Below are 72,089 nucleotides of genomic sequence, written 5' to 3'. Positions count from 1 at the left end.
GTGTGTGTTTATGCGACCAGGTGTAAGGAGGGGGGGGGGGGCCACAAGGTTAGCTCGCACAGGGCGCCTGAACACCTAAGGCCGGCCCTGCCTAGAGTCCCTGAGGTGCTGGCAAATCCTTATTGGCAGCCCCCATCTTCAGCCGCACCAGTAGTTCCCCCTTTCACCGCCCAGTCTGGAGTTCGGGTTGAGACAGCTCAGATCGGTTCGGCCCTAGGGTTTTTTAAGCTGTTCTTTACTGTGGAGCTCTTTGACTTAGTCGTGGCAGAAACAAACCAGTATGCCACTCAATTTATAGCCGCCAACCCGGGAAGCTTTTATGCCCAGTCTTTCCGGTGGAAACCCGTCCAAGTTTCCGAATTTAAAACTTTTCTGGGCCTTCTTCTCAACATGGGCCTTACAAAAAAGCATGAATTGCGGTCATATTGGTCCACGAACCCAATTCATCACATGCCCATGTTCTCTGCTGCCATGTCCAGGACACGATTTATGACCATCCTGCGTTTCCTGCACTTTAGTGACAACAGCACCTCTCGTCCCAGACGCCGCCCAGCTTTTGACCGTCTCCACAAAATTCGGCCCCTCATAGACCACTTTTACACCAAATTTGCAGATTTGTATACCCCTGAGCAAAACATCTGCATAGATGAGTCCCTTGTATATTTTACCAGGCGCCTTGGCTTCAAACAATACATCCCAAACAAGCGCACCCGGTATGGGGTCAAATTGTATAAGCTCTGTGAAATGGCCACAGGCTATACGCACAGGGGAGCAGTGGGAAGACAGTCTGGGACTTGGTGTCACCCTTATTTGGCAAGGGGTACCATCTTTATGTGGACAATTTCTACACATGTGTGCCCCTTGTGACAAACCCCCCTCTTTTGAGGTTGCCACGAGGGCTTGGAGAGGACTACTTGCCAGCCTCTTACCATGTGATTATGGTCCCATGTTGTATGCACCGGTTTTATGCAATAGCGGCATAGTTATATAAGTTCATGTATTTTTCTGTCTTTGGAATTGTATTGTATGTTATGTGAGGGTACCCAGATAGCTAATTTTAGTGTATTCGTGTAGTCTGAGTGCCATTCACCTAATAATATGCACTCAGACTTGAGCTATCTGGGAATATGTTAAATGTCTGTGTTTACTGTAAGGGTTGTGACATTGTATGTTTAAATAGTGATCTCTGTCCTGTTGTCTCCACATGTGTATTGGCGATTTCCCTTTGTCCTGAGAGATAATTGAATTGCTCCTCGGATGTCTCCAGGGCAGAGAGGAGGAAACCATAATGCATTGTGGGGATGTATTTTATCTGTGTATCCTGAATTGCTGCATATCTGTCCTGTGTCACAGTCTTCATTCTGGTCCCCTAGGGGCGTGTCCACCAGATGGGGACCTGCATAAATACGGGCGGGTAGCCCTCAATAAAGAGTTCCTGTTTTACACTCAACATAGAGCCTCGTCTCATGTGTGTGGGGATTGCTATACGTGTATACTCCCCTGGCCATTACTCCTAGCTCTTGTAAGAGCTGTTCCTGGTTCCTGTGGTGATATCAGTGTCGAGCGGAGTGCTTGGAGTCCTTGGGAGGCACTGGGAGCATCTATCAACGGAGGTACCCGGTCAGGGTGTCAGGAGATCCGCTACATTGGTGGCAAGCAGTGGGATGGCGTCCTAGTGCGAGGAGAAGCAGCTCAGAGACACCGGTAACGTGTGGAGTTACAAATTGAGGGCAACGCCAGCACTCGTGCAGCGCCCCTGGGAGCAGAGGTATCCAGCGACTTGGAGCAGACAAGTATGGAAGGCTCTGAAGATGACTGGCTGGCCGAGGTGAGGCAGCGAGTGGCCCAGTATGGAGATAATGTGTCCATGGATATATACCTGGCCATCTGGAACCTGGTCACAGCCAAGCGACACGCAAGGATGGAACGAGAATTCCTACTGGAAAGAGAGAGAAATGGCCCAGCGGAATGAGTGTTACAGCAGCTGAGCAGAGGCTGCATCCGAGGAGGTTAGCAGTCTCCCCCTGAGGCAGCCAGAGGAACCCGAAGTAGGGGTCCTCATAGACTGGTCCTGTGAGGAACCACAACAGGCAGGTGGAGACGGGACCGAGGTCTCTCCACCGGGATGCTGGGCAGCTGGCCCAGACCCTCAGCAGCAGCCGGAGTTGCCAGGTGTGGACGCAGGTGGTCCTTACTCGCAAATGTTGAGGGACCTCACAGACTGGTCCTGGGAAGACCCACAGATGGCAGGTGGAGATGGGACCGAGATCTCTCCACCGGCCCTACAGGGATGCTGGGCAGCTGGCCCAGATCTCCAACTCCAGATGGGGGTAATACAGGGAGAGAAGTGTGTCGTCCTCCCTTCCCAGCGACAGAGGGTGTTAATAGGAGAAGAGACAGCCGGTCTCTCTCCCCAGCGGCAACCTGAGTTTCAGGGGGAAGAGGTGCTGGGTCCCCCTGCCCTACAGCAACCAGAGTTCTGGGGAGGAGAGGCAACCGGCCTCACCTTCCAACAGCAGCCAGAGATACCGGGAAAAGGGGAACACAAACCCCTCTACACGGGCGCAGATGAGACCGCGGGCTCGGTGCCAGTCCTACAGGGATGCTGGACCGTCGGTCCAGATCCCCAGCCATCTCCACAGGGATACCAGGAGGAGGAGGATGTAAGCGAGCCCTCCCCTTCCCAGCTACTTCCCAACCGAGTTCTGGGGGCAGGGGATGAGCCTGCAAAACCCACTGATCTCTCCAACTGAGTTCTGGGGGCAGGGGATGAGCCTGCGATACTGTCACGACCATGTTTATGGCCGTGACTCCTTGGGAGCCGCATACAGTTGCCCGCGGTTTGGTTTGTTGTGTCAAACGCAGCTGGGGGAACTTTGCTGTCTGCCTCAGGTGCGGTTGCCGCGGACAACAGGTATGTGTGCGGTTGCCTTGGAGTTGTGTGCGTGTATGTATTCACTTTGAATGTCTGCTGTGCACTCTGTTTTATTTTTGGTGTGCACTCTGACATTTTCCTTTCACTGTAGCTGCCCGTGGCAACGTTTGGTTTGATGTACATGTGGTGGCAGTGTCTCGGCCTTTTGGCCAGCTCCCAGGACACGTTTGCCACACATGTCGTTGTCATCGGTAACAGCTGCAGTGAGTATCTGTGTGTATGTCCCTTTATGTGGTCTCACTACACTTCCTGGTGTTGGAAGGGTTAATTCCCTTCTGTGTGTGTCTGTGTGGGTGTGACTACTTGGGCCTATAAAGCCTCTGTGTTTATCTCCAGGCTGAGGGGTACTTCAGCCATGGCTAGCTGGAGTAGCCTCCTGTCTTATATCACCTGCCAGTGGGGGCCACCCTTGTGGTCATAAGTTTAAGTTTGTGTGATGTTCAGTTTATGTTTTCCTTTGTTATTCGGTGCAGCTATGGATCTGGCTTCCTGTGTGTGGATGTGTGTGTGCTGAGTTCTATTTGTATTGTTGTGGACTTCAGCTTGCCTGCACACGGATCCAGTCAGCAAGGCTGTGGCAGGTGGCTGGAACTAGTGCAGTTCACCTGCTATATCCATAGGCCTGTTTCTGTTCCCCTTTTTCCTGCAGCTTGGCCAGTGAGACTCCTGTTCCTCCGTGTCCAGAAGGAACAGGTCGTCTTACCCTTCACTCCTAGTTCAGGGACCGGCGGAGGGTGAGTAGGGATCCGAGGTTCCTGAGCATGGGCCCTCCTACCTTCAAGGTCGGCCCATGCAGCTAGGAGTTAGGGACGGATTAGGGATGCGTTAGGAGGTGACCTGCTCCCTAATTCTCTCGTCCTGGCCGAGCAGTGGTTTACATCTTCTGGCATCGCACGGCTGAGGGTTTTCCCCATCCTCAGCCGTGACAGATACCCACTGATACCTTCCCAGCGGAAGAGCTGGCATCCGGGCAGAGCGCCGCTAGCCTCTGCTCCACCGACCCCCTTGTTACAGGGCTGGCCCGCACCCCCCTCACCCCAGCAGAAGAGCTGGCATCAGGGCAGAGAGCCGCTAGCCTCGGCTCCACTGACCCCCTTGTTACAGGACTGTCTTGCACCCCCCTCACCCCAGCAGAAGAGCTGGCATCAGGGCAGAGAGCCGCTAGCCTCTGCTCCACCGACCCCCTTGTTACAGGACTGGCTTGTACCCCCCTCGCCCCAGCAGAAGTGCTGGCATCAGTGCAGAAAACCACTGGCCGCTGTTCCCCAAGTAGCCCCAGCGGTTTGCCTAGCTGCACCAGGGAGACTGAGGATGCGGAACTGTTTCACCAGAACCTGGGACCTACAGACCAGCACTGTCCCTGGTGGGTGAGCTACCCTGTTAACTATTTACCGTGGGTGGGCAACTCTGCTAATGTTTCTTTGTGGGTGGGCTTCCCGACTAATCTAGGTACTGACCGACAGGAGGTCAGATACCAGTTTAGTCTTAACCCCAAAGGGAATATATGTGACAAACTCCCCTCTTTTGAGGTTGCCATGAGGGCTTGGAGAGGACTACTTGCCAGCCTCTTACCATGTGATTATGGTCCCATGTTGTATGCACCGGTTTTATGCAATAGCGGCATAGTTATATAAGTTCATGTATTTTTCTGTCTTTGGAATTGTATTGTATGTTATGTGAGGGTACCCAGATAGCAAATTTTAGTGTATTCGTGTAGTCTGAGTGCCATTCACCTAATAATATGCACTCAGGCTTGAGCTATCTGGGGATATGTTAAATGTCTGTGTTTACTGTAAGGGTTGTGACATTGTATGTTTAAATAGTGATCTCTGTCCTGTTGTCTCCACATGTGTATTGGCGATTTCCCTTTGTCCTGAGAGATAATTGAATTGCTCCTCGGGTGTCTCCAGGGCAGAGAGGAGGAAACCATGATGCATTGTGGGGATGTATTGTGTCTGTGTATCCTGAATTGCTGCATATCTGTCCTGTGTCACAGTCTTCCTTCTGGTCCCCTAGGGGCGTGTCCACCAGATGGGGACCTGCATAAATACGGGCGAGTAGCCCTCAATAAAGAGTTCCTGTTTTACACTCAACATAGAGCCTCGTCTCATGTGTGTGGGGATTGCTATACGTGTATACTCCCCTGGCTATTACTCCTAGCTCTTGTAAGAGCTGTTCCTGGTTCCTGTGGTTATATCGGTGTCGAGCGGAGTGCTTGGAGTCCTCGGGAGGGACTGGGAGCATCTATCAACGGAGGTACCCGGTCGGGGTGTCAGGAGATCCGTTACACTCCTCTTCAGGCATTTGTTTCTTGAACAGATTGGCTGCCGTGGCACCGCGCGACCTAGTCGCCGGGTCTTCCCCCAACGGCTCATTACCACCCATCTTGCAAGGGGGGAGAGGGCTGCCTTGTGTAACGAAGAACTGCTCGCGGTGAAATGGAGAGACAAGCGTGACATTTACATGCTCTCCTCCATTCACGCAGACACGACAATACAAATTGAACGAGCAACTGGTCATTGAAAAGCCCCTCCTGGTCCACGACTATAATTTGCTCATGGGAGGGGTGGACTTCAATGACCAGATGTTGGTCCTTATTTACTTTCCCGCAGGACCAGACACTGGTATAAGAAGGTGTCTGTATACCTAATTCAATTGGCAAGGTACAATAGTTTTGTTCTCTACAGTAAGGCTGGGAGAACACGATCCTTCCTCAAATTTCAGGAAGAGATCATCGAGAACCTCCTGTATCCAGGCGGTTCCGTGGCCCCAAGCACCAGTGTAGTGAGCCATCTACACGAGCGATATTTCCCCAATGTCGTTGCTGGTACCTCAACCCAAGCGTCATGCCGAAAAAGATGTCGTGTCTGTAGCAGGAGTGGAATAAGGCGTGACACCCACTATTTCTGTCCTGACTGCCGTGACCACCCTGCCCTATGCTTAGGGGAGTGTTTCCGGAAGTACCACACAGAGGTACACTTAGTATAGGGATTGCGTTACACAGGACAGGCACACAGGGCTCTTAGGGCCCTTTCACACAGCTGCTGCAAACCTCTCCTTTCACCTGGGACAAAGTGCATAATGTACTTCGCCACATCTCTGGGCGATTTGCCCTTTACACATTGTCCCATGGGGAAGGAGAGGTTTGTCCTATAAAAGGTAAAAAAATAAATAAAAAGTAAGTAAAAAAGTTCAATAAAGTTTATAAAAGTTAATGTTCTGTTTCAAATGTTATATAAAGTTAATGTTAATAAATTTATTGCGTTGCGGCCTGTTTTTTTTTTGTACCATAGTTTGTAAACGCTATAACTTTTGCGCAAACCAATAAATATAGACTTATTGCATTTTTTTTATCAAAGACATGTAGAACAATAAATTTAGAGAAAAATTTATATAGAAATGCAGTTTTATTTGAAAAATTTTACAACAGAAAGTAAAAAAGGTCATTTTTCGCAAATATTTCGGTCAATTTCAATTAATATAAAAAAAAGTTAAAATGTCAGCAGCAATGAAATACCACCAAATGAAAGCTCTATTAGTGAGAAGAAAATGAGGTAAAATTCATTTGGGTGGTAAGTTGTATGACCGAGCAATAAATGGTGAAAGTAGTGTAGTGCAGAAGTGTAAAAAGTGGTCTGGTCATTAAGGGTGTTTAAGCTAGGGGGGCTGAGGTGGTTAAAACATAGAAATCCATATATATTAGCAGCATTAGTCACACAGGATTGATATCCACAGATCTGTCACTTATAATACATATAACTAGCAGTACATCTCCCAGGCTATGGGTAAAAATAAATCACAGCCCTCAATCAGTATATAAAGTGCATAGTGCCACAAAATACAAATCACATATAGGAGAGAAATGCAGTAAAAATATATACAGACCAAGACAGTCCTGGATCCCGCCACGTGTTTCGCGGTCGCTTTCTCCCTTGAGAAATGCTGCTAATATATATGGATTCCTATGTTTTAAACAAGTGTATGTCACATAAAAATTTGTGATTCTATATTACATGTTGTTCCGAGTCTAGTTTTGGGTATCTAACTGGAATGGAGTTATACATTTTAAATAAAGGTTGGACAAACCACCTTAAAACAATATCCCCCTGTGGGCTCAGTGAGTAGCAGAACTAAACAGCCCTTGTTTTCTGTAAACTATTAGAGCAAACCCAGATGAGTTGTGTCCGCATCAGAAATGTCATCAGATAGATTATCAATATCTGATTGTTGGGGGTGTAACTCCTGGCTTCCCTGCCAATTATCTGTTTGAAGAGGGTGCAGTGCTCTGGTGAGTGCTGCAGCTCCATCCATGGTCAATGATGTCACCTTCATTGGTCCATTGGTCACATGACTTATTTGCAGCTTAGTCCCATTCAAGTGAAAGAGCCCGGGCTGCAACATCAAGCACAGCCACTATACAATATTTGGCACCGTGCTTAGTATGTTGTGAGGAGGCTGCAGCACTCATCGGGGCCCTAGCCTCTTCAAACAGCTGATCAGCAGGGGTGCAAGACCGCCACCGGTCAGATATTGATGACCTATCCTTAGAAAAGATCATCAATATTGAACTCGTAGAAAACCTGGTAAATGTCACAGCTACAGTAACACATTTTGAAGATCTTCACAAATATGAGTTATGCTGTGTATTTTCTTTGATGCATCAGGTATCCTCTGGTGAAGGTAGGCCCTGAGAATGATCCAAATCAGTGCCCTCCAGACCAACACCTGCTGGTCAAACCTTATCTGCGTGGTGAGGCATGTTTAGAAGGAAATAAAGGCACACTAAAACTAGAAATGAATGCCAAAGGCACATAAGAAATATAGTTGCCCTCACTGCCATTCTGCATGATCCAGAAACAGTCCTGTAGAAATGCTGCAAAGAACAAAGGGGGAGAATTAAAGGGGTTATCCAGGAAATATGTGGTACAGCGGCTGTGCTTGGTATTGCAGCTCAGCCCATTCACTTCAATAGGGCTGAGTGGCAACTAGGCCATGTGACCGATGTACAGTGACATCACATGGCCTAGGAAGAGGCCGCGGCACTCATGAAACTCCGAGTGTCTTCTAACAGCTGATTGGTGGGGATCCCAACTGTTGGTCCCCCACAATCTTATATGATGATCTATGAAGAGGATAGGTCATCAATATATACTGTATTACCAGATAACCCCTTTAAGATTGGTGTTGTTTTCACAGGTCTCAGTTTGTCCTTCGCTAGTGTGAGATGCACCACAATTATTAAGAGAAGAACTCCTTTTAATAATTGTGGAGCATGTCAGACTGCTTGTGCATCATAATTAAAATTTACTTCAGTCAAGAGATGGCATACATATTGTTATTTAATTCAGGCTGTAGAGGATTTTCAGCCACTTAAGGCTACATGCACACGACTGTATGTGTTTTGTGCAAATTGCAGATCCGCCCAAAAAAACGGATGACGTCCGTATGCCATCCGTTTTTTTTCGAGATCCATTGTAACAATGCCGATCCTTGTCCGCAAAACGGACAAGAATAGGACATGTTATTTTTTTTTTTTGCGGGGCTACAGAACGGACATACGGATGCGGATAGCACACGGTGTGGTGTCCACATTTTTTGCGGACCCATTGAAATGAATGGGTCCGCATCCTATCCGCAAAAAAAACGGAACGGACACGGAAATAAAATACGTTCGTGTGCATGAGGCCTAAGAAGCATACTACTGGAAGCACAATGGGAGGCTTTTTAAATGGGCAGGGGGGCACTATGGAAGCATTTTTATTACTGGGGGCACAATAATTGGATTTTTGTACTTACCGTAAAATCCCTTTCTCATTTAAAGGGTTTCTACCACTTCGGTGTCACATATTTAGCTGTCAGACACTAGCGATCCGCTAGTGTCTGCTCTGCCCAACCATCCTAATATAATTGCTTTTGGGGCAGCCGTTTTGCTAAAAAAAAGAACTTTTATTAATATGCTAATGAGCCTCTAGGTCAGTGATGGCGAACCTTTTACAGACCTAGTGCCCAAACTGCAACATAAACCCACTTATTTATCGCAAAGTGCCAACACAGCAATTTACCTTGAATACTATAGTCCAATATAGTATATCTTCCATGTACTTTATCATTTATCTACAATAGCCTGCCTACATTCAGTGCGCTGCCTGTGCTGTTCATAGTGCGCCCTGCGCTGCTGGATGGCAGGAAAAGTCTAAGGCATATTGGTACACCATAGACTTTCTCCAGGGTGTGGGTGCCCACAGAGAGGGCTCTGAGTGCCGCCTCTGGCACCCGTGCCATAGGTTCGCCATCACTGCTCTAGGTGCTATGGGGGCGTCATTAGCACCTAGAGGCTCCGTCTACCTTCAGAAACTGCCGCCACCGAGCGCGTCCCTCCAGCCCGCCCATCTCCTCCTGAATGCGATCCTCCTTGTGAGCGCCTGTATTCGGCGCATGCGCAGTGAATGTCTGACAGCTTCCCTGCTCAGACATCTCCACTGCGCCTGTTCCTCGGAGCACTATGGCGTCATCGCGCAGGCGCAGTGGAGATGTCTGAGCAAGGAAGCGGTCAGACATTCACTGCGCATGCGCAGAATACATACGCTCACAAGGAGGATCGCATTCAGGAGGAGATGGGCGGGCTGGAGGGACGCGCTGGGCGGCGGCAGTTTCTGAAGGTAGACGGAGCCTCTAGGTGCTAATGACGCCCCCATAGCACCTAGAGGCTCATTAGCATATTAATAAAAGTTCTTTTTTTAGCAAAACGGCTGCCCCAAAAGCAATTATATTAGGATGGTTGGGCAGAGCAGACACTAGCGGATCGCTAGTGTCTGACAGCTAAATATGTGACACCGAAGTGGTAGAAACCTTTTAATTCATTGGGGGACACAGCACCATGAGAATATGCCTAGCTACCACCAGGAGGCGACACTAGATATCAAAAAGGTTGGCTCTTCCCAGGTAGGCTATACCCTCTCTCCACAGCCACTAGGCTATTCAGTTTGTACCAATAGCAGTAGGAGAGAGAAACAAAAGCAAAGAACCAACATGTCCTGGACCGGGAAAGGAAACGAGAACAGCAGCCTGGTGACAGGAAAAGAAGTGAAAACAAAGGGTGGGATCTGTGACCCCCCAATGAATTGAACGAGAAAGGGATTTTACGGTAAGTACAAAAATCCATTTTTCTTGTTAATGTCATTGGGGGACACAGCACCATAGGACGTCCCAAAGCAGTCCCCGAGGGTGGGAAGGAAATCTCATCCAAAAAGTTTGATGCACAGGTGCTGGAGAACCCTGTGACCCAACTGGACCAGGACAGGCCATAACATGAAATGGCTCCAAAGGAAACAATATAGGAGACCAAGGACAAGTGCCTGGGAAAAGAGCCTAAGAAAGAACAAGGGGAAACACCTGGTTCCTCCCGAGGTGGGATAGGGAGCAAGGCAGATGTCCTGAGCAAGAACCAAGAGTTGAAAAAGTGCACACTAAAGAGCCCGAGGAAGGATCTGGAAGAACCAGGGCTCCTCCTGAAGAAACAGAAGAGTAGCACAGCAACGTTTGTTGGCAACAACCTAGCTCTCTGCATATTGAAGGATGCTCCAGGAGGAGAATCCATAAGAGGACAGACCCAACAAGAAAATTAGACTATGAGGGTACCTGGCAGGAGGAAAAATGCCTGGAAAAAGGACAGAGCAGTCCTTAACCAAGGAGAAAAACTTCCTGGAAACAAGCTAAAAGACCCTGCAGACCACCCCTCGGCAAAAGGAAGGCGCTTCTATAAGGTCGGGAAGCAAAGGAACCCGACCAGAAAGAGGACCCAGCAAGAAAAAAACTCCAACTTGTCGCAGACAAAAAACATGGCCTTTCTGTGGCCAACCTCCTGTAAAGGCCAGGGTAGAGAGGAACCATGGGAAGGGAGCGAGCCTCCTTCCGCAGCAAGGCATGTGGGCAAAGGGAAACACCCTGTTAGAGAAAGCAGCCAACCCATGGGGGAGGAGGGGGTCCTAGGTAATTGCCAGAAGAAGGGGATGTAAAGACCTGCTTCCCATAAAAAAGAGGCTAGGATCGAGCCTCCGAAAAACTAACAAAATATCGCTGTGAAATGTAAGACCAGAGATATCCCTGGCCACATGAAGTCTCAGGGAAAATGGAAACAGTAGTAGGCCCTGGTAAAACAAGCGGAGACACACGCCTAAGGAGGAACAGTTCTCAAAATGAGGGAAAGCTCCATCCCGAATGTGACCAATACGATCCAAATTGCAAACCGTAGCATTAAACTCCCAGATACCTTGTACTTGACTTGGGGAGACGGGAAGAGCCTATGGGGACCCAGGAGGAAAAAGAACCAAACCGGGCCCAAAGAAGCAGATGTCATACAGAGCATGTGGGGTCACAGATGCCACAAGTACCGTAGATTCCCAAGAGGGAACCGGCCAGCTAGATGGTCAAAGAATCATTGGGGCAGGGACTCCAAGCAAGATTACCCAGACAGAGGCTCAAGTAGGGTCCGCAGAACTGGACCACGAGGACAATAATAGCCAGATTATCAAGGAAAAAATGAAATGTACCCGCCATAGGGAAAAAAAACATCAGACATGGTTAACCAACCATCCCAAGTGTATGTAATGGCTAGCATACTGTATAACACTGCTCCGGTATGGGAAAGTACAGCAGCCTGGATTTTGTAAAAGAAAGGCAAGATATCCATATGTCAGAAGAGGATGAAGAATTCGCCAGGGGAAGCCGGGAGAGACTACACTGACATGTAGAAACCAGCTACCAGCAGAGTACAATGATACCCCCAAGGAAGGGGGAAGAAACTGACAAGTGCAGAAAACGGAAAGGCCCAAGGGGACGGCACTACTGTCATGTAACACCACTAATCCGCGAATCTAAGGGCGTACAAGAACGCCCAGACCATGGAAGAACTATGGGACCATATCCAATACCAGGGCGAGCAGAGGAAAATCCCACCCACCAAGTAGGTGTGTGGCGCTCACTAGTCCTGTCACAGCCATATCAGCGAGGACGTCCAGCGATGACCCAAAAACTGCTATAGTGGCTGGTGCTCGCAATGTTACGTATCCCTGCAGGGATAGAGCATTCATTGGAGATCCAGGAACTCTGTCAGGACTGGACCACGTAACTGAAAACAAAGCAGAAAATCAGTAAAAACAACGTGAGTACTCCATCATGAAATGGGGTAATGCGACTGTGCGGAATACAGTAGTACTTTATAGGGTTGAAAATCTAGCATGACAGCCAACAACCCGCGCACGCGAGGAGTGTGGTTGTCTGGTGCGCGACAAGCAATAAAGGAAAAATTATGCCTAGTACAGGGGCAATGAGAAGACTTGGAGGTACTGCACCGGGTGTCAGATCTAAAGAGGCCAGCCATATACTGGATCTAAAAATTGAAACTCTACTCCGCCCAAAAAGGGGGGGGGGGGAGAACATATGGTTGCCAGGTACATACTCCAACCACGATGGCCTGTCGGATACAGCGCCTTGAGATAGTACAAGTACACCTCTGAGCACGACGGTAATGAGGTGCCAGATGCATACTAGAACCAGAAAAGGGTGATGAATACAGCGTCTGGGGATGGCACCCAGTAATGCAGGAGCCGTATGAGCCACATATTGTACCAATAGAGCACAGCACTTGGAGATACTATAACTACTCCGCCTGAATGGGAGTAATCTGATTGCCATTTCCAGATGCTGTAGCTATGTCTCCACTCTCATTAACGTGTGCACCATGCATAGGTACTGCGCTTGATAAAGGAGTAGAACGACTGCCTGCCAGACATGTGTAATGGTGAGAAAAACGGCTGTGTAATGCGTTCTAAAAACCAGACAAGTGTAAAGGCTATTGCATCTGGAAATGGTACATGTACTCTACCCAATAATGGAGTAACACATTGTGTAGTGCAGACTAAAAACCAGACAGATGGAATGGCTACAGCATCTGGAGATTGTACAGGTACTCCACTGAAAAATGAAGCAAGGTGGCTGCATGGTGCACACTAGAGCCAGACAGGTGCCATGGCTACAGCTACTGAACATGGCATGCATACTTCGCCTGTGGTGCACACTAGAACCAAACAGGTGTAATGGCTACAGCCTCTGGAGATGATACAGGTACTTCACCTAATAAAGGAGTAATATGGTAAACCAGGGCTTTCCCAGTAATATGTTGCGTAGTACACGCTAGCCCCAGGCTGGTGTACTGGCTACAGCATCTTGAGAAGTAATATGGTGGCCTGGAACACTCTCCGACTAGGACAAGAGTGTGTTGAATAGAGCCCCTGGAATGGAGAAATTACTCCACCTGAAAAGGAGATACCTTGGAACAAGGAAAGTCTGCTGGATACAGCATTTGGCAGTGGTATAAGTACCCCCCTGTGAAAGGGAAGGCGTACGTACCTGGGACACCACATAGGTGTGCTAAACACGGTGACGGGAAAAGCACCACGTACTGGAGAGGCGGCAAGCTGACTTACCTGTGTGGATAATATCCTGTGCAGCCAGGGGAGTGCCATCTGAAAATCCACTCAAGGGGATACCAACCCTGAAGAGGAGAGGTTCCTCAGTGGACATTTGTCTTTGACCACCCAGAGAGATTCTGTATGGTGGAAGACTGCATGATTCTCTGTTTCAAGTCAGAATCGGTGCAGAGGTGTCCCCTGAGGAGGCGTAAGATGTGTCAGGGAAGAATAAGTCACCCGCCTCAAACCTGTCCTGGGGTGACCCGAGGATGCCGAGGAGGAGCGGGACTTAGTTCTGACAACCCAAGGTTGTTTGCGGGATCTGGTCTCTGAACGTGAGCGTGCCCCGTCCGCGGAGAAGTCCCTGGGAGGGGCAGAGGCGGGCGCAATTTGGGCAGGCAAGCGGTCCAGCGACTCCACCATAGATTGGGAGAGTCGGACAAGGTTCACTATGGTTTGGGACAGGGAAGAGACCCATTCAGGAGGGACTGACACAGAAGGGGTGGTCAGGGAGACATGAAGGGCCTGGAAGCAAGGTACTGTGCACAAACAGGGAAGACTGACCGCATGGCAACTTTTTATCGCAACGGACGCATGTAAAATACATGGCAACCAGGAGCGGGGGCTGGGAATGAGAGTCCTCTCTGGAGAAGGATATTGGGGATAATAGGGAGCCTGAAAAAAGAAAAACAGCCAGGCAGAGGCTGTCCTACCGGACCCCAGGTGCCGTGTCCCCGAAGAGGTGCTGCAGCAACGTGCAAGGAGGTTTGCTTGCAAGATGGAGGCTCTTTCTTCTTGAAAAAGAGGAAATGTGGAACCTCCCCCCGCAAGGTTAAAGCCCACACTTGGCTGGGATAGGAGGGGAAGAGAACCCCTCCCATAAGCCGAGAGGAGCGGGGAGGGGCCAAGAAAAAGCCCAGGCAGTGAGGTTGGCGGGAGAAGCCAGGGCCTCGATTAATGAGGTGGCCGGAAAAGGTGCGGCAGTTGGCGGACCGGAACCGCCGGAGACATGTGGCCCTCCGGAATGAAAAAAACAGGTGAGGGGAGCTCCTGAAGAGGAGCGATGCTCAGGGAGGGTAAAAATGGGGCAAAAGGAGCACCAGGGGCCCGAGGACAGGCCGGGAAAGATGCTGCCTAGTCCCAGCAGAAGCTGAGGAATAAAGTAGAGGGAAAGGCTGGGAGAGGCAAGGGTGGCCAGGGAGGTGAAGGATACTCAAGGGAGGGAAGAAAAAGGGGAAATGACGGACCAAACCACGCCACACAAATAAAATGAATCCAATCCCTTGGCCAGAAAGAGGGTATTTACCCGGGTGACCTCTTGGGGCAGGGACGCAAGGTAGAATACTTACCATCCGGCGTCTTCTGCCACTGCAGATGCAGTAATGGGGGACTGGCGTAGGTACTTCAAGTACGCGCCTGCAGGGGGTGCAACTAAAGTGGTAATCCGCAATGGAGCCCCATCCTGCAGCAGGCCGAGACCCGCAGAAGAAAGGAAAAAAAATAAAAAATGAAAAGTAGCAAGACCTGCAAAAAACAGAGCAGGTCATGTCTGCCTCCTACGGACACTAGACTAAAACTGATTAGCCTAGTGGCTGTGGAGAGGGTATAGCCCACCTGGGTGGAGCCAACCTTTTTGATATCTAGTATCGCCTCCTAGTGGTAGCTGGGCATATACCCATGGCGCTGTGTCCCCCAATGACATTCACGAGAAAGTATAGTATTTGGAGGCATTGGGCACCAAGATGGGGAGTTTGTGTTGAGAAGGTAGGGAGGATAATAAAAGAAAGTGAGGAATCTAATATGCTGTGAGGCAAACTCTGCAGAGATGAGATGTGACTAAAATAAGTTATCATGGCAGTCTGGGTCACATTGATGAGAGTGTCTAGAATCAGAGGAGACATCATGTAATCGGTAAGTAGTGCTGAAAGACCAGGCAGCATGCTTCCTCAGCCCACTTCTTCATATCTTGGAGACAACTGGAGGAGAATACAATGTGGCAGCTGGCACTGGCCACCAGAGGGGTAGCTTCAAGGGAGGTATTTTGTGCTGCACTGTGGCATTTGGTTATGCTGGGGCAATATCCGGTTCTGTTGGGGGTGGTATTTTGTACTGCACTACTTGTTTTGGCCCTGCCTACAACACGGGCCATTTTAAGTTCCAATTCCACCCCTGCTGAGTAGTGTGCAAGACATTAGCACTCAGTCAGTAACTTTACCTGTCCAGTACATCTGTTCATTTAGTTTTATTTATATGTCAAGCAGTGTTTTGGGGACATGAGCACCCCGCTTTTTAAATGTTTATCAACAAAGGCTTCAGTTTCAGTAAATATCTAGTGTTAAAGGGGTTGTCCGGGTTCAGAGCTGAACCCGGGCATACCATAATTTCACCCAGGCAGCACCCCCTGATGTTAGCATCTGAACATCTCATGCTCCGATGCGCTCCCTTGCCCTGCGTCCGGCAGTGTGTTCGGTGACATCACCGGCTCTGATGGGCGGGCTTTAGCGCTGCCCTAGCCATTTTACAGGCTAGGGCAGCATTAAAGCCCGTCCATCAGTGTGGTTGACATCACCGGGCTTCCTGGCAGCCCCATGGAGAGCCCGGTACGTCACCAGAACTCCAGAAAATGCCTTTGCCCTGCACGATTTAGCGCAGGGCAAAGGAGTATGAACTGCTCCGATGCTCAAGTCAGGGGGGCTGCCTGGGTGAAAATGGAGGTATGTCCGGGATCAGCTCTGAACCCGGACAACCCCTTTAACCTCCTTGGCGGTATTCCCGAGCGTGACTCGGGGTAATTTTCGCTGCCAGGAGCGGTAACCCCGAGTCACGCTCAGGGTAACATTGCAGAGTCCCCCCTCACCTTCTGCTGGTGATCCGGCGATGTCCTCTGCTGTGTGCGCCGGCCGGCATCTGACTTCCTGGTTCGGTTCCCTGCGAGCAGCAGCTGCGCATGGGGGCGGAACTGGGCGGGAAATAAAAAAAAAAATAAACACTAAAAGTGACACACACACATAAAATAGGTTATACATCGTAATCTGAGAGGATTACACTGTATAACCTCAGATCTGACATTTTATTACTGTACAGTGCCCTTTGCCTGCCTTTTTTCTGTAATTTGTGCCCATAAAATAAATTTATAACATGGCATCAAAAAAGCGCAACTTTACTTCAAAAGCGGTTTTGGACCAGTTGAGTGACAGCGACAGTGACATGGAGGTGCTCGCAGAACTGAGCGATAGTGAGTCGTGGGGAGATTTGTCGTTTGACACTGACACTGATCTGGCAAGTGACAACGGCGATGATCCTGCACCTGACCTCAGCCATGTGCGCACTTGGTGCCCTATTGACTGCGATATGGACCAGGTAGCGCCCCCCAAGATTCCTGTTCACTGGATCACCTGGGATGAAGGTAGATGTTGAGCGTGACAACCCTCTGGCATACCTGCAATTATTCCTCACTGAGGAGGTAATTGAAAAAATTGTCACGGAGACAAATCGCTACCAAGAGCAGCAATCCGCTACGCAGCATGCCACCTTTTCCAGAAGCAGAAAGTGGGAAACGGTGACCAAAGAGGACATGTGGCAGTCCACACAAAAGGTGAGAAAGATGTGCTGAAGCCGCAAGTCGTAGGAGCTGTAGGAAAAAGAGACCCCCAAACGTGAAGAAATTGCGGGTAAGCACAAAATCTAAAAGCTGCATGATGAACTTACATTTCCTCCAGGAAGAATTCCGCTGCCCTGAGTCCATCCGAGTGTTTAATGGATGTATATAACGACTCAACATCGCACGTCGCCAGTAGCATGTCGGAATCCAGGTGTAGATCCTCTATTCTTCTGAGTACATCCATAGTATCTTTCAAATGTGATGGTAGCTCCTCAACCAAAGGGTGCAGAAAAGAGTCAATAAATTTGCATACTGCCTCGTTCAAGCTGTTAGTTCCCGATACAATCGGGCATCCCGGGGGTTCCTGCAGATTTTTATGCACCTTTGGGAGAAGATATAGGGTGGGAATTACAGGGTGCTCTTGTAACAAATACAGTGCCTGTTTAGCAGAGATAACACCCTCCACCACCCCCTCATCCAGAATGATCCTCAGTTCCTCCTTGTATTTAATGGTAGGGTTGAAGGTCAGTTTAGCATAACAAGATTTGTCATGCAACTGTCTCCAAACTTCCTTTTCATACATGGTGCGGGGCCAGATGACAATCGGCACCTTTGACCACCACATCATTCCATGTTTTCATTTCCTGTAGGGCAATCCCCTCCCCTTTCATACAATTATCCATAACATTGGATGCTGAGATTTTACTCAAATCGTTACATACCAATTGTACAAATAGATCAATGTTAGGAAAAATTGACAATGGGGGAAATTTCTTGGATTTAGGACACAGTATCTTAGGGAACTCACCAATGTCACCAGATGTGTCCTGCTCCTCCAACAAGGACGTCAATGTGGCCAATGCTTCTTGCTCCTGAGGGGTAGGGAAATTGGGATCCTGCCTCCGATAAAATATTTTTTTTTTAAAACCAGTTTGCGCGCAAACAAGTGCACATCTCTCACTGTCAAAAACAAATCAAAATCACAACTGGGGGAAAAAGAGAGACCCTTACCCAGAATCGATCTCTGATCATCCGTCAATACCCGTGTAGACAGATTAATTACCTGTAGCAATCCCGACGTCCCATCCGGGCGTCTCTTATCTGTTGGCCCACGGGGGTTCGCCTTCTTGCGTTTATTGGTTCTATAAGGGTATCTCCTAGTATCCGAGACCACAGAGCTACCATCCTCACTCCTTGATGTCATGGAGGTTACCGATGCCGATCTCAGTCTTGCCTCCTGGTCTCTATGTTTCCAGCGGTACACCCTATTCATCTCTACATCTAGATGGTCCCTCTGTAATTTCTTCACTTTAGTGGTTTTGATCTGCTCCTCCCATTTAATAAAGAGGGCGTCCACCTCCCGTTTGAAAGTTTCCAGTTCGCTAGTAGGCAATTTTTGAGCTAGTGTTGTTTCCACTTCACCAATTTCCCCTTCAAGTTGGGACAAGGTTTTAGTATTCAGATCTATAATAAGCTGCATCTGATTGCGTGAGCAACCATTGCAGGTGGCCTCCCATTTGGTACAAAAATCACTATCATCCCAGCCATAGGAGGGAAAGGTCTGCACCCTCAAACCCCTTGGAATTAAAGATTTAAAGGGAGTCTTTCACCTAAAATGACCATTATACACCACAAACATGATGATATCCATTACATTCCCCATATTATAATCTTACCTTTCATATTGCTGTCCGTCGCCTATTCTCTCTTAAAAACACTTTTATTCCATATGCTAATCAGGTTCTGAAGGTGCCCAGGGGCGGCGTTTATGCGGCCGGTGCCCAGGCTCCACGGCGCTGTTCAAATCAAACCCCTCCCCTTTCACCCCTCTGGCCCGCCCTCGGTTCTTCAGATACCATCCTCCAGTCAATGACAAATCCGGCGCCTGCGCACTCCATTACTCACTAGGGCAGAGGCAGCAGAGCGTTTAATGCGCATGCGCCGGCCCGTACATCCCGATATTTTGGCAGTTTACTTCCGCCGGCAAGATCGGGATGTACGGGCCGGCGCATGCGCATTAAACGCTCTGCTGCCTCTGCCCTAGTGAGTAATGGAGTGCGCAGGCGCCGGATTTGTCATTGACTGGAGGATGGTATCTGAAGAACCGAGGGCGGGCCAGAGGGGTGAAAGGGGAGGGGTTTGATTTGAACAGCGCCGTGGAGCCTGGGCACCGGCCGCATAAACGCCGCCCCTGGGCACCTTCAGAACCTGATTAGCATATGGAATAAAAGTGTTTTTAAGAGAGAATAGGCGACGGACAGCAATATGAAAGGTAAGATTATAATATGGGGAATGTAATGGATATCATCATGTTTGTGGTGTATAATGGTCATTTTAGGTGAAAGACTCCCTTTAAGGATATATTGTTCTAGTGTGGCCCTATTCCACCACGTCTTGATACGCTGGTGTAAAAGATTCTTCAGCCTTATCTTGAGCTCCCTCGTGTTGCGCTGACCAGGATCCTCCACACCACCTGCCCTTCCTGAGAAAACTGCTTCCACCTGGGCGATCCAGGTTTGATCACGTGATCGGTAATCCATATCAGATTCTTCTCTAATGCAACAGGAAAGATTAGTAACTCCAAACAAAACGGCTGTCGCCAGCCAAGGTGTGCACCGAACGGCCTCAAATTTACAAACTCCTATAAATGCACAACACGCCAGCGGTGATGTTTATACAAAATATTTTATTAAACATATATGCAAAAAGTACAATACATAATAAAACCCAGAAGGGAAATGCAGACAAATGTGGATGAACAGTACCCCCTATGGCCAGTATATATATCAATGCATGCTTGTAACAAATTGCCACTGTCCACGTGGTGCATCGTAAACCCCCGCAAATATGCTGCAGATAATGATGAATCAAATCAGAGAATAATAATAGATGTATCAAAAATTATGTCAGTCAACATAAAAAGATATATCAACAAACTCCAAGAGGGAGTCACCACAGTGACAAAATAGTCATATCCCAGATGGAATACCACACTGGGAGGCTGAGGAGACACTGGAGCATAGAAGATATGCAGCACAGCAGGGGCACCGGTGATCACCTAAACAGCTTCAAAGGCATAAAAGGTACATAGCAATGAAATAACCAACCTGGATAGGGGGAAAAACCGATCCATAACTAAACTGCTGCACCTGTGAGATGTGATCACACCGCCGGCCCCCAGCAAGCGTGACGCGGGCCAGGGGGAGGGGCCGCTCTGCTCACATGACCTGTGATCCAACTTAGGGGCGCGCGATGCGATGACGGCACGCTTGCTGGGGGCCGGCGGTGTGATCACATCTCACAGGTGCAGCAGTTTAGTTATGGATCGTCCACATCTGATTGGGCTAGTGAGAAGGGACTGGGTTATAAGGATTGAGATCTCCGGCAGGTTCATTGTGCCCTGTGAAAAAGCCAGAGAGCGAAACGGTCGTCGGGTTTTTCCCCCTATCCAGGTTGGTTATTTCATTGCTATGTACCTTTTATGCCTTTGAAGCTGTTTAGGTGATCACCGGTGCCCCTGCTGTGCTGCATATCTTCTATGCTCCAGTGTCTCCTCAGCCTCCCAGTGTGGTATTCCATCTGGGATATGACTATTTTGTCACTGTGGTGACTCCCTCTTGGAGTTTGTTGATATATCTTTTTATGTTGACTGACATAATTTTTGATACATCTATTATTATTCTCTGATTTGATTCATCATTATCTGCAGCATATTTGCGGGGGTTTACGATGCACCACGTGGACAGTGGCAATTTGTTACAAGCATGCATTGATATATATACTGGCCATAGGGGGTACTGTTCATCCACATTTGTCTGCATTTCCCTTCTGGGTTTTATTATGTATTGTACTTTTTGCATATATGTTTAATAAAATATTTTGTATAAACATCACCGCTGGCGTGTTGTGCATTTATAGGAGTTTGTAAATTTGAGGCCGTGCGGTGCACACCTTGGCTGGCGACAGCCGTTTTGTTTGGAGTTACTATCTTCTGGAACAATGCCTTTGGAATGCATATATCCTATACAGAGCAAAGAGTGACAAGCCTCTTGTTCATTCTGACTTTATATGGAAGGTGGTTGAGCGGATTTTTGTCAACCACCAGACGCCATCAGTAGCTGTGAACAGACCTGGACGTCGTGCTGTTGACGTTGTCAACCCAGAACGCCTGACTGGTCGTCACTCTATCGACTTCATCCCGCCAACCGCAAAAAAGGCAGCACCTACCAGGATGTGCGTGGTTTGCTGCTCAAAGAGAGATAGCAATAGAAAGAAAGTCCGAAAATAAACCAGGTTCCATTGCCCTGATTGTGACGTCGGACTTTGTGCAGTCCCATGTTTCAAAATTTATCACACTCAGGATGTTTATTGAATTTTCTGTGTTTGACAAATTTCATTATTTTTATTACATTATTAAATAAAATTATATTATTTATTAGATTATAATTCATGATTTTGTGTTTGAAACTTTATCACATCTGGGATCTCTACTAAAGTCGTTTGGTCAGGTTTAATTTAAGTAAGTAATTAGTAAGAATTGCAAGCCTACAATACATAACACCAAATTTCATGCAAAAAATTGTACCACTTTTGGTACAAAATTCCTGACATAATCATACCGCCAGGGAGGTTAAAGGGGTTGTAAAGGAATAGGAAAACATGTCTGCCTTCCTCCAAATGCTGTGCCACGCCTATCCAAAGGTTTTGTTAGGTATTTTAGCTCAAGCTCCCTCACTTCAAGGTAGCTCATCTGCAATATCAGTAGCACCTGCAGAAGTTTTGCTACTTTTTAACAACCCCTTTAACTAAACATTTTTGCAGATCTGAAACACACAAGATCTCTTGCTAGTTACATATGCAGAAGCATTCACCACGTACCTCGTGCTAATCTGCACTAGACTAGTAAATTTAGGGGGAATAGAAACTAAAAATCAGTCTCCAGTGGTTCTGCAAGAAAGTCTTCCAGATTAAGTCATCTACACCTCAGCTTTAACACTGAAACCAACTACCTGTAACACAAGACCCATGAAGTTGTCCTGTGGTATCTTGCACACAAATGTATTTTTTGTGGCCCGTATGCGGAACCATTCAATGCAATGGGGCAGCAAAAAAAACATAAATGACTCCGTATGACTGCATGGCCGTTCCACAAAAAAATAAGAACATGTCTTATTATTGTCCACATTATAAGACTGTTCTATTAGGTTCCGTTCCGCAAAAGCAGAATGAACATGGGCGGCAAAACACCAATAGTCGTGTGCATGAGCCCGAAGATTGTCCACCCCATTCCACAGATTATGGACTGGAATGGAGAATTTAGACACCTTTGTCAATACCTTTGTCATATTTCTCAAATCATTTTAGTAGTGTGGCAGGAGGCATTATCCTGCCATTTGATGGCAACAGTGTTCTCTAGGGTGTGCTTTTTCTGGACAAGGCCTAGGTGGATTGTATGTGTCAAAGTAACATCCCCAAAAATGCTAGGATCCAAGTTTCCCAGCAGAACATTGCTCAGCCCATCACTACCTCTGTACCTTACTTTCTTTCCATAGTTAATCCTGTTGTCATGTCTTCTCCAGCACTCATCTCCAGAACGGGTCCTCAAAAGTGAAGGAGAATGCACCGTGTGCGAGGCGTGCTCTCTATTCATTTCTATGGGAATTCCCGAGATAGCTATAGCTGCCGGTTGGGCATATGCGGCACCGCTCCAATCAGGGAGGCTGCAGGGGGTATGGGGACCCTGTTCTCGTTGGAACCCCCACTGGTGGAGGGTTATCTCCTGAGGATAGGGGATAAATTAATCTAACCAGAAGAGGTCATTATCTTGTTGCATCACCCATTGTCTCTTCAGGCTTGAGGTCATGGACTGTTACTCTTTCAGTCTCCTGTTAAATATTTTAATACACTTTAATTCACTTTCCTCAATGATCACATGGGCTCTAGGTCCCGAGGCAGGAAAGTAGCCCCAAACCCTGACGCTCCCTCCAGCATGCTTGACAGTTGGAAAGCGGTCTTGGTGTAGGCGTCTGCGGTGTTGTGGAATTTGAACTGCATGAACTTACCCTAAGGCCATTTTCACACCGTCAGTATTTGCAAGCCAAAAAAAGTAATGATTCCAGAAGATGGAAGCAGCACCGTTCCTTTGCATTTTTTCTTTGTAGGTACCAGTCCTGGTTTGGTTTACAAACACCGATACAAAATACTGATCAAATACAGACTGTGTGTGGCCTAAGGGTCCATTCACACGTCCGTATGTGTTTTGCAGATGCGCAAAACACGGACACCTGCAATGTGCGATCTGCAATTTGTGGACCGCACATCAGACACTATAATAGAAAATGCCTTTTCTGGTCCGCAATTGCGGACAATAGGACATGTTCTATTTTTTCAGGAACTAAATTGCGGATCCCGAAAAAACAGATGTGGATCCCGAAAATGCGGATTCGCATCCATTCCAGCCCCCTTGAAAGTGAATGTGTCCGCAAATTGCGGAACGAATGCAAACCAAAATTACGGACGTGTGAATGGACCCCAAGGGTGATTTTCTTTTTTAAAAATGCTTTTAGGGCATATTTTGCAGCCGGATGTTACTTTAACTTCTTCCTGATACAGTGATGTTCTGTTTTTTTTACTCCCTGACTTTCAGGAGCCATAACTTTTCTTTTTCCGTTCACATAGCCATATTAGGGCTTGTTTTTTGCAGAACAAGTTGTACTTTCTAATGGCACCATTTAATATTTTATACAATGTTGGTGGGAAGCTGGAAGAAAATTATAAATAGGAAAAAAATAACCTGCAATTCCTCCATAGTTTTATAGGTTTCATTTTAACAATGTTCCCTAGGTAGTTAAACTGACCCGTTAACTTCATTCTGCAGGTCAGTATGATTAAAGAGATCACATTTTATAGTTTTTTTTCCTTGCATCTCCATATTCTTCTTCCCGTAACCTTTTTTCCCCCAAATACATCTATGGAGCTGTGTAAGGGCCATCTGTATTTTTCACTGACACCATTTTCCCATTGCACTATTCGCTGTATGGGATAAACACAGCAATACCAATGAGCTTTGTTTTTTGTTTATTTGTAAAAACTTTTTTTCACATTTATTTTTAGTCCCCTTACCCTGGGTTCAGACCTGAGCGTTTTACAGCGCGTTCCTACGCGCTGTAAAACGAACAACAGGCAAGAACCAATGATTCCCTATGAGAATGGTTCTCACCTGGGCGTTTTACAGCGCGTACGATCACGCTGTAAAACGCCCGACGCTCAAACAAGTGCTTGAGCTTTTTTTTGGGTGTTTGTCGCGCGTTCCCGCACATAGATATTCGGGAACGCGCGACAATGTGTGCACGCCTGTCTCTGTATGCGCGATTGTAAACGCCCGTACAATCGCGCATACAGAGCGCTCGTTTCAGAACGCTCAGGTCTGAACCCAGGGTTAGGGAAATTTGACATTGTCTAAATCGCTTCTACTGCAGTCCATGGGAGAATCCGTGCGTTCCTCTCAAGCCCTCCCACAAAGCTTTGCTATGGATGGCCTTGGAACCTTCAGAAAGTCTAAGACTGCCATAGCAACCGAACAGCTCCCGCACGCAGCATTTCCAGTAAATGACCACAGCAACTGTGGGGTTAAAAGTCCTTAGCGTTGTCGAACGGCAGCAGCTATGGCACCTGCTCGCCTCCTGAGCAGGCGACATATATAAAGACCCAACATCCGCCATACTTGTACAGCGGATGTTGGGAAGGGGTTAAAGTCTATACTGAATTATGAATACACTACAGACCATGCACTTTACTTTTTTCCTTAAAGGGGTTATCCGGGAAATAATATTATTGACCTATCCACAGGATAGGTCATCAATACCACATAGGCAGGGATCAGAGTCCTGGTACCTCTGCCAATCAGCTGGTTCAGGAAGCTGTGGCACTCGCCGGAGCTCTGGTCAATGTGGCGGCCTCCTGGTCGCTCATCAAGCGCAGTGCTGTACATCAAATAGCAGCTATGTTTGGCACTGCAGCTAAGCCCCATTGAGTTGAATTGGGATAAGCTGCAACTAGGCCATGTGACGTCAGTCACATGGCCTAAGTGCACCTCATGGAGCGCCTGGCCTTTTAACAGGCGATTGGCAGGGGTCCCAGGTGTCCTGAGGGTAGGTCATTATGAATTCCCAGATAACCCCTTTACCGGTAAGCATCTCTATAGGTGTTGAAAAAAAATAAAAAGGCATATTTAATACTGTACACTGAATTGTGAAAGAAAGTGCAAAAAAAACACCTGCTAACAGGGTAGTGTCATTACAACAACTTCTCCCCTAGCCTGTGTGTCTGTTCGACAGGAATCCCACAGAATTGCATGAAAACGGCATAATCCGTGTTCACCGCTCCATTCAAGCGGGAAAACACGGGCCCTCGTAGTGAGCCTCGAGTGCCCAGAATGTCACAGCAATGGATCGAAGTAAAGGGATTTCACCACTGGTGCTCAGATCAGAGGACAGCCAGCTCCTTCTGTCCAACTCCCAGATGCAGTTGATATTAACTGCGACATCTAATGGGTTAAATAACTGGAACTGGAGTTATCGCCGACCCAAGTAACCAAGCCTGGGTGCCAATTGTACTACACAGTCGACACTCACTCCATACATGCCCTGCACATCTATGACTGATATACCCATCATGGGTTGTTAAGGGGATGAACAATTGCTACTACAATCATTCATCCCCATAAAGTTTCATCATCTGTCAGAAGTACATCCTGGTTTACTTTACACATAATAGTGATTTTTGTTGCCACACCACATATGCAGCCACTAGTTTTCAGCAAACTTGTGTTTTCAAGTATGGCGTACAAGATTCGGGAAATCAGTTATGGATTCCGCTATCACGGACCATAATGAAATGCTTAGATAACGTGAGCCCGAATCTTGTATGCCGAACTTGAAAACAGAAGTTCGCGCATCCCTAGCAGCCACCCAAGAAATAAGCCATTAGGCTACATTCACACAAACGCAAGCCGTCTGTGCCCCTGCTGCAGAGCGCAAATAGTCTGCAATGCACGGGCCCCTCCTGTGTGAACTCAGTTTTGCTGTGCGGACCCACTAACTCAGATGGATCAGCGACCTGCAACATACAGCAAAAGATAAGACATGGTCTATCTTTTGCCGTATGTCGCGGATTATGGACTCATTCAAGTCCAGGGGTCCGCATCTGCAGCACAAGAGTCCACCTTTGCTGTCCACAATACAAGCACAGAGCCTTACGGTCGTGTTAATGTATCCTTACATTGAGAAATTGTTGGGAATGAGCATTCATATAAAAGTTTGCCCCTCGTAATTGTTCAGATTCTCCGCCCATGTAAAAGGGCCAATATACTGTTAATATAAATCACAAATACATGGATTACTGGCAGATGTTTTTATTTTATTAATGAAAAGCCTTATTCATTGGAATTCTAAGAGCTGAGGGTGAGCAGTCCCATATAGAAGAGCAAATGCCTGGAATTAATGGCCAGTTAAGATCTCAAACTTCTGGCAAATATTGGAAGAGAGGCACAGAATGGCTATACTTCAGTTTGACACAATAGAAAAGTCAAGTGACCCGATAACAAATGTATCACTATATAGAGAACAAAAAAAGCCAGGGATTGCACAACGTCTGTGCATTCCCTGTATATTATCCCACGTACACACTTCTTTATGTGGTCGCTTGCCTCATCTACACTGCTGACTTTAGCACAGTCTGCTGTTTCTTGAACTTCAGAACTTAAAATGACTAAATTCCTTACTGGGGACACTGAAACACAGATGGGTATAGGGTTGATGCAGGTTCAGACTATTGTGGCAGTTGTAGTAGAGTGGACTGTCCTGGGGGCAAGTATGTCACGTTACGGGATCGTGATAACTGGTACGCAATGTCTTCAGCCGCTTCCAGTTTGCGCAGCTCGATTAAACCATCCCCGACTTCTGCCAACGAGGTTGCAATCAGCTCAGCCGCTTTAGAGTCTCCTTCGGCAGATATGATGGCAGCCTTTTTCTGTTGCTCTGCCTATAGAACAAGAAAGAAATGATATAACATAAGAAGTGAGTTATTCGAGCATTACATGTCCAACTAGGATTTGCATGTCAGACAGGGGTATTTACCAAGCCAACCGTGTGAATGCTGGGGACCACTATATTGGTGCAGGGCCAAGCATTGCCATTTGGTGATAATCTAACAAGTGGCTCCTATACTGTGAGCCCCATTAGGAGCACAGACTTCCACACACATAGGTCATAGGTTAATAACCCTCCTATGAAATGATGTGTGTGTAGATTGCTTGTTTTTTATATTTAGTCTATACAGTCTCTAGTCTTTGTGGTTACTTATCGGCGCTGCAGATCCACCAAGCATCGTGGGTAAAGTTCGCTTCACAGTCAAAGTTCCAGAAAATGTTGATCGCGCTGCCTTATGAGTGTAGAGTTCCAATCTCAGACCCTTCTTTCCAATGTTCAGGTTAATCCACCTTGTAGCCAAACAATCGGTAACCAGAGGCTGGTGCACTCACATACAACAGCACCCTAGAGGGACGTTATAGCACAAATAGTGATGGTGTAAGTACAAGAAAACCTGTTGGTTGCGGAACTACCTAGTGGAACTTCACCATTTGTGCTATAACTTCCCTCTAGGGTGCTGTTGTACGTTTGGCTACAAGGTGGATTAACCCGAACATTGGAAAGAAGGGTCTGAGATTGGAACTCTACACAAATAAAGGCAGCGTGATCAAAATTTTCTGGAACCTAGATTGTATAGACTGTCATGGATGCTGCTAAACCACACTTCACAAGACTTGGCAGCACTTAAGGGGTTGTCAATTGTTAGCAAGGACTGCATCTGGTTTTTCAGCTCAGCCTTCGCCAACATTTTGAAGTATAAAACAAAAACACCACTGACAAGAGCGTTGCGGTTTATGAATACAAAGCATGTCCACAATAAGAGAATCAACTGCTCCATCAGGTTCTACTGCCTCTGCAAAACCATAGATACTACATAAAACTCTACGGTGGCAAATAACACTTTAAATAGGGTTATTCGTCTAACCTAAGGATCCCAACAAGTTCCAGTTGAAGTCTTAAAGCGGTTTTCTAAAATTTTACCGATGACCTATCCTTAGGATAGTCATCCGTATCACACAGGCTAGGGAACACCTCTGTGATCAATGTGCTGCGCCGCTACTACCAGTTCCAGTGAATAGAGGTAGCACTACAGTAATCAGGCGCAGTCACTGCACAGTAGACTGAGCTCTGTAGTTCTGGTTCTGAGCTCAATCTAGTTCATACAGTTGATTGGCAGAATGCCAGGTGTGGGACCCTCGCCAATCTGATATTGGTGACCTATTCTAAGAATAGTTCATCAATAGTTAAATCTCTATGAACCCCTTACGCTCAGTGACTCTGTTCTGACATCTTTATTCACGTATGCATAACATATTCTGTGATCTTTTGATTCCCAGCCCAAGATTTTGATATTGACGGCCTATCCTCAGGATAGGTCATCAATATTAGATTGGTGGAGTCAGACACTTGGTACACTTGGTACCTTCACCGATCAGCTGTTTCAAGAGGCCGCTGTGCTCGTCAAAGCTGCGGTAAGATCTGCAGTCCCTTCACAGCTCAAACAACAAAGGGCTGGACATTGAATGGGACTGAACTACACTTAAACGGTTTACGGTGACATCACTGGCCCAGGAAGAGGCCTAAATTCTCATGGCCTCTTACAACAGCTGATCCACAGGGAGTCAGACCCCCTCCGATCTCATGTTGATCTATCCTGAGGACTGATCATCAATATGAAATTCCCAGATAACCCCTTTAAAGAGGAGGAATAAAAAGGTCCCTAGGAAAGTCTTTACCTTCTCCACAATAAACCGGGCTCTCTCCGCCTCCTGCTGGGACACTTGTTTGGCTTCTACAGCTTCTGTGAACTCTTTACCAAATGTCAAGTGAGTCTACAAGGAGAAGAAACATACATTTCACAATTTAAAGTCATTTTCTAATCAAAATGTGCCATAATTCTGGGGCAATATGTGCAAAAAAACATTAAAGTAAAGCGTTCAGGCTTTGCAACACATTCATTAACTGTTCTCAGACATTTCTTCAACTTTTCCAACAAGAGAGGACGCGATTTAAATGTGGACTGTGCACCAAAATATTGGAGGTAACCAAGCTAAAAAGGGGGGCGACGTAAACTTAGGCAGGACACCACAGAAACACCAGATTTATCATCCAGTATTACTCAACCGTGAGAACAGTTTAATACTGGATGAGTACGTGTGTACATATAACCACAATGATACACAAGAATCTCTGTAGTATAGCCAGCCTTGTTTTTTTTCAGTTATTACAGCAACAGAAATTCTCGGAATGGATTGAGCTGTTGCAATATGCTTAAGGCTATGGTGACATCCTCCCCACTTGAGCAAGATACCTTAATTCTGCTGACCCACCTACAAGGCAGCTGCAGAGAATCTGACATTAGTGCAAAGCCTGTGTGCCACAATTGGAGCCACTGGACAGTGGGGTACCCTACAGGCACACCATGCAGCCGGTGGTGGGACAGGGCCCAGCATTGAACTCTTTCCTCTGAGACAGAAAAAGATCAGGACAAGATCTCCAACAATCCTAATAATCTACCTTTATGTACCAAATTATCTCAGGTTTTGAAATGTAACCCCAACAGAGAAAGAAAAAAAAAAAAAAAAAAAAAAAAAACACACACACAAACAACTTGGAAATAAACAAGTATACTTGACCTAAAAATCAAACGGTGTCTGGGCATGAGTCCACTATGCTGTTTTTGAAAGTGCTGCCAATGTGTCTCTTAGAGCTTTCTTTTGCATTGGAAAGCTTCTGTAAGTTTTTAAAGGCTGTGGACACCTTTTGGGCACTTTTTTTACAATTGCATTTTACTCATTTTGGGCTAAAATATTTTTCATTAGTCATTATTAAGAATGTTCAACCATTTCTGAAACACAAGGGTTAAAAATTAGTTTGTTTGAAAGATGCGACAGCCTTTTTTTTTTTTTTATTTGAATCCAGTCATCTGATGGCTCATGTTTAGCTTTTATTTCTGATCTCCTGACCTCAGACACTCATTAGTTCAATGTTTATCAAACTTCTCTCGCAGGTGGATCTCTGTAAGGTAAATCAAAGGCGTATGTTGCCTTATGTATCAATCGGAACTGTATTTCTTCACATACCTTCTCCCAACCTAACAATATATTTTTGGCAGGATCAGTTTCCTCTAGTGCCTGAGCCCAATGCTTAAAAATATTAACCTTTATTACTGTATAGTTGTGTTCTCCAATTCTGAAATAAAGCATGGACAAGGGGGACCACCAAACTCTCCTCACCAATCTAAGCATCAAATACGGATGGTTTCCCTGCCTTAAGGCCGAATGCACACGGCCGTGAAACCACGGGCTAGATTCCTGCTGAGAGCAGAAGCGCACGGCTTCATTGGTTGCTATGGCGCCGTGCGCTCCCTGCTGCAATACAGTAATACACTGGTATAGATCATATATCGTGTGCATGAGCCCTTACTCAGATCATGTAAACAATATGGCAGATCTTAAGAGTCTCAACACAGCAATCCAAAGCTCTGTTACAATATAAAAAATTATATATATATATATATATATATATATATATATATACACACACACACATATATACACACACACTGGTGGCTCCATGGGATTTAGTAGGCCTTCTGCATACAAAATACACTGGCCTCTGCTGGGTCAGTGTGTGTATGTATATGTATATATATATATATATATATATATATATATATATATATATATATATGTATATATATATATATATATATATATATATATCTCTCTCTATCTACATACACACACACACACACACACACACACACACACAGAACCAGCGGAGGCCAGTGTATTTTGTATGCAGAGCCTCCAGTTTCCAATTCAAAGTTAGAAAAAAAATTATCCTGATTCAATATCCAGTCCCTGACATAGTGAAACAATGCAGCATTTGCAATCCCAAACCAGGTATTGGTGGCATAACGATACGTCCAAAGTGTGGCTTTCTGGAAGCTAATCTAATGGGTAAACTGTCGATGAAACCAGTGTTGCAACACGCATCACTAATGAGCAGACTCCCTAGAGCGCCTCTGTGCCGGATTGCAATTATGGATTAAACCCAAACGTCTTTTACTTTCATTCTGCCGTGGAGACCTGGCACTTATTGATCTGTGCTCCAGTCTGCCGTCGGAAGATTTTAGAGTTGATGGCCAAAGGTATCACCACCGTATCATGCATTAAGTGAGGGAGAGAACTTCTTCCCCCTGCTCTAGAATTATGTCAGACTTTGGCGTATCAAAGCAGTTGTACCTTCAGTTACGACATTTGTTAGCGGGAGGACCCCCTTCAGTAAAGGGGCCTCGGGACCTCTACAAATCCTTTGTAAATCCTAAATTACCTGCAAAAGGTATCTCACGACAGCATAAAAGTTATTCGATTGCTCTCCGTTGAGAAGAAATACTTGTTTCAAACTAGATGGGAAGAGGACCTACAACACAACTTTACAGATTCTCTGTGGCATTTTACATTCATCTACATCTAGACGCATTAATAATCTAGAAGCCACTTGTAAGCAGGGCTGTGGAGTCGGTAGATAAATGGTCCGACTCCTCAGTTTTTGGTACTTCCGACTCAGGCTCCCCGACTCCTTTGTATTTAATATGCGAATGTCATTACCACAGAACTACTGGCCAGGAAGCTGCTGCCTTCTCCTTTGTGTGCTGATCTTCTGCTGAAGATAGGGCAGTGGCAGGATCCGGGAAGTGGCATTTATTGTAAAACATGATTTCCCTAGTAGAATCCCATGGTCATGTTTAAAGCTTAAACTAACAATCGAGTTTACAAGTTTTTATAGCCTTAGCTGAATGACAGCAGTTTTTCAAATGGTTTACAGCTTCAGTCTTGAACTATTGACTGTCCATTCCCGTCACTTATACAAGTGTCTAGTCCTGCAAAAAACATATTTACTTAGGCCTCTTTCACACTTGCGTTGTCCGGATCCGGCGTGTACTCCACTTGCCGGAATTACACGCCAGATCCGGAAAAACGCAAGTGAACTGAAAGCATTTGAAGAAGTCTTCAAAATGCGTTCAGTGTTACTATGGCATCCAGGACGCTATTAAAGTCCTGGTTGCCATAGTAGTAGTGGGGAGCGGTATGCTTACCATCCGTGCGGCTCCCGGGGCGTTCCAGAATGACGTCAGAGCGCCCCATGCGCATGGATGACGTGCCATGCGATCACGTCATCCATGCGCGTGGGGCGCCCTGACGTCACTCTGGAGCTCCCCGGGAGCCGTACGGATGGTAAGTATACTGCTCCCCCGCGCCCCACTATACTTTACCATGGCTGCCAGGACTTTAGCGTCCCGGCAGCCATGGTAACCATTCAGAAAAAGCTAAACGTCGGATCCGGCAATGCGCCGAAACGACGTTTAGCTTAAGGCCGGATCCGGATCAATGCCTTTCAATAGGCATTCATTCCGGATCCGGCCTTGCGGCAAGTGTTCAGGATTTTTGGGCGGAGCAAAAAGCGCAGCATGCTGCAGTATTTTCTCCGGCCAAAAAACGTTCCGGTCCGGAACTGAAGACATCCTGATGCATCCTGAACGGATTTCTCTCCATTCAGAATGCATTAGGATAATCCTGATCAGGATTCTTCCGGCATAGAGCCCCGACGACGGAACTCTATGCCGGAAGAAAAGAACGCAAGTGTGAAAGAGCCCTTAATCAGTGAGAGGCTAGGTTAACCATGGGCGTTGCATTCCCTGTAACAGCGGAACACAACACAATGGAAAGTATAAGTATTGCCACTCCTTAACTGTGCGTTGCGTGCCATATAGTGAAGCATATGAAAAGCATGCTTCTTCATGGTTACTTAAGGTGTTCGTTTTGCTGTAACGTGACGCACTGCATGCATTGGCCTTTATTCTTACAGTAGAGAAGTACCGTATTTTTCGCAAAAGTGGGGGAAAATTAGCAGTGCGTCTTATGGGGGCGAATGCTACGACCGTCCGGTGAATAGGCTGAGAGGGAGGAGGGGCTGGGGGCCGGCATCTGTTTGTGCAATGGCAGCGGGGCCCGGTGCAGTCACTGTATTCTACTACACCGGGCCCCGCTCACTGTAGTATACAGTAATCATATCTAACTTGTGGGTATTGTTAAAGTATTCCAATCATCTTAAAAACTTCTTGGCAGTCAGGAGGCCGGGAGGGCGCTCGTAGCGTAGCTCACTAAGTCACGCGCCTGCTCCGCCCACTTTATGAATGAAGCAGGCACCGGGCCCCGCTGCCATTTGAGAAACAGATGCCGGCCCCCCATTTACTACACAGGGACACTGTTATGGGGGGGGGATCTGTGGATGACACATAAGATAAGATGCTATATATGTGCCACCCACAGACCGCCCCCATAACAGTGCCACCCACAGACCACCATTAGTTCAAAACCCACCAAAAGCACACCTTTTGGTTCAAAATATTTTTCTTATTTTCCTCCTCAAAAACCTAGGTGCGTCTTATAGGGCGAAAAATACGGTAATTAATTATAACTTTTTGTGAATTGGGACATTTAAACTAGCTTTTTTTTTTTATTCCAATTTAAATCTAGTAGGAGTCGAAGTCTGTTCATTTTTTGCCGACTCCAGGTACCCAAAATTGCCTCCGACTCCTCAGCCCTGCTTGTAAGTTTATAAAATTGGTATTATACACCCTATAGATTGCCTCAAATTTACCCTCAAACCTCTTCAATTTGGTGGCGTTGTTCCGAAGACATGGGCACACTTATACATGTGTGCTGGACCTGCCCTTCAATACAACAGTTTTGGGGCAGGATTAAAGTACTGCGCTCTAATGTTTTAAATCGAGATCTTCAATGGGGACCAGGAATGGCCCACCCTCCTCTCTGTTGCAGCCGTAACTACATCCCTGGGCACTTGACAGCTAATTTGCATAACATTAAGTACTTTTTTCAGGAACTCTACTTGGGACAGACACAAGCGAGATATAATTTTGATGGGGCGCCAAACATTCTATAACTCGATCCAAGTGGTCTAAAATGCTCAGAATAGGTAACAGACTCCCTTTAATACATGAAAATGAGCCTTTAGGCGCAAAAGGACATTGCCGTTACACCTAGAGGCTCCGCTCTCTCTGCAACTGCCGCACCTTGATGGGCAGGTTCAGGCAGTGAAGATGTCATAACACATGGCCCTGTGAAGTGCAGAAGGCGCTGCAGCTGCGAAGAGAGCAGAACTTTTAAGTGTAACAGCAACACCCCCGTTGCTCCTAGAGACTAATTTGCATATATTAAAAGGTTCATTTTTCCCAGCAAGGCAGGCACATATGAACATAAGACCAACACAGATGCTTTCAGCTGCCAAGCGGACATGTAAAGACTGTATTGCATTAAGAGATTTTGCAGGCGATTTGGGGGACGGAAGCACTCCTTCCCGGCAATCGCCAGCTTTTAGTGGAGGAGACCCTTGCCATTACATGCAGCGATCTCCTCAATAGTATGGGGAGGAGTGATCGTTAAATGCCATAGCTCATCCACATACTGACTTGTTGTTTGCCGGCTTAGACCCCATGACCTACCTCTGGCAAACACTGATTTTTAAACCTGTTAAAAGAGTGGGATTGCCCGATGAATGAGCGTTTCCTTGTTCATTGGCAGCAGTATTACACTGCCAGATCATCGCCAACGAGCGTTCATATGATGGCTCGTTAGCGATGATCAGCCAGTCTATTAAACCTTTAGGCCCCATTCACATCAGCGAGTTTTCCACGCGGGTGCAATGCGTGATGTGAACGCACAGCACTCGCACTGAATCCTGACCCATTTATTTCCATTGGTCTGTGTACATCTTTTTTCACACATCAGTTCTGCGTTGCGTGAAAAACGCAGCCATGTTCTATATTCAGCGTTTTTCACACAGCCCTGGCCCCATAGAAGTGAACGGGGCTTCAGTGAATAAAGCATTGCATCCGGAAGCAAGTGCGGATACAATGCATTTTTCACTGATAGTTGCTAAGAGATGTTGGTTGTAAACCTTCAGCTTTTTATCACGCGCATGAAAAATGCATCAAAAAGCACCCGCGCAGAAAAAAAAACTAAACGCAATCTGAGAAAAAAAAAAACGGACTAAACTTGAAAAAAAATGTCTTATTGTTCTCCTCTGAAACTAGGTGCATCATATAGGGCGAAAAATACTGTACAGTACAGCAGAGACCAGTGCAGCAGAGACCATAGTCAGTTTATATAGTCGTTATATATTTTAATATGCACCTTGTGTTTTGTTATGCGCGTGAATCTGTCAGCCCCGCCCACCCCGTAAGCCCCCCCCCCCCCCCCCCCCCGGGAAAATTGTCTTGCATGAAACCGGTCCTTGGTGCAAAAAAGATTGGGGACCACTGCCATAGAAGGACACCCATGCCAGAACTGTTGTGTTTTATTTTTTGTTCTACCACCTCCCCCCCACCCAAAATGCTATAAAATCGATAGTGGTATTTACCCTGAAACAAATCAAAACTACAACCCATCTCGCAAAAAGAATACGCCCCTGTGAAGCTCCAACGATGGAAAAATAAAAAAAATTAGACTTAGAGGACATGTTTTTTTTATTTTTTATTTATTATATTATTAATATCGCTCCTGCCCCCCCGCTGTGCCCCCTCCCCCCGCAGTTTTCACGCTCGGTATGCTAATCCTGAGCATCGGTACAGGGAGGAGACGCCAGGATTTCTCAATGGGCGTCTCCTTCTGAGTGCGAAAAATGCGGGGGCGCAGGAACGATATATAAAAAAAAATATAATCAGACAGGGTGGCAGCATCAGCAGGGGGGGGGGGGGGGGGGGGGTAACCCGCAAGCAAAGTTATTTATCTCAATTAATAAAAAAAAAATATGAAAGGTCCTCTTTAATATGCCGACACGAAAAAGTACAAGAAAAAAAAAAAGTTTTATTGGCCAAAAATAGCAAAACAAAAAGATATATAAATTGACGATCACTGGAATTGTACAAACCCCAAAACAATTACATAATAGCTGCGTTTTTTCTACGGAAAGGGAGCATGAATGAAGCATCAGGATTGCGCTAAGAGCTTCCATTACTCATTTATAGTCGGTATTGTAAAACTTGTCTAGAATGACCCCCATTTCTTAGCTCTATTGTTTGCACGGTGTGCAGCCATTTTGTAATTATGTTTGCTTCATGGATATGCACCTGTAATCCAGAAGGTTCTAGTCTAAATTTTCTTGCTACACACAGGATTGGTTTGTAGTTTGCAATCATGGAGACACACAGGCCTAGATAGAAGCTGTATTCACAAAATGACAGACTAATGAAGCCTGAATGCAAATTTGCTTTAGGTTTTAATTTTACTGAATAAAAAGAAAAAGCTGCAAGGTGGACCTTCCCTTTAAAGTGGTCTCGCTGATGGCACATCATGACTTCCAGTCTGGCTTTGATAATGCGAGTGACAATTTATTTTTTACTCCCCTCTTCTGTCTCTACTGTATTTTACTTTTTGGTCAGATGCTTTTCAGTCTAGGAGCACCTGACATAACAGACAGCAGTTCTTTATTTATAGGATCTTTACATGAACTTACCAGGGACACGTCATCCAAGATGAGTCCAAATGTGCCCGCTCTCTCCGTCAGATCCTCACTGACCTGCCTGGAAACCAACTCTCTCTGGGTAATCAGTTCTCCTGCATCAAACCGTGCCTGTCATTGACAAATATAGAAGAGTCTGAGCAATGTCATGACAAATACAGTTCCCAAGAGTGCTTTCACCTACTGGATTTACAAAGAAATGGTCAAGATCTGTGCTGGGGGCTACATTTTAATAGACAAATGAGGGTCTAGAGCACGGGTGTCAAACACAAGGCCCGCGGGCCGAATCCGGCCCGCCAGACCTCGTCATGTGGCCCACGTAGCCGCCGCCGGCCGCCAGCCTTCACCTTTTATTATCACTTCCTGCAGGCGGCCCCTGCAGAGAGTGATAATAAATCGCATAATGAGTGGCAGGGCTTTTTTTCTGGCGGAACGGCGTTCCGCCACCTTTTGACATCGCAGCCTGCCATGCTCCAGCATCGCAGGCTGCGATGTATCAGCGGGGAGGGACTGGGAGGAGGAGCTGGGGGCCGGTGCGTTCACTGTGCTCCGGCCCCCAGCTCCAGTAGTTATAAAATGTGTACAATTAATAAGGATTTTATTCATGAGGCCCCCTCTGCAGTAGAACATTCAATATAGCCACATCCTACTCACAGGGCTGTTATCTTAATGCTGGCCGGCCGGGCAGACGAGCGGCAGCGTCACGACTGACGTCATGTGCCCGGCCTACTTTCTGAATGAAGGAGGCGGCGCAGGCATGTGACGTCAGTCGTGACGCTGCCGCTCGTCTGCCCGGCCGGCCAGCATTAAGATAACAGCCCTGTGAGTAGGATGTGGCTATATTGAATGTTCTACTGCAGAGGGGGCCTCATCAATAGAATCCTTATTAATTGTACACATTTTATAACTAGTCTGTACTGGAGCGGCAATGGGGGGGGGGGGGGTGTCTGTGGATGGCACTGTTATGAGGTGGGGGGGGGGGGTCTGTGGATGGCACTGTTATGAGGTGGGGGGGGGGGGGTCTGTGGATGGCACTGTTATGAGGTGGGGGGGGGGGGGTCTGTGGATGGCACTGTTATGAGGTGGGGGGGGGGGGGTCTGTGGATGGCACTGTTATGAGGTGGGGGGGGGGGGTCTGTGGATGGCACTGTTATGAGGTGGGGGGGGGGGGGTCTGTGGATGGCACTGTTATGAGGTGGGGGGGGGGGGGGGGGTCTGTGGATGGCACTGTTATGAGGTGGGGGGGGGGGGGGGGGTCTGTGGATGGCACTGTTATGAGGTGGGGGGGGGGGGGGGGGGGGTCTGTGGATGGCACTGTTATGAGGTGGGGGGGGGGGGTCTGTGGATGGCACTGTTATGAGGTGGGGGGGGGGGGTCTGTGGATGGCACTGTTATGAGGTGGGGGGGGGGTCTGTGGATGGCACTGTTATGAGGTGGGGGGGGGGGTCTGTGGATGGCACTGTTATGAGGTGGGGGGGGGGTCTGTGGATGGCACTGTTATGAGGTGGGGGGGGGGTCTGTGGATGGCACTGTTATGAGGTGGGGGGGGGGGTCTGTGGATGGCACTGTTATGAGGGGGGGGGGGGTCTGTGGATGGCACTGTTATGAGGGGGGGGGGGTCTGTGGATGGCACTGTTATGAGGGGGGGGGGGGTCTGTGGATGGCACTGTTATGAGGGGGGGGGGGGGTCTGTGGATGGCACTGTTATGAGGGGGGGGGGGGTCTGTGGATGGCACTGTTATGAGGGGGAGGGGGGGTCTGTGGATGGCACTGTTATGAGGGGAGGGGGGTCTGTGGATGGCACTGTTATGAGGGGAGGGGGGTCTGTGGATGGCACTGTTATGAGGGGAGGGGGGTCTGTGGATGGCACTGTTATGAGGGGAGGGGGGTCTGTGGATGGCACTGTTATGAGGGGAGGGGGGTCTGTGGATGGCACTGTTATGAGGGGAGGGGGGTCTGTGGATGGCACTGTTATGAGGGGAGGGGGGTCTGTGGATGGCACTGTTATGAGGGGAGGGGGTCTGTGGATGGCACTGTTATGAGGGGAGGGGGGGTCTGTGGATGGCACTGTTATGAGGGGAGGGGGGGTCTGTGGATGGCACTGTTATGAGGGGGGGGGGGGTCTGTGGATGGCACTGTTATGAGGTGGGGGGGTCTGTGGATGGCACTGTTATGGGGGGGGGGGTCTGTGGATGGCACTGTTATGAGGGGGGGGGGGGGTCTGTGGATGGCACTGTTATGAGGGGGGGGGTCTGTGGATGGCACTGTTATTGGGGGGGGGGGGTCTGTGGATGGCACTGTTATTGGGGGGGGGGTCTGTGGATGGCACTGTTAGGGGGTGGGGTCTGTGGATGGCACTGTTAGGGGGGTCTGTGGATGGCACTGTTAGGGGGTGGGGGGGGGGTCTGTGGATGGCACTGTTAGGGGGTGGGGGGGGGGTCTGTGGATGGCACTGTTAGGGGGTGGGGGGGGTCTGTGGATGGCACTGTTAGGGGGTGGGGGGGGTCTGTGGATGGCACTGTTAGGGGGTGGGGGGGTCTGTGGATGGCACTGTTAGGGGGTGGGGGGGGTCTGTGGATGGCACTGTTAGGGGGTGGGGGGGGTGGTCTGTGGATGGCACTGTTATGGGGTGGGGGGGGTCTGTGGATGGCACTGTTATGAGGGGGGGGGTCTGTGGATGGCACTGTTATGAGGTGGGGGGGGTCTGTGGATGGCACTGTTATGAGGTGGGGGGGGGTCTGTGGATGGCACTGTTATGGGGTGGGGGGGTCTGTGGATGCCATGCCCAGATCCCCCATTAACAGTGCCATCCCCATCTGGGGGGTTTCTTTGCTGGGCTGGACTTTTATAGCCCCCCCAAATTTTACTTGCATCCCTGTTCTCTAAAGGGGAGGTTTTAGGGGGCGGTCCTAGGGGTGGGCAGATCCCCCATAAGTGTCACCCACAGATCCCCCACAAGTCCGATACAACCGGCCCTTTGAGGATGACCAAACTGCTGATGCGGCCCCCGATGAATTTGAGTTTGACACCCATGGTCTAGAGCATAGTTTTTTTTAAATACTATGTTCTGCAAAGGACAAGCAGGCACTGACAAAACCTCTGTGAGTGCACACTGCTTAACTGGGGAACAGCAGGCTCTCAAATGAAAGTACCATTAATTACAATTGGTGGCAAAGCAGCTGCTTTGCATGCCCGTCCTTTTCAACGTTTATGGGAAAACTCATATATATATGCCCTTGTGAAATGGACGAACAGCACAGCTGAACTTTGGTTTGAGGGGGCTGTAAATTGGGCTTCTAGGAGATGCCAGTTTATCAAGCAGCAATGTCATACCTGTGGCAGTTAAAGGGTTGTTCCATCAGGACACCCCCTATCCTTAAAGGAGCATTCCAGGATTTTAATACTGATGGCCATCAATGTATGATCAATAGGTGTCTGACACCCTGTGCCCTCGCTGATCAACTGTTCTTGAGTGGCAGCACAGGAGCTACTTGAAAACAGTTGATTTGTGAGGGTGTGGGTGTCAAACCCCTGCCTATCAGATAATGATGGCCTGTCCTCAGGATAGGCCATCAATAATAAAATCCTGGAATACTCTTTAAGCAATATTGAAGCATATGGTCATGCTAGTGGGGTGGTCTGTTAGCCATAATAGAAAGCCACTTAGTAGCCATGTAATGCCACACTTTGTGTCCACAACTCACCACCACTGACTTCAGGACCTCAGTAGTAATGGACGGTAAAACTCTCTCGTCATAGTCCTCGCCAATGCTGGTGAAGATCCGTGGCAACTGATTGGTGATGGGCCGGAAAAGGATACGCAGGGTAATGTTCACATTCTGCAGATCTGTGGAAGGAGAGACCCGTTTAGTATACTCCCCTTTATATCACAAGGTGCAATATGGTGCTGAGGCTTTATTCTCACCTTTGCTTCCTGTTATTACAGGGACATTGCGAGGACGTGAGCGGCAGTCGAATATTATTGGTTTCTGGACCCAAGGGATAAGGAAGTGTGTACCTTCATCTACTACCAGATCCTGAACACCTCGGAATCTGTCAAAAATGACAGCACGGTGACCTGCGTCCACTAGAGGATCACAAAACACAGGAATAAGTGAGGTTACAAGCTAAACATACACAGATAAACCATAGCATTAAACCCTATGCCGAATATTGTGTAGCCCCCTTGTGCCAGCAAGATAGCTCTGACCCTCAGTCTCTAGAAGACCTCTGAGGGTGTTCTGTATCTGGCATCATGAGAGCAGATCCTTTATGTTGCAAAATGGGGCCTCCACAGATCAGACCAGTTTTTCCAGCACTATCTCCAAATGTTTGATCGGACTAACATTGGAGATCCAGGGAACTTTGAGAAAAGTCACACCTTGAAGTCTTTGCCATACCTTCTTCTTATACCATTGCTGAACAATTTTGCAGCGTGGCAGGGTAATTATCCTGCTTAACAAGGCCACTGCCACTAAGATGTATACTTGGTCTCCAAACATGTTACGTAGGTGGTATGTGTCAAAGTACCATCCTCATGAATGCCAGAAGCCAAGGATTCCCAGAGAACATTGTTTCTGCTGGCTTGCCTTTCCATAGTACATCTTGATGCCATCTCTTCCTCAGGTAAGTGACGCACACGCACTGGGCCATCCATATCTTATTAAAAATATGTGATTCATCAGTCCAGGCTTCAGTTATACCATGGCCCAGTTATGATGCTTATGTGAACATTGTAGGAGCTTTCAGAGGTAAATGAGGGCCACCGTCAGCAATCAGACAGTAATGCGGCTACGTGGCCCCATACACAGCAAACTGATGCTCTGTGTCGTCAGACAACTTTTCTTCAGCAATCTGTGGGATTGGACCACAGCATCCAGTGAACACCCTTCAAGACCTGATGTTTCCGAGATGCTCTCGCCCAGCTGTCTAGCCATCACAATTTGGCTTTTTCACACAGATCTTTATTTTTGCCAATTTTCGTATACACAGAATGTCCCGTCCTCTTGCTGTCGAATATATCCTTTTAAAGTAATGGCAAGAACAGGGGCAGCCTGACAACAAACAGTAATCCAAATTGGGATCCTGCAGACAGGTGGCACTGTGTACTTAAAGAGGTTTTCCAGCACTTTGTACTATTTTTTTTAATTTTATTTCAAGCCCAGTCTGCTGTAACTGCCGAAAACAAACAAACAAGAAAAAACACACACACAAGGGGGCTCTGTTTTGACTCCCTTCTGCAGTTGTCTGGACAGATGAGGTCACGTGTGCACATGACCCTACCCTTCTGCAAGCTTTCAGGATTTGGGACCGGAAGACCGCAGAAGAGACCCTGGAACTAAGCAGTAGAGAGTAGGCAAGTATGTTTTATTAGCAGGTATAGTAGGCTATGCTTGAAATTTACAAAAGTGAAGAAAGTTGGAAAACCCCTTTAATGTCATAGCTGATCAGTGGACAACAAATCACCCATCAAAATAGAGGCATCATAAACAAAAAGGACTGAATAAATGGTAACCTTCCCTCAGGTAAATCTCCCTCCTGTCCTGATCGTGTGCTGTAACGTACCAGTGCAGGTAAAATGTATCAGACCGGCTGTTAGCTTTTAGAGGGGTTTCCTCGGTTTGTCCAATGAACATCCTTCATTCTGGCATTCAATAATTCAGCAAGTCTGTTGATTTTGTATTTGTTTTCAGATAAGCACCAGATTAGGAAATTCCACCAACTGAAATCATATATTAAAGGGGTTATCCTGGAAAAGATAATGATGACTTATCCTCAGGATGGGTAATCAGTATCACATCAGTGGGGGTCCAAGTCCCGACTCCCCCACTGATCAGCTGTATCAGGGAGCCGGTGCGCTCACTGAAGATATGGCGAGTGATGCAGGCTCCCGTCAGCTTTCCAAGGACAGCGCTGTACATCGTATAGTGGCAGTGCTTGGTATTGCAGCTCAGCCTCATTGACTGGAATGGGGCTGAGCTTCAACTAGGCCACATGATCGATGTACAGTGATGTCACATGGCCTAGGAAGAGGCTGCAGCGCTCAAGGCCTTTTCTAACAGCTGATCGGTGGGGGTCCAAGGTGTCACACCCCCGCAGATCTGATATTGATGACCTATCCTGAGGATAAGTCAAATATATTTTCCTGGATAACCCTTTTAATTGTTCACATACAATCTACTTCTAAAGGTCACTTTTAAAGGGATTGTCTAATGAATAAAAAAAAATAAAAAAAAGTGTCTATTTTGCAGACCACAAACCAAGGACAGCAGCCTTGTGCACCCTGCGTCGCAATGTGGACTCAGTGCCTTCAATGGGTCCCATATTTTGCGGTGTGGTCGCACAGACCCAGAAGCACACGGAAGGGCTTCTATGTGCTTCTGGGTCCATGTTGCCACACCACAGAAGATAGGACATGTCCTATGTTTGGCCGCAACATGCGGACCCGTTGAAGGCAGCGAGTCCACACCGTGATGTGGGGTGCACAAGACTGGTATCCATGTTTTGTGGATCAGCAGTGTGCAGTCCGCCAAACAGACATGATCATGAGAATAGGCCCTCAGTTGTTCAAATGAGGGCCCTGGACCTGTAGTGCTCAGTTGCTCAAATGAGGGCCCTGGACCTGTAGTGCTCAGTTATTCACCGCAGTTCACATATGGACATGTTTTCCATCTTTGGGTATAAAGATTATGATTCGCATCTTCTGACCAAGCAGATCCTGAAAATGGCGAGGAATGGAATGAAGCATATTAACATGTTCTTTAACCACTCATATCCCCTAAGAAGTCAGAAGTTCTACGTAAGTTTCTAATTCTACTCACTTCTGGAAAAGCCTGGTGACAACCACTAGAGTCAGCCTTAGGCTACTTTCACACTTGCGTTAGGTGCGGATCCGTCTGGTATCTGCACAGACGGATCCGCACCTATAAATGCAAACGATGGTACCCGTTCAGTGCGGATCCATCTGCATAACAGCTTTTTCAGATCTGAGTTTTCACGTTCGTGAAAACTCAGATCCGACAGTATATTCTAACACAGAGGCGTTCCCATGGTGATGGGGACTCTTCACTAAGAACTGTGTACATAACTGCCCCCTGCTGCCTGGCAGCACCTGATCTCTTACAGGGGGCTGTGATCCACACAATTAATCCCTAATTGTGCGGATCTCAGCCCCCTGATCGGGTGCTGCCAGGCAGCAGGGGCCAGACCCCCCTCCCTACCCAGTATTAAAAGCATTGGTGGCCAGTACGCCGCACCCCCCCCCCCCCCCCCCCAGCAGAGCAGCATTTCCGAACGGAGTCCCAGTTTTCGCTAGGGCTCCGATCGGTTGCCATGGCAGCCAGGACGCTACTGCAGTCCTGGCCGCCATGGTTATTTTGCTTATACTTACATGCGCTGTCTGTGGCCGACCGGCGCTCCTCCTACTGGTAAGTGACAGGTCTGTGCGATGCCTCTGCTGCCTGCCAGCACCCGATCAGGGGGCTGAGATCCGCACAATTAGGGGTTAATTGTGCGGATCACAGCCCCCTGTAAGAGATCAGATGCTGCCAGGCAGCAGGGGGCAGTTTTGTACACAGTTCTTAGTATATTCTAACATGAAAAGTCCCCATCACCATGGGAACGCCTCTGTGTTAGAATATACTGTCGGATCCGAGTTTTCACGATCTAACTCAAATCCGATGGTATATTCTAACAGAGGCGTTCCCATGATTCAAGTTAAAATATACCATCGGATTGGAGAAAACTCTGATCCGATAGTATATTAATAGGGACTCCTGACTTTACATTGAAAGTCAATGGGGGACGGATCCGTTTGCAATTGCACCATATTGTGTCAACGTCAAACGGATCCATCCCCATTGACTTGCATTGTAAGTCAGGGTGGATCCGTTTGGCTCCGCACGGCCAGGCGGACACCACAACGCTGCAAGCTGCGTTTTGGTGTCCGCCTCCAGAGCGGAATGGAGGCGGAACGGTGCCAAACTGATGCATTCTGAACGGATCCTTATCGATTCAGAATGCATTGGGGATGAACGGATGCGTTCGGGGCCGCTTGTGAGAGCCCTCAAACGGATGTCACAAGCGGAACCCCAAACGCAAGTGTGAAAGTAGCCTTACAGCTCCTCCAGGTTGTCTTACCAGTTACCACTAAGGCCGAGTTTACACCACAGTTATTTGGTCAGTGATTTTCATCAGTTATTACAAGCCAAAACCAGTACTGAAGCCTACTCAGAGATCAGGTGTAATGGAAAGATCTGTACCAGTGTTTTTGACCCACACCTGGTTTTAGCTCACAATAACTGATGAAAATAACTGAAGTGTGAACTCAGCCTTAACAGTTCTGAAGTACAATTCTGCCTAGTTCTATAGCTTCACCATTCAGTCTAGAATACTGGGTGATCGCTCCATGGTGTACTGCTGGTCACAGTGTGGAAGCCAAAGGAATATATTCCTGCAGTGTAACATGGTTATAGCAGAGCTGCTAATAGCTAGCATTGCTGTATATCACAGCTCCTCAAACTGTGGTCCACCTGCTCATGTGACTACTACCCCCAGCAGGCCCTGATAGATGCAGATAGAACTTACCATTATATAAGGCAGAGTTGACAACTCCTCCAGCAATGGCCAGTCCCAGACCAAGCTTTCCAATTGATTCAAACAACTTTGCTGCCATTTTCTTTAATACGGGGCCTGTGGTAACACAAAACAGAGGTATTACTGACAACCAGCCAACACAGAGGATGAGGAGCGGGGGGGATTAGTTACAATACGAGCATCAGATTAAGGCCCCTTTCACATTTCAGAGGATTGCAGACCTATCTTATCTACCCAGACCGCTCCCATTGACTTTAATTTTTTGATTCACACATCAGTGGTTTTGAAAGGACTGTGCCCTTTGTCCGTGATTTCGGATCCCTCACACACATTATAGTCTCTGGGTAAGTAAAACACCACGGACAAAACACAGTCTGTGGTTTTCGCGGATCGCTCCGAGGAGATGCTCCGGAAACCAGTCTTCAGGCTAGCACTGTCCGTGGAATACAGATGGCACACAGAGGGCAAAAAACGGACACGCGGACCAAACAGGGATTCTTTATGGACATCTTCACGGATGAGCCACTGACCATCTCGTCACTGATGTCATCACGGACATGTGAAGGAGGCATAATACAATAATGCTGTATAGCACATGAAAGGCTCATGAAATTGATAGGTACTCTATACAGAGGCCCCTCTCCTGACATGGCGGATTTAGTAACTACTTGCATTTCCATGTAATACCAATCCTGCAGCATCTATTCTTATGACTGTATGATGTGCCATAAAACCTTCGGCACTCCAGCTGTTGTGAAACTACAATTCCCAGCATGCTCCATTCAATTCTATGACAGTTCTTAGAAGAGCAGAGCAAGTATGCATGCTGGGAGTTGTAGTTTCACAACAGCTGGAGTGCCGGAGGTTGCCTACCCCTCGACTAGCAGTTTGCAATGGAGGTCCAGCTGGGTGTTATCAGTTGGGGGGGGGGGGGGGGGGGGGGGGACACTAACAACACTGATTGGATGTGATGTCAGGCTGTGCAGGGACACACCACCTGGTAACACCCATGTGGACTTTCATTACAAACTGCTAGTAAGTCATTCATAACTTCTAGCAGGAATAATAAAGGAATGGCACATCATAGAGTCATAAGAATAGATGCTCCACAATTATTACATGGAGAATGCAAGTAGTTACTAAAACAGGCCTGTCAGGAGCGGTGACAGGTCCTCTTTAACAAGATGAGCTGTGAAATCATACTCCCAGTAGGTGGCACCATTCTCCCAGCCTGTATTTTATGAAAGGACCAGGCAGAAGCCTTCACGATTGGTCAATTCACAGATCATAGGCTGTGATCAGGGGCGAACTGGCCATAGACCCTAAAGGTAATTTTCCCGGTGGTACAATGGCGATAGGACTACCCGAGCCCTCCTCGTTGCCGCTGGCCGGGTATGTTCTACTGGAGTAACTATAGGGGTTATTATTAGAGGATGCCTGTCAGCATGCTGAAGGTAGGGCTGGCTTGGCGTTGTGGCCCCTAAGGCCCAGCCCCATATCCATATTAGAGACACTTGGAGGAGGACAGAACGTGGCAGCCACTGATGGCCACCACAGAGGGATAGGTTCTTGGGAGGTATTTTGTGCTGCACTGTGGTATTTGGTTCTGTGGGACAATATTTTGTGGTGCACTATGGTTAGGGCTGCAGCGAGCACTCGACTATATCGAGTAATTCGACACAAAAAAATCCTCGATGCAAATTGCTTGCTTTTACTCCCGCTCTCTGGTCTCAAGCTGCACTCGGAATACTCACCTTTCCAGCAGGGGGCCTCCAGACACTTCACAGCGCATCCATGGTCCCGCGCTGCACTGACCTCCTGACGTACGCACGCCATGACCTGACACGCAGTGCGACGTCGGGCGCAGAGCAGTGCGGAACGATGGAGTGTCGGTGGCGCCCCTGCTGGAAAGGTAAGTTGGTGCGACTAACGCCGGGCGCCCAGAGTGCACGGCGTCATAGCAACCAATGACGCTGTGAACTCTGGGTGTCAGGAGGAGCAAGGCGGGAGCGCTGATGGCCCCATCTACTTGTGTTGCCCCACCTTCTGTCAGTGTGGGCCAACCTACAACATTAGGGCCACTTTAAGTTATCCAGTCCACCCCTGGGTGTGATACAGTGTAATGGACTGGAAGGAAACCTGACACTGGAACCGGAGTGCCGGAGTCAAGTGAATCTTCTCACGCAATATCAAAAAGGGTTCCCAGTCTCGGAGAACCCTTTTAACCTGCATGAAGCATCGCCAAAATAGTAAGGGGGTCATTTATGAAGCTGAAATACACCCATATAAGGCTACTTTCACACTAGCGTTCAGAGCGGATGCGTTCTGAACGGATCCGCTCATATAATGCAGACGGTGGCTCTGTTCAGAACGGATCCGTCTGCATTATATTGTATAAAATTTTCTAAGTGTGAAAGTAGCCTGAGCGGATCCGTCCAGACTTTTACATTGAAAGTCAATGGTGGACGGATCCGTTTGAAGATTGAGCCATAGTGTGTCATCTTCAAACGGATCCGTCCCCATTGACTTACATTGTAAGTCTGGACGGATCCGCACGGCCAGGCGGACACCCGAACGCTGCAAGCAGCGTTCAGGTGTCCGCCTGCTGAGCGGAGGCTGAACGCCGCCAGACTGATGCATTCTGAGCGGATCCGCGTCCACTCAGAATGCATCAGGGCTGGACGGAAGCGTTCGGGTCCGCTTGTGAGCCCCTTCAAACGGAGCTCACAAGCGGACAGCCGAACGCTAGTGTGAAAGTAGCCTTAGGTGTACTTCAGGCACAGATTGCGGCACAATCTGCAACTTTTCCCCATTCACGCCAGGTAAAAAAAAAAAAAAAAGCGGGCGTGGTGTGTCCGGAAGGCACATCTCATAAACCATTTTCTACACCTGTTTCAGGCGTAGAAAAATGTCTAAATGTAAGACAGCTCGGAAGCGGCACTGGATCCGCTGAAGTGATGAGAAGGCCGGCGCCCCTACATAACTCCAGCAGATCCATCACCAGAGCAGGGGTTTATTAAAAACAGCCCCTAAAATGTCGGTCTTAATAGATGACCCCCTAAGTCTCCGTATACTGCGGTGATCTGCTCTCACATCAAGTTACAAGCTCTCTGGTGCCAGGGCCATCTCCGGTTACTGCAGAAGTACAACTCCCAGCATGCCAGGAGTTATAGTTCCACCATACCTGGAGACGACTGATCGCTATGATGCAGAAGGTACACATTTAAAGGGGAACTCCTTATAGTTGGGGGGTGAGAAAGACTGTGGTTTACAACAGTCCCACCATGTGCCACCAGCACCCCTATTAGTCCATTTAGGGCTCAGGAGCGTGGTTCCTGACAGCCCCATACTAGTCCTATATCTGTATTATGCACACCCTTGTCATCTCCTCATTGACCTCCCCCAGCATGACCTAACCTTTCCTCCACTAATTTCTACTCTCCTCCCACGTCCACACACCGCCCTCCCGGTTTACTCGCTCCTGCCTCCCGACTACCGGTACAGGGCTTCTCGGCCTCGGGTTCCCGCACTCACCTCCTCACAGCTCTGACCTCCACATGAGCCACGCAGCCGTCTGCGCATGCGTAACCTCTGTCCTTCACTAAACTAGAAAGTTATTCGCCGGTCCCTGACGCGCTGCACCTTGGGAATCGTAGTCTGAAATGATCCTCCCAGCATGGGTGTATTCTGCGGAAAGACTACAATACCCAGCATTCCTCGCGCCAAGCCATTTCCGTGCTGCTCTTGGCACATGGTGACAGGGGGAGGAGTCTGACCGCAGTGGCGTAATAAGTGACATGTTACTGCAATGTACAGGCATAGGTTATTATCATCTGTATTCAAGTTTAAGGTGTAATAAAAGCTCATTGTTAAAAGGTTTGACATGTATGGGTCTTCCATTATAGCTTCAGCTTTCTCAGACCTCTGACTGGTAAATGTGCTGCTTACACAGGAGCCATTATTGTAGAATGATCTGATTTATAAATCCGGTGTTCTGCCAGATTTCTATAGCTTGCCGAAAGTCTATAGCGGAAGTGATGTGGTGCGCTGCGCAAGCGCACTTCCACAAATCATCCGAATCATCGCCTTAAAGTGACAGTCACCTCCAGTAAAATACAGCATCTACATTAATTTGTACCCTCGCGGGCTCGCTTCGGTCGCCACGCATCGGGCTCGGCCTCGCTGCGCTCGGCATTTAGTAAAACTAACTCTATGCCGCCATTGATAGTAAAGAAGGAAATGGATGGTAAAGAAAGAGACTATCCATCTCTTTCTTTACCATCCGTTTCCTTCTTTACTATCAATGGCGGCATAGAGTTAGTTTTACTAAATGCCGAGCGCAGCGAGGCCGAGCCCGATGCGTGGCGACCGAAGCGAGCCCGCGAGGGTACAAATTAATGTAGATCAATGGAGATGACTGTCACTTTAAGAAATCTATACCCTTAAGTCTGCGCACGCGCGGTGTGCGAACTACTCCAGTGGAGGCAGCAGGAATGCTTCGCTGAAGTACGCTTGTGCGCTTGCGCAGCGCACCACGTCACTTCCGCTATAGACTTTCGGCAAACTATAGAAATCTGGCAGAACACCGGACCCTAGGACTAGCCTAGGGTGTTCTGGTTCCCTATAACTTGCCCAGACTGCTGAGACCCCCTTTTCTAAAGACTGGTGGGGGTCTCAGCACTCGGCGCCCTAGTATTGTAATATTTTCCGCCTATCCACAGCCCCTTCAGTCCATCTCTTCATTCACAATGGCTGACTCAATGGCCAAAAAGTGGAACTGGGGTCATAGGACCCTCATGGATCAGATATTTATGATAAATCCTGTGGAAGGGAATACCCCTTTAACTGTGGGTCTGAACGAGCATTCGGCTGGCCTCTATACCTCCCTTGCATAGAGGTATAAGCTGCTCCAAGACGCCTCCTGAGGGAACAACTGACCCTTCTTTCTCCCAACATCTTGCGTCGGGGATGCTTTACAGTGTACGGGCGCCATACTGATGTAGACAGAAATCATTGTCATCAGAAACCAGTCATCCTCAGTATGGAGAGAGCCTAGAGTTGCCCAGTTTGACATGAGTGTGTTTGGTCCGGTAAACACGTTCTGTGTGACTGCTGCACTTCCTGGACCGAACACTGCTCCTCTGACCCGAACTCATAGCATCACAACGACTTGTAATGCTGTGAACTCCTGCCTGGTTGTGGGTCTTCCATATTGTACTGAACGGCATTATGTCAGTACAGTACTACGGTCAGGCCGGAACCCACAGCATCCGAAATCACTGTGAGTTGGCTTCACTGGTGTAGTGTTCGGTCCGGGAAATGGGGGTGTCATATGGAGCATTGTTCCTGGCCAGTACACACTCATGTAAAACTGGCCTTAGAATTAAAATGGAAAAAACACATCGGCCATGTCTCTGTAAGTCACCAGTAATGACTAGGGTTCATAGTGCAGGCCCATAGGTCCATATGAATTCTCATCTATTGGAGTGCCAAAGTGCTGACATTAAATGGGTTCTCCATGACCATAAACCCTATTTTGATATTGCCAGGCAGGGTGCAGCAATAGTCTCAGAGAACCCAGTTAATAGTGATGACAGGTAGGGACACTCTGACCTGAGGACACCATCAGTAAGTCTCTGACATCTGCTTTGGTGCTTGGAGCTTCAGAAGATGTTAATCAGCACTTGCTTTGCTAACAGTGTACACAGAGACTTGTAAGTCATAGTGAGCTGGGAGGGGAAGCCAGGGGGGAACACTGCAGCAAAGACTTCTGCTTGTGAGCCCGTGCTCTAATATAAACTAATCACAAAAAGTTAGGGATATTTGGCTTTCTGGTAAAATTTATGGAAAAAGTAAAAAGTTCCCGCTACATTGATATATCAGTAGTAGAAGCATGCAATGGTGATTTCCTCATCTCAAACAAAAGCCAACAACAGTGGTGGGTATACCCCCACAAAAAATGTCTGTCTCAAAAACTTGTCATGTGGCCTTGAGCATCAATTACAGCTTGACAACGATGTCTCATGTTGTTCACAAGTTGACTTATTGTCTGCTGAGGCATGGCATCACACTCTTCTTGAAGGGCAGCCCTCAGGTCATTGAGGTTCTGAGGTACAGAGTTATGAACCTCTACACTGTGACTCAGCTGATCCCATAGGATTTCAATGAGATTCAGGTCAGAAGAAAGTACAGGCCACTCCATTTGAGGTACCCCAGTCTCCAGCAGCTGTTCCCTAATGATGCGACCCCGATGAGCTAGCACATTGTCATCCATGAAGATAAAATTAGACCTGTGTTGTTGATGCAGGGGCCCAATGACTGGAATAATGATGTTATTCAAGTAGTATGGGCTTGTCACTGTACCATTCACAAAGTGTAGGGCAGTTCTGTATTGACTAGACACACCTGCCCACACTGTAACACTAACCACCACTAAAGGCTCATCTGGTGACAACAGTGGCTGATGCATAGCACTCTCCTTGACGTCTCCAACATCGTTGGCTGCCATCATTTCTGCTCAGCGTGAATAGACATTTATCAGCGAACAGCACTGAGGCCCACTGCAAGATGATGCTGCCTGTGCCTGGTGGTGTAGTCAGGTACCCTTGCAGGTCGTCTAGCATGCAGACCACGCTGATGTAAATGGTTTCAAATGGTCTGACGTGACACTTGGGTGCCTCTCACCTGCCTTAAATGTTGCCTGGAGTTGTGTGGCATTCATCATCCGGCTCCGCGTGACACTTGGGTGCCTCTCACCTGCCTTAAATGTGCCTTGAGTTGTGTGGCATTCATCATCTGGTTCCGCAGCGCATTGTTCACAATGAAGCAGTCATCAGTGTGGGATGTGGCCAAAGGATGTCCACTTCTATGCCTTCTGTATCTCTGTTGCAACCTGCTGATGCCACTCTGTGACACTCTAAGCTCAGTGACCGACAGTGGTGATCTACTGTTGATCAATTGTTAGGTGTCGTCTTGGTGTCATGTCAAAATGTGAACAGCATGATGAGGAGGACTGTTTAAATACCAATTCTCATTGAACCAGGAAATGTATTGGGCGATTCATGGATCAAACACTTGTTGTGAATTTTGCTTTTAAGCTCCTTGTTAGAGAACAGCAAGTTGTACAAAAAATAATGAAACACTAAACAGTTGGATACGTGCATTCAAAAGTGTAGAGAAGGTCACATTAAAGGGTTTCTGTCACCTGAAAAATGGGTAATAAGCTGGCTGACATTAGCGATGTGCTAATGTCAGCTGAACATAGCTATATTAGTGCCATCTCACTGCCTGCCGCCGTTATTGAGAAAAACTAACTTTTATAATATGCTAATTAGCCTCTAGGGGCAGGGGGGGCGTTGCCCCTGCTCCTAGAGGCTCCGTTCTCCCACCTCTGGCCATGCCCTGCTACACTAGATTGACAGGGGCAGGCATTGTTGGTCTCCTACCTCCGGCCCTGTGTGCAGCTCCCTTCACTCACTGCGCCTGCGCTGAATACTGAACGCCACGAGATTTACACTGCAGACAGGGCCGGAGGTAGGAGACCAACGATGCCTGCCCCTGTCAATCTAGTGTAGCAGGGCGTGGCCAGAGATTGGAGAATGGAGCCTCTAGGAGCAGGGGCAACTGTGGCAGGCGCAGAACTATGAAGTGCCTTTTGCGCTGTGACATTAGAAGAATTTTGATATCTCTGACTTTTAGTCTAACAAGACTGTCTATTACTCTGTAATTCCTCTAGCGCCCTTCTATGGAAGCAGTAGGTTTAAAGAGCACACCAAAGGCTTCAAATAACTTCTTTATTAACTTCAAGTTTTCTTCATATAACATTGCCGCCTCCGCAGCAGATAGTCCATGTACATAACACGTGTTGCATAAAGATTCATAAAATGGCGGTATGCATAAGATGGTGGTTCAACTGTTCAATCTTGTCATTCAACATAAAATGGTGGATATATTTCTCTCTTGAGTAGCTGTACTCTCACTTTAAGTTATTTAAGCACTTTATGATCTCTCTGAGAGGTATATCTGAGGTCTAATAGTTCACTTGCTGAATTTGGTCGCAATTTGCAATATGCAGTTAGCAGTAACTATTTGCAGATTGGTGGAGTATGATCTGGTATGGTTGTATGCAATTTGGATTGCAATATGGAATTGGAATTTGGATTGTGAACTTTGTATGGTATGAAATTTGGTGGAACTGTAAGTAAACACACATATAACTGGTAACACAGCTATTAGTGGAGTGTGGGGGGGGTTCTTTGTAGTATATATTGGAGGCGTGGTGATCACCAAGCAGTCATGCATACCTGACCAGTTAGTCTGCCCTGGAGGCTGGTTTTAAAGTCAGTATAAATCTGAGTCTGCTTATACAGCACCTACCATCAGCCATTTGTCTCCAGGAGAAGTATATAGTGGGCTCAGCATGCATGTTGGTACTTGCATCCCTGGATCTGATGAAAGCTGTAATGGCACCGGACGGGGTTAAAAGCAGAGTGTGCTTGGCGTGCATGCTTTACCTGCGCTCCCTGGACGTGGCTGTCATGGCCCATAACAGGTAGGAACTAGTGTTAGGGACCACTCATGAAGGCGACCTTGACGTGGTGAGTGGCTTATTACGCTTTGGCCAAAATGTACACCAATGCCTTATTCAACATCCAGCATAGAGGCAGGGCAGAGTGCTGGTTTGCAGAGTGCGATTGCATTTGTGTTTTTGCGTTTGTATTAGTGGAGTGTGTTGTCTGTTCAGCTCCTCTCTCTGGTGAATAATGATTCCAGCAGCTCCTGCTAGGGGAATTTCCCACACAAGCTGTGTGTGAGGCTGGCTGTAATTGGTCAAAACTCCTGGGCTGTGTGAGGCTAGCTTGGATTGGTCAAGACCCCTGCTTAGCAACAACAGTTTAACCTTATGCTTTCTGTTGTGTCTGCTGTGTCATTGAGCTTACCTTACATTATATCATGAATCTTAACATCAGTTTGAGGGTTTAGTAAGACCGCAGAGTGCACCTGTCTTTGCAAATATTATTATATTGTTATATTGGTTATCACATCCACAAAATTGCTATCTTGTGTAGGATGTTTATTGTGGTACTTGTGGTACGCTGCAGGCATCCTCCACTGTATGCATTTTTGCTGGGGATCGCCATTAGCCATGGACCACAAGTGCAGGATTTACTCCCCTGTATATACATGCACAACTGTATATGGGTTTGAGCACTTCCTGCCTGTTTAACACCATGCCATTTTTTCTGTTTGTTTGTATATAGAGATGCCTGGAGGTGTATAAACTCCAATTTAAATGAGCCTGTTTTCCATCCACAGGCTACATTGAGGTGCACCTGCGAGACCTGGGCCATATCAGCCAGTCTTGAGTGGAACTCGCAGACTCCTTCCTCCTCCCATTGCAAGCATGGCTACATGCTGGAGGTAACTGGTGAGTTGTCTGTGAGTCGGACCTCACACACCTGTAATTCGTGCACTTGCCCCTGGTATTGCCCATACGGCACAGGTAGGTCAGTTTTAGGACCAGAGCTACTTGAGAAACCTTGGCCCGGTGCTCGGGCTCATATATTATTATATTGTTACACAAGCCAAATATCCCTAACTTTTTGTGACTAGTTTATATACAGTGCCTTGAAGTTTTCCACATTTTTTCATGTTACAACCCACAAACTTAAATGTATTTTATTGGGATTTTATGTAATAGACCAACTCAAAGTAGTTAGTATGTGTGAAGTGAAAAGAAAATGTTACATGGTTTTAAAAAGAATTTATAAAAAAAATCTTGAAAGTATTTCGTGAACTTGTATTCAGCGCCCTGTGCTCTAATACCCCTAAATAAAATCCAGTGTGACCAAGTGTTATTCATTCTCAGTATAACTACAGCTGTTTTGTGAAGACCTCAGAGGTTTGTTAGAGAACTTTAGTGATTAAACAGCATCATGAAAACCAAAAGACACACCAGACAGGTCAGGGATAACGTTGGGGAGAAGTGTAAAGCAGGATTAGGTTATAAAAAAAGTAACCCAAGCTCTGAACATCTCATGGAGCACTGTTCAATCCATCATCCGAAAATGGAAGGAGTATGGCACAAATGCAAACCTACCAAGACATGGCTGTAGACCTAAACTGACAGCCCAGGCAAGAAAAGCACCAATTAAAGAAGCAAAAGGCCCATGGTCACTCTGAAAAAGCTACAGAGAGCCACAGCTCATTTCGGAAAATCTGTCCACAGGACAACTACTAGTGGTGTGCTCCACAAATCTGGCCTTTATGGAAGAGTGGCAATAAGAAAGTAATTTTTGAAAGCAAGCCATAAGAAGTCCCTTTGCAGTTTGCCACAAGCCATATAGGGGACACAGCAAATGTGGAAGAAATGTCATGGACGTTCCTGTGGCAGGTACCAGAAGATCAGAGAGACTGGCAACACATGGGTTAAATTGACAAGTTTCTTTTGGATCTTATTGTGTCTGTGTTGTGGTCAATGTCACACCCCTTGCTTCAGGTGTTGCTTGTTGGTAATTTACCTTCCCCATTAGTAGCCGCTTCTCACTGGAGGTGCGGTTTATAGATTTTCTTCCTGTCTTCTACTAGCTGGTCAGTTGTACTCTGTGATGTTTCTGGAGTTGCCAGTTTTCTACTTTAAGCTAAGTCTTGTCTTTTATTATTGTATTGTGTTTGTTATTTTCCCTGTTGTTTGTATCTGGTCCTGAGATAGAGACTTCTATTCGTCCATCTGGGGAGGAATGGGTTGTCTCTGGTCCTAACCTTATTCCAGGGCCTTATAGGGAAATAAGGGCCTAGGTATCCTGCATATGAATAGTCCTACCTTCAAGGTCTATTCATATTGATAGGTAGTTAGGGTCCAGATTAGGGTTGCTTAGGAGGTGACCTGTTCCTTCCCTAGTTTCCAGGCCCAGTTACTGTTCCCCTTATCTTCTGTGTTCAGTGTGGAGTTTCCCCCCACACTGATCGTGACAAGAAGGTGCTCTGGTCAGATGAGACCAAAGTTGAACTTTTTGGCCTAAATGCAAAACGCTATGTGCGGTAGAAAACTAACACTGCACATGACCCTGAACACACCATGAAACATGGTGGTGGCAACATCATACTGTGGGATGCTTTTTTTCAGCAGGGACTTAGCTTTGCAGCCAGATGTCAAACCACAAGGTATTTTTTTGCAGGTCACCAAAAGAAAGAAATAAGACTCTTTATCCCGCTCAAAGTGCCTAGAAACGAGTAAATATATCAGTGGAAGGCCAAAAATGCCCAAATGCAGCATAAGGACACATATGCAACTCTGCAAAGGCCCACAGCATTATACATATCAGATAGTTCAATCAGGCTGAACGATTAAACTAAGCATATGTACAAAGAAGCATGTCGGTAGAAAGTAATACATGCCTACAAGCAGCATTTAAACACATATCAGCTCTGAAAAAGGCCCACAGATTACATATGTCAGGTAGTTAAAACAGGTAGAGCAATTGTACTTACAGGCGGGAGGAATGGAGGATTCCCCACAAAAAAATCAGGTTTTCCGGGCCCAAAGCTAGCCCTTACAGAGGTGGAGCCGAATATTAAAAGCTGCGCTTGTCCAGAACCAATTTCCGGATGCTAGAGTACTCCTTCTGGCGTTTGGAATGCATACCGGAACGCAGATCGCTATGAACGAGTCACTTCCGGTATCGTGACACGCAAGGTGAAGCGCATAACGAAACCGGAAGTACTACGATGTCAGTTCCTGGTACAGAGTGGAACTCATCGTCGGATAAGGTGCTACCTCGATGCTTCCAACCATTTCAAGACCTTATTAAAAGGCCCCCAGTAATTGGGATCATCAAATTAGGTCTATAAACGAATATTAATAGTATATAGTGGCTCTCCACCCTCCAGCAAAGGCCACAACGAAAAAAGGGGAGGGGGACCTCATCCACACAACCAGTTTTACTTAATAATAAGATATTGGGGGGCGTGGCCGGATGCCGGGAGCAGAGGACGCTTAGAGCCTGAGCTCCGTCTGTGGAACTCCATACAGCGGCAAAAAGCGATTAGAACCAAGCGATTTTTTCCATACTCACCTGTCCCAGGACGGACCTTGTTCCTGCAGCTCTGCTGATGATGACGAGAGGGAAGAAGAAGGGAGCGCAGCCTCAGAAAATGACGGCGTTCTTCCATCCAGCCTCTGGGTCGTCTCAAAATGGCGCCGATTCCCGCCACACAGAGGGAGAGCTCCGTGCCTCTCTTGCAGCGATATCCGACCAGCGATCCTCAGGGACTCCTTCTTCAGCAGACTCCAGTCCTTCAGCTCCACAGGAGCCTAAAAAACAAAAAAGGGTGAGTGAACAACATGCACATAATACTCCCCTTGATACTTACCCTGCTTCACCAGGCTTTGATCCTGGACTTACTGTCACTACAATGCAGGACATGCTGACAGATCTAAAAAGATCTATTCATGGAGATTTTAAAGAGACAATCTCGATTATCCATGCAGATATAGTAGCTATAGGAGAAAGAACAGCACATTTAGAAGAAAAAATTGAGGAATTTGTTACGGCACATAACTCACTAGTGGATAATCACAACGTGGTTGAAGATGACATAGCAACCATTAAACTTAAAATTGCTGATCTGGAGGATCGCTCCAGAAGAAACAACATCAGATTCAGAAATATTCCTGAAAGCGTTATGGACTTTCAGCTGCAAGAATTTATTTCGGATCTTATTGTGTCATACCTCCCAGATACCCCAGGGTCAGAGTTAATCATTGACCGGGTACACCGGGTTCCTAAGCCCAAAGCTCTCCCAGCCTCTGTTCCCAGGGACGTCCTTGCTAGGATCCATTTTTATCACCTAAAAGACTCCCTGATGAGAGAAGCTCAAAAAAAGAAGAAAGATATTCCTGACAGATTCAGTAATGTTCTCCTATTTACAGACCTCTCTCCAGCGACACTAAGCAGGAGACGTGAATTTCAAATCTACACCAAAGCGCTAAGGGATAACAATATCCCCTACAAATGGGGTTTCCCTGTTAAGCTAATTGTGAGATATCAAAATTCATCACATGTTCTAGTTTCTCCTCAGGAAGCCTCAGAAGCTTTTTCTAAATGGAACATTATTCTGTCACAAGAGGGCGCCAAAGACAAAGACAAGGATAAAGCTATGAACTCTTCTTCCAATAGACCCTCTGCTGATAAGAAACATCTCAACCTAACACCAGAATGGACAAGAGTAGGAAGAACTCCTCCATGACTCCAATCCGGGACAGTAAATATAGCTGCTTTTTCTTTCAGCTAATTGCTATGTTCTACAAATCTTACGGGGTTCCACACCCTGTTGCTCTATCTCTCAGAACGCTTTTTCTACCTAAGTGTTCACTTTCCCTAATCCATTGTTTCCTTTACGCCTCTCATACTAAGTGATAGACATCACAGTTTTTGTGGTCACTGTTGGACCCTTATCATGTTATTGTTATTTATTATCTACGTTATTTTTTATATTTTAACTTATTATTTTACAAGGTTACATATAAGGGAACTACTCCTACCTCATCAAATATCTGAAAACAAAGGTATAATTCCATGGTCCCCTCAATCATCAAACGGTAACATTGGGGTACTTTGCTCTGTAATACTTGTTTTTTTTTGCACAATCTCAGGGTACTAAATCTAGCAAGATTTCTCCATTTGAAGCTTTAAAATGGCTAGTAACGGTATAAAGATCCTTTCAGCAAATGTTAAGGGTTTGAATAGCCCTTTTAAACGCTCCACATACTGGAATGAGGTGAGAAGACAGAGAGCTGACATCATCTGCATTCAAGAGTCTCACCTTAATGAGGAAGATTCCCGCAGATTCTGTCACCCCTCTTTTCCACACATCTTTATGTCTCCAGCTACTAAAAAAAAGAGAGGTGTGATTATAGGTTTTAAAAACACTGTCGCCTTTCAGTGTCACAATATAATATCAGATAAGGAGGGTAGATATATTATAATCATTTGTGACATAAATAACTCCAGATATACAATAGTGAATCTTTATGCTCCAAATTCTGATCAGATAAATTTTATCAAGCGCACCATTAAATTGGCTCAAGAATCCAAACAAGGTTCTCTACTGATATGCGGGGACTTTAATATGTGCCCTGATTCTTCAATTGATAGGCTCCCAGCCCATCCCCCTTCCCATAAATCCTCACACCTACAAGACTTTTTATTTCAGGAAGGACTTCTTGATATTTGGAGAGTACATCATGCAAATGAAAAAGATTTTACATTTTTTTCACATCCGCATAGTACATATTCTAGAATTGATCTTTTTATTTCAGATAAATGGCTTCTTCAAAAAGTGTTAGACGTATCCATTTCTAATATCACATGGTCAGACCATGCATTTATAGCTCTCATACTAGATGACATGTACAACAACAGAGTATACTCCCCTTGGAGACTTAATAACTCATTACTCCAAAACTCTATTATTCGTATGGATGTGGAAAACTCGCTTAAAGAATATTTTATGACTAATGATAATAATTTGATATCAGACACCACATTATGGAGTGCACACAAGGCGTTCATTAGAGGGATACTGTTAAAACATGCGGCCATCCAAAAAAAAACAGAAGGAAAACCCTGGATAAACTATTAGCTGACATTAAATCCCTAGAGGAATCTTCTAAATCTTCTCTAGATCCGAAAATTCTTAGCAAATTAAAAACAGCCAGACACCACCTATGTCTTCACCTTCATGAAAAGCATGAATTCCATCTTCGTAAAATCAAATCAGACCATTACTCACAAGGTAACAAAGCTTCAAAAATTCTGGCAAACAGAGTAAAAAAAAGAGAAGTTAAAACAAGAATCCCCTTTTTGTATGACACTCAAGGCAAAAAATTGTTTAACCCCAAGCATATAGCAGAGGAATTCGCAAACTACTACGCAAACCTATATAATTTAGAAAGCTCAGCGGATACTCTCCAACCTACTCCTGAATATATAAACGACTTCCTTAGTGGTATTTCCCTTCCATCACTAACACCAAATCAAAAACAAACTCTAAATGCTGAAATCACACATTCAGAAATCTCTGAAGCAATCCACTCCCTCAAGAATAACAAATCTCCTGGCCCAGACGGTCTCACAAATGAGTATTATAAGACCCTTTCGCACATTTTAAACCGCTTCCTAAATAGAACCTTTAATTCAATAGCAGCACAAAAGTCAATCCCAAAAGACATGTTAAATGCACTAATCATAACCCTCCCAAAACCTGGTAAGCCGGCAGACATTCCAGCTAATTTCAGACCCATATCACTTTTAAATTCTGATATAAAGGTTTTTGCAAAAATATTGGCAAAAAGGCTATCCAACATTCTACCTTCTTTAATTTCTAATGATCAGATAGGTTTTGTTTCTAATAGGCAATCGTCAGATGGTACTAGAAGGTTTATAGACCTATTGGATGTGGCATATTCTACCCGAACACCTTCTCTGCTTCTATCATTGGATGCAGAGAAGGCATTTGATAGAATACACTGGGATTATATTTACGCAACCTTAAAAAAGTTTGGGTTTGGGGATTTCTACCTATCTGCAGTTATGTCTTTGTATTCTAATCCCAGTGCCTCTATATATTCGTCCAGTTTTCTTTCTGCTTCATTTAATATTAACAATGGAACCAGAGAAGGTTGCCCTATGTCACCCTTGATATTTGCTCTCGCAATGGAACCTTTCGCAGAGCACATTAGATCCTCTCCGCTTATTAAAGGGATAACAGTAGGGGACGTAGATCATCGCATAGGTCTCTTCGCAGACGATGTCTTAATTATTACATCTAATCCAACTACGGCATTATCTGCTATTAATGATATTATTTCCATGTTTGGTAGAGCTTCCTTCTATAAAGTAAATATAAATAAATCTCAAATATTGGACTTAGGCTTATCCCCGGCTACCAAGCGTCTAATTTCCAACTCATTTAAATTTCCCTGGGCAAACGAGTCCTTGACATATCTGGGTATTCAACTTGCCTTCCCTACTAACAAGCTATTCAAGGTTAATTTCTGGCCCTTATATGATAAAATTAATGATTCCTTAAATAACCTAAGGATGGATTCCCTTTTATGGCTAGGAAGAATTGCTGCACTGAAAATGGTTATTCTCCCCAAAATTATCTACATGTTTCGTAATATCCCTATTTCCATTCCCTCTGGATATACAGTATAACTAAGCTCCAATCATTAATTAACCGCCACATTTGGGGTAAATTTAAACCCAGAGTGAAAACACTCATCCTTAACAAACCACTTAAAACAGGAGGCCTCAATGTACCTTATATTAAACACTACCATGCCTCATCTATACTTGATCAATTGAGATATTTGATCAAAGACGACACCACAAAAAAATGGGTATCATTAGAAAAAAATATTATGGGTTCCTACAACATAAATGTGCGCCTTTCCGCTTCAGCGGCTTTTGGTATCAAAAATAACTCTCCATTATCAACTTTGACTGCAATTCTAAACACCTGGTACTCCGTTGCTAGAATAGATAAATTAATTACTACCTCCTTTTCTTCAATGCCTCTGAAGGTTTGTGAACTAGCTATTCCAGACATCCGATTAAATAATTGGGCGAAGTTAGGCATTACTGAAGTCAAACAACTATGGAAGGACGATGTGTTTGCAGAGTTTGCCCAACTGCATAAGGATTTTGATATTCCCAATTCAGATTTTTATAAATATCTAAGGTTAAGACACTTACTAAAATCTCCAAGAATTTTTACACATAATACCAATAACCAAGCATTTCTACAATGGATTCACATGTCCCAAAATTTGGACAAAGGCATTACTAAGGGTTACCTTCTATTGAAAGAGTCATGCATTAACCCCCTACAACATACCTTGGACCTCTGGAACTCTGACCTAGGTTCTGTCCTCTCGGACTCAGAATGGACTGAAGCCTTCACCTCTGTATCCAAGTTGTCTAAATGTTCTGACCATTTAGAAGGGGCAAGGAAAATACTTTATAAATGGTATAGAACCCCTACATATTTAAATAAAATCTTTCCCGAAATCTCTTCGGAGTGTTGGAGATGTGGTCAAGTTTTTGTGGTGGGATTGCCCGAGTGTTAAAGTTTTATGGGATTCAATATTTAAATTCATCTCATCGTTAGCTTGCTACCCTATTGAACCTTCATCTAAGATGGCTCTGTTGTCTATCGGTTTGATAGACTTTCTCACTTTAGGTGTATAGCTAGCCACCTAATATTCATAACTTGCTTAAAAATTGCTGCTTGTTGGAAATCTGGAAATCTCCCTAATATCAATAGGATTTGCAGATCTCTAGATAATAGCTGCTTATATGAAGGTTTATGGGCATCTTCTAAGAATATGAAGACATCATTTCTAAAGAGATGGGAGGTTTGGTTGAACCACAAAAAATGTAATCTACCTCCGAGTGCTTCCATTAGATTGTAATGCTTGCCTCATTTTTATTATTTGCAGTCTATACAAGTACTTAAAGAGGACCTTTCACTACTGCACAAACTAAAAACTAACTAGATCAGTGGGCAGAGCGGCGCCCAGGGGTCCCCCTGCACTTACTAGTATGCCTGGGCGCCGCTCCGTTCGCCCGGTATAGGCTCCGGTGTCTGCGCTCCCTCTGACTGATTTCTTGTAGGAGGCGTGTCCCTTGCTGCAGTGCTGGCCAATCGCAGCGCACAGCTCATAGATTGGCCAGCACTGCAGCAAGGGACACGCCTCCTACAGGAAATCAGTCAGAGGGAGCGCAGACACCGGAGCCTATACCGGGCGAACGGAGCGGCGCCCAGGCATACTAGTAAGTGCAGGGGAACCCCTGGGCGCCGCTCTGCCCACTGATCTAGTTAGTTTTTAGGAAGGATTGCAAAGGCTCTACTGACTTGTAAAACACGGCTAGGTGCTCTATCCAAATAAGGCAGTACCAATTGCCAAAGTGTTTGATAAAGTATAATTTATAAAAGATGGAGGGCACTCAAATGCCTGTATATATAGAGGAAAGACAATTGAAAAAAGGTATATCTCTTTTCTTTATTATTTCTAAAGTTATACCTTTCTGTAATATATATATATATAAATGAGTTAGAGTTGCACTCTTCAAGGATAATAGGACATATAGGAGTAATAAAATTTCGTTTCACAGTGGTACAAATTATTCAAATTGTATCAGGAACACTGTAATACCTCTTATTGTGACCAATTTTACCAGATAAAATGTTTAAAAAATGTTTAAAAATAAATAGAATATAAGTCCTTATATGACTAAAGGGACCTACTCCTGCAGATGATCAGTCTGCATGTAGGAGTCATATAACATATATTGAGATCCTGGGGTAATAGATCCACTTATGTCCTGAGAATATGTTCACTTTCAACAAGAAGCAGGAACAGTCTTACCCCTTATAGGTGAGTTCCAAGGAGCTACTGTAGGGAGATATCCTTACTGCGTTGTCCGGTCCTCTGCGGCATGTAGCGGTGGTGCGCACGTGTTCTTCGGCGTCTTCGGTATCTTCTCCTTGGATCGTTGCGTTCCTCTCCGCTGTACCGGAAGTGATCCTCCTATAACCGGAAGTGACGGTCCGTTGTTCCGACCAGCTGACCGATTTTATCAGCGGAATGCGATTAATGTTCACCTTTATTTTCTAGGAAGGACTTTTTTAGTTTAAAAGTCCAAGTACTATTCTGTTGGTTTTATACAGAAAAGTACTTGGACTTTTAAACTAAAAAAAAAAAAAAAAAAATTCAGCGGAATGCGATTAATGTTCACCTTTATTTTCTAGGAAGGACTTTTTTAGTTTAAAAGTCCAAGTACTATTCTGTATAAAACCAACAGAATAGTACTTGGACTTTTAAACTAAAAAAGTCCTTCCTAGAAAATAAAGGTGAACATTAATCGCATTCCGCTGATAAAATCGGTCAGCTAATTACTAGGGATCCCTCTCTTTACAGCAGGTGGATGGTGGCTCTCCCAATGCAGGATACTATTGGTTGCCGTCGGTTTACGAAATACCGATGTGTTCAGGGTCCCCTCAGTTTTTTTAACTACTACATCGAGGAACGTAATCTGCTCCATCTGCGTCTCATAGGTAAAGCTCAAGCCAATATCATTTTGATTGAGGGTATTAATGAACTTGTGGAAAGCGGACGTGCTGCCCTCCCAGATCAGGAACACATCGTCGATGTAGCGAGTCCAAAAGGTGATATTCTCGCTCCACCAACGATACTGATTTGGGAAGACATAATGGTCCTCCCACCAACCCAGGAGGAGATTGGCATATGTCAGGGCACAGGAATTCCCCATTGCCGTCCCCCTGAGTTGGTGGTAAAAGGAACCATTAAACAGGAAAAAATTATGTGTTAGGGTATATTCCAGAAGCCGTAAAACAAAATCATTGTGTTGGTTAAACTGAGTACCTCTGGTGTTGAGAAAGGATGAAACCCCTTCAATTCCTTGGTCGTGTGGAATGGACGTGTACAGTGATTCCACGTCTATGCTTGCCAAAATACTGTTGGGGTTAACAGATAACGTTTCAATTTTACGGAGCAAATCCATAGAATCCCTAGTAAACGATGGTAGGGTCAATACGAAATCACAAAGTACCTTATCAAAGTAGATACCAGTGTGGTGTGTTAGGGAGTCAATACCTGATACGATGGGCCGTCCCCTAAGGGGGTGTACCCCCTTATGTATTTTTGGCAAGCAATAGAACGTAGCCGTTTGGGGGGCTTTCGTAAGTAAGAAGTCAAATTCAGTTTTATTCACAAGGCCCTGTTGCAAACCCTGGACCAAGATTCCAGTCAGGTCTGCAAGAAAGCTCTCCATAGGATCAGAAGGGATTTTTTTTTATAGCTTTTTTTTATCATTTATGAGGCACATTTTTTGATACCTGTCATGATCGAGCAGTACCAGATTGCCACCCTTGTCTGATTGTTTTATAATCAAGTTTTTGTTATCCTCCAAGTTTCGTAATGCTTTAAATTCTGGCCCAGATAAATTGGAGTGATAGGGATCAATCGTTTGTAACTGTTCAATCTCAGAGGTCACCAGGCGCAAAAAAATGTCAATATGCTCAGTATTGACCAAAGGTAGCAACCTTGTACTTCGAGATCGTAATTCCGTGAATGGACCTTTACCAGGTGTTCTTATGCCCTCCTCCCCGAGTTCCATGAGATTTTGGAAATCAGGGAAGTCCTCTGGGTTGATCCCTAGGTTCAGACACGTTTTTTTATTGCAATTTTGGAAGAATTTGTGCCACTTGAGCTTTCTCACAAAAAGATGTATTATTTTCCCATCCCAATATTTGGTGTATTTGGGTATTTTTTTTAATACTTTTTGTATACAATGTTCACTATACAGGATGTGTTAAATTTGTATAGTTTATTTTTATTTTATAAAGATAAAGCTATTTGAAAGGGAAAAGGCAGATTTTAGTTTTTGTTTTTTTTACAAGTTCTTTTGTCTATATTTAGAGGGAAGGGGAATATTTGAATATATTTATTTGTATATTAGATCTGTATGGCCAGTGGGGGGTCCTATTATGTGTATATATATATATAGATGTGTGTGTATGCCCCTGTATTTGCACAGATATCTACAGTGGGGCAAAAAAGTAGTCAGCCACCAACTGTGCAAGTTCTCTCACTTAAAAACATGAGAGAGGTCTGTAATTTTCATCATAAGTATACCTCAACTATAAGAGACATAATGAGAAAAAAAAAATCAAGAAAATCACATTGTCTGATTTTTAAAGAATTTATTTGCTAATTATGGTGGAAAATAAGTATTTGGTCAATAAGAAAAGATCTCAATACTTTGTTATATACCCTTTGTTGGCAATGACAGGTCAAACGTTTTCTGTAAGTCTTTAGAAGGTTTTCACACACTGTTGCTGGTATTTTGGCTCATTCCTCCATGCAGATCTCCTCTGGAGCAGTGATGTTTTGGGGCTGTCGCTGGGCAACACAGACTTTCAACTCCCTCCAAAGGTTTTCTATGGGGTTGAGATCTGGAGACTGGCTGGGCCACTCCAGGACCTTGAAATGCTTCTTACGAAGCCACTCCTTCATTGCCCGGGCGGTGTGTTTGGAATCATTGTCATGCTGAAAGACCCAACCACGTCTCATCTTCAATGCCCTTGCTGATAGAAGGAGGTTTTAACTCAAAATCTCACGATACATGGCCCCATTCATTCGTTCCTTTACACGGATCAGTCGTCCTGGTCCCTTTGCAGAAAAACAGCCCCATAGCATGATGTTTCCATCCCCTTGCTTCACAGTAGGTATGGTGTTCTTTGGATGCAACTTAGCATTCTTTCTCCTCCAAACACGAGTTGAGTTTTTACCAAAGTTCTACTTTGGTTTCATCTTACCATATGACATTATCCCAATCTCTCTGCAGGTCATTCACTAGGTTCCCCTGTGTGGTTCTGGGATTTTTGCTCACCGTTCTTGTGATCATTTTGACCCCACGGGGTGAGATCTTACGTGGAGCCCCAGATCGAGGGAGATTATCAGTGGTCTTGTATGTCTTCCATTTACTAATAATTGCTCCAACAGTTGATTTCTTCACATCAAGCTGCTTGCCTTTTGCAGATTCAGTCTTCCCAGCCTGGTGCAGGTCTACAATTTTGTTTCTGGTGTTCTTCGACTGCTCTTTGGTCTTGGCCATAGTGGAGTTTGGAGTGTGACTGTTTGAGGTTGTGGACAGGTATCTTTTATACTGATAACAAGTTCAAACAGGTGCCATTAATACAGGTAATGAGTGGAGGACAGAGGAGCCTCTTAACCCCTTACCGCAAAACGCTGTGCATGTACGGCGGGGGATGCATTGCGCGCCCGATCACTGCAGCAGTCCGGCAGTCCCTGGTAGCCGGGCCCCTGCTGTATCCCCCGACATCGATGTTTACAGCGATGCCGGTGGATTAACCTCCTTCATGCCTTCATAGAAGTTGTTTCCGGCGGGTGAGGAAGCGCATCGAGTCCCCGCACTGCTATGGCGGGGACTCGATGTGTCAGAAGGCAGCCCGATGCCATGCAGAGGCTGCCCAATGCCTTGCACGGCATCGGGACCTGCCTTCTACGGGTGCCGAGGAGATCCAGCCTCAGGCTGAGTCTCCTAGACAACCTGTTAGTGTATGACTCAATGTCATACACTAACAGGCAATGCATTATAATACAGATGTATTGTAATGCATTGCAGACCCCCAAATTTTTAGGCCCAGAGTGAGACAGAAATAAAGTTAAAAAAAATAAAGTAAGAAAAGGGTTTTGAATAAAAAAATAAAGTTTCAAGTTAAAAAAAGAAAAAAACGCCCCTTTCCCCTGATTTTATAAAAATAGAAAAAAAAAAAAAAAACACACATATTTGGTATTGCCACGTCCGTAACGACCGGCTCTATAAGTATATCACATGATCCACCCTGTCCGATAGACACCATAAAAAATATAAAAATAAAAACACTGTCAAAAAAGCCATTTTTGTCACCTTACATCACTAAAAGTGCAATACCAAGCGACCAAAAAGGCGTATGCCCCCAAATAGTACCAATCTAACCATCACCTCATCCCACAAAAAACGAGCCCCTACATAGGACAATCACCCCAAAAATTTTAAAAACTATGGCTCTGACTATGGAGACACTAAAACAAGATTCTTTTTGTTTCAAATAGCTTTTATTGTGTTAAATGTAAAAATAAAAATAAAAAAGTATACATATTAGGTAACGCAGCGTCCGTAACAACCTGCTCTATAGAAATACCACATGACCTAACCCCCTCAGATGAACACCGTAAAAAACAAAACAAAAAAAAAAACGGTGTCAAAAAAGCCATTTGGAACACTGCTATGGCGGGGACTCGATGTGTCAGAAGGCAGCCCGATGCCATGCAGAGGCTGCCCAATGCCTTGCACGGCATCGGGACCTGCCTTCTACGGGTGCCGAGGAGATCCAGCCTCAGGCTGAGTCTCCTAGACAACCTGTTAGTGTATGACTTAATGTCATACACTAACAGGCAATGCATTATAATACAGATGTATTGTAATGCATTGCAGACCCCCAAATTTTTAGGCCCGGAGTGGGACAGAAATAAAGTAAAAAAAAAAAAAGTTAAAAAAGGCTTTTGAATAAAAAAATAAAGTTTCAAGTTAAAAAAAGAAAAAAACGCCCCTTTCCCCTGATTTTATAAAAAAAAAACAAAAAAAAACACACATATTTGGTATTGCCACGTCCGTAACGACCGTCTCTATAAGTATATCACATGATCCACCCCGTCCGATAGACACCATAAAAAATATAAAAATAAAAACACTGTCAAAAAAGCCATTTTTGTCACCTTACATCACTAAAAGTGCAATACCAAGCGACCAAAAAGGCGTATGCCCCCAAATAGTACCAATCTAACCATCACCTCATCCCACAAAAAACGAGCCCCTACATAGGACAATCACCCCAAAAATTTAAAAAACTATGGCTCTGACTATGGAGACACTAAAACATGATTCTTTTTGTTTCAAATAGCTTTTATTGTGTTAAATGTAAAAATAAAAATAAAAAAGTATACATATTAGGTAACGCAGCGTCCGTAACAACCTGCTCTATAGAAATACCACATGACCTAACCCCCTCAGATGAACACCGTAAAAAACAAAACAAAAAAAAACGGTGTCAAAAAAGCCATTTGGAACACCTAAAGGGTTAACAACGTTTGTAAAATCAGTTTATTACCATGAGGGTGTAGTTTCTAAAATAGGGTCATTTTTGGGTGGTTTCCATTATGTAAGCCTCACAAAGTGACTTCAGACCTAAACTGGTCCTTAAAAAGTGGGTTTTGGAAATTTTCGGAAACATTTCAAGATTTGCTTCTAAACTTATAAGCCTTCTAATGTCCCCAAAAAATAAAATGGCATTCACAAAATGATCCAAACATGAAGTAGACATATGGGAATGTAAATAACTATTACATGAGGTATCACTATCTGTTTTAAAAGCAGAGAAATTGAAATTTGTAAAGTTGTGAATTTTTCTAAATTTCTGGTAAATTTGGTATTTTTTTATAAATAAAAATGAAATATTTTGATTCAAATTTACCACTGTCATGAAGTACAATATGTGATGAGAAAACAATCTCAAAATGGCTAGGATAAGTAAAAGCGTTTTAAAATTATCACCACATAAAGTGACACATGTCAGATTTGCAAAAATCAGTCTGGTCCTGAAGGTGAAAAATGGCCCGATCCTTAAGGGGTTAAAAGAAGAAGTTACAGGTCTGTGGGAGCCAGAAATCTTGCTTGTTTGTAGGTGACCAAATACTTATTTTACCAAGGAATTTACCAATTAATTCATTAGAAAACCTACAATGTGATTCCCTGTATTCTTTCCCCCCATTCTGTCTCTCATACTTGAAGTGTACCTATGATGAAATTTACAGGCCTCTCTCATTTTTTAAGTGGGAGAACTTGCGCAATTGGTGGCTGACTAAATACTTTTTTGCCCCACTGTATATATACTTATATTATACTGTATATGCCCCAGGTTGTATGTAATATATATATATATGTATATATATATATATATATATATATACATATATATATATATAAATATATATACAGTACAGACCAAAAGTTTGGACACACCTTCTCATTCAAAGAGTTTTCTTTATTTTCATGACTATGAAAATTGTATTTTCACACTGAAGGCATCAAAACTATGAATTAACACATGTGGAATTATATACTTAGCAAAAAAGTATGAAACAACTGAAAATATGTCATATTCTAGGTTCTTCAAAGTAGCCACCTTTTGCTTTGATTACTGCTTTGCACACTCTTGGCATTCTCTTGATGAGCTTCAAGAGGTAGTCACCAGAAATGATCTTCCAACAGTCTTGAAGGAGTTCCCAGAGATGATTAGCACTTGTTGGCCCTTTTGCCTTCACTCTGCGGTCCAGCTCACCCCAAACCATCTCGATTGGGTTCAGGTCCGGTGACTGTGGAGGCCAGGTCATCTGGCGCAGCACCCCATCCCTCTCCTTCATGGTCAAATAGCCCTTACACAGCCTGGAGGTGTGTTTGGGGTAATTGTCCTGTTGAAAAATAAATGATGGTCCAACTAAACGCAAACCGGATGGAATAGCATGCAGCTGCAAGATGCTGTGGTAGCCATGCTGGTTCAGTATGCCTTCAATTTTGAATAAATCCCAAACAGTGTCACCAGCAAAGCACCCCACACCATCACACCTCCTCCTCCATGCTTCACGGTGGGAACCAGGCATGTAGAGTCCATCCGTTCACCTTTTCTGCGTCGCACAAAGACACGGTGGTTGGAACCAAAGATCTCAAATTTGGACTCATCAGACCAAAGCACAGATTTCCACTGGTCTAATGTCCATTCCTTCTTTAGCCCAAACAAGTCTCTTCTGCTTGTTGCCTGTCCTTAGCAGTGGTTTCCTTGCAGATATTCTACCATAAAGGCCTGATTCACACAGTCTCCTCTTAACAGTTGTTCTAGAGATGTGTCTGCTGCTAGAACTCTGTGTAGCATTGACCTGGTCTCTAATCTGAGCTGCTGTTAACCTGCGATTTCTGAGGCTGGTGACTCGGATGAACTTATCCTCCGCAGCAGAGGTGACTCTTGGTCTTCCTTTCCTGGGGTGGTCCGCATGTGAGCCATTTTCTTTGTAGCGCTTGATGGTTTTTGTGACTGCACTTGGGGACACTTTCAAAGTTTTCCCAATTTTTCGGACTGACTGACCTTCATTTCTTAAAGTAATGATGGCCACTCGTTTTTCTTTACTTAGCTGCTTTTTTCTTACCATAATACAAATTCTAACAGTCTATTCAGTAGGACTATCAGCTGTGTATCCACCTGACTTCTCCACAACGCAACTAATGGTCCCAACCCCAAGGCAAGAAATCCCACTTATTAAACCTCAAATGATGGCCAATGGGATAGAGAAGGCGCTCATAGGGTAAGTAAATTCAAACAAACAAATTTCTAATGAAAGAAATGGTTTGCTCACCTACTGCGGTTGCATCAATTGGATGCAACTGCAATGGAGATCAAGTATAGATAAGGGATGGTTGGTGCAGCCAAGATCCGTCCTAACACCTTGGGCAGGGGCCACCCTGCCACTAGGGTAATGGAAATGAAGAGAAGTACGCTACACCTTAAGTGGAGCGTGTGGACTGCTGGGGGCGCACGAGACAACCAAACAAGGACCGTGTTTTAATTTCGGCAGTATTCCATTTATTCGTAAGACAATGCGTTTCGGGGTAAAGTCCCCTTTATCAAGTCTAAAAGAAAGGTTAAATAAAACAAAAACAGAGAAACATATATTTGAAGACATAAATTTTGTGCTTCCCTATGATAATTCTGTATAAAAAGGGATATATGAAAAAATAAATAAATAAATAGATAGATAGATAGGTATTGATGAATATAGCTGTAAATATAGGTACCAAAACATGTAAAAATGGTAAGTATCACTAAAATACACAAAGGAAGGGGATTACAAAATATATATATATATATATATATATATATATATATAAAAATAAATTAGTAGTAATGATCATAAACGGTAAAATGAGTACGGATTAAAAATAATGTTATTGTATCTATGCTGCTATATTTAAAGTACAATTTCTATTATAAGAATAGATTTTGTGTTATATTAGCCACAGAATGGCAGAATAATAGTGACTAAAAATGAATCCAGGGTCAGGCTTTAAAATATAGTTGCTGATATTTCA

At 45.7% G+C, this 72,089-nt stretch overlaps 1 protein-coding gene across 1 annotated transcript; it reads right to left on the bottom strand.

The window, feature by feature from the left end:
- Positions 1-26,401: 26,401 nt before the first annotated feature.
- On the bottom strand, positions 26,402-48,888 carry PHB (prohibitin). Its single transcript, XM_044299031.1, has 7 exons — positions 48,832-48,888; positions 45,289-45,393; positions 40,628-40,789; positions 40,407-40,549; positions 36,697-36,813; positions 28,890-28,985; positions 26,402-27,046 (listed from the first exon to the last, which is right to left on the bottom strand). Exons 2-7 carry the CDS (start codon positions 45,374-45,376, stop codon positions 26,834-26,836), a joined length of 819 nt encoding a protein of 272 aa, XP_044154966.1. The 5' UTR covers positions 45,377-45,393; positions 48,832-48,888; the 3' UTR covers positions 26,402-26,833.
- Positions 48,889-72,089: the final 23,201 nt, after the last annotated feature.

The sequence above is a fragment of the Bufo gargarizans genome, chromosome 6 (assembly GCF_014858855.1).
Source record: "Bufo gargarizans isolate SCDJY-AF-19 chromosome 6, ASM1485885v1, whole genome shotgun sequence".
Classification (NCBI taxonomy): domain Eukaryota; kingdom Metazoa; phylum Chordata; class Amphibia; order Anura; family Bufonidae; genus Bufo; species Bufo gargarizans.
Note: the sequence above shows the minus strand (reverse complement) of the source record. Positions and strands in the feature narration are given on the sequence as shown.

Coding starts and splice junctions, on each gene's coding strand:
- PHB (XM_044299031.1), bottom strand. CDS start 45,376: ATGGCAGCAAAGTTGTTTGAATCAATTGGAAAGCTTGGTCTGGGACTG. Junction 28,986..36,696: donor TCTTGGATGACGTGTCCCTG/GTAAGTTCATGT, acceptor TTCTCCTTGTAG/ACTCACTTGACATTTGGTAA. Junction 27,047..28,889: donor CCCGGTTTATTGTGGAGAAG/GTAAAGACTTTC, acceptor CTTGTTCTATAG/GCAGAGCAACAGAAAAAGGC.